Source organism: Lolium rigidum, chromosome 7 (genome assembly GCF_022539505.1).
Source record: "Lolium rigidum isolate FL_2022 chromosome 7, APGP_CSIRO_Lrig_0.1, whole genome shotgun sequence".
In the NCBI taxonomy this organism is placed as follows: Eukaryota; Viridiplantae; Streptophyta; class Magnoliopsida; order Poales; family Poaceae; genus Lolium; species Lolium rigidum.
Window position 1 is genome coordinate 132,037,926 of NC_061514.1, and position 72,089 is coordinate 132,110,014.

Here is a 72,089-nt window from a genome sequence, read left to right on the forward strand (position 1 = left end):
TCATAACATTGAATATTACTCAACCATAATTCACTACTAACATTTAGACTTCACCCATGTCCTCAAGAACTAAACGAACTACTCACGAGACATCATATGGAACATGATCAGAGGTGATATGATGATGAATAACAATCTGAACATAAACCTTGGTTCAATAGTTTCACTCAATAGCATCAATAACAAGTAGAAATCGATCACGGGAGAGTTTCCCCTATCAAACAATCAAGATCAAACCCAAATTGCTACAGCGGTGACGATGTCCAGCGGTGGAGACGGCGGTGATGATGGTGGAGATGATGATGATGGTGATGGAGATGATGTCCAGCTCGATGGCGGTGACGATGGCGTCGATTTCCCCCTCCGGGAGGGAATTTCCCCGGCGGATTCCTCGCCCGCCGGAGAGCTCTTTTCTCTCTGGTGTTCTCCGCCCCGCAGAGGCGGCTGTAACCCTTCGTGAGGATCCCTCTGTGGCTTAGGTCTTCGGGACGAAGGGTTTCGCGAAGAAAAGGGGGCGAAAGGGGCTGTGGGGCCCCCACACCACAAGGTGGCGCGGCCGAGCCATGGGCCGCGCCGCCCTATGGTCCGGGCCCACCTTGGGTCCAGCTGGCTGCCCCTTCGGCTTCCTTCGTCATCCGGAAAAATAGGATTTTTGGTGAAATTTCCTTCCACGAGTTGATCTTCCGAAATATTGCATCCTGACGGTGCTTTTTCCAGCGGAATCCTGGCTCCGGTGCGCGATCTCCAAATAATCATGAAACATGCAAAATAGATGAAATAACATAAGTATTGTGTCCCAATATGAAATATATCAATGAATAACAGCAAATTATGATATAAAATAGTGATGCAAATTGGACGTATCATGGTGGAGGAGGAGAAAAGCTGCAGGGTTTCGCCAAGCCGGAACAGCTCTATGGAGGAGAGAGGGGGGCGCCAGGGCTAGGGTATGAAGGGTGTCCGCCCCCCGCCCCCTCCCCTCTTTATATAGGGGGGGAGGTCGGTTTGGGTGGCCCCCCAATACCCCAAACCCATCTAGGGCCGGCGGCCAAAGGGGGGAGGGGGAATTCTTCCCCCCAAGTTGATCCCCCTAGGGTTTTGGGGAAAACCCTAAGGGTGGCCGACTTGGGCCTTGAGGGGCATGTGCCCCTGGCCCATTAGGCTAGGGTGCATCCCCTCGGCCCATGCTAGGCCTCCTAGGGTCGTGGGCCCACTGGTGGGACCCCGGAACCTTCTAGAACCTTCCCGATCTCCACCGGAAAAATCCCGAACTTTTCCGAAACCTAGAAATCAACTTCCCTTATATGAATCTTATTGTCCGGACCATTCCGGACCTCGTCGTGATGTCCTGGATCCCATCCGAGACTCCGAAAAAACTTCGGTCTCCATCTCATATTCCGAATCTACTTATGCGACATCGAACCTTAAGCGCGCCACCCTACGGTTCGTGAACTATGCGGACATGATCGAGACTCCTCTCCGACCAATAACCAATAGCGGGACCTGGAGATCCATTATGACTCTCACACATTCAACGATAACTTAGTGATCGATTGAACCATATACATATGATACCGATTCCCTTTGTCATGCGATACTTTACTTGTCCGAGGTTTGATCATCGGTATCTCCATACCTTGTTCAACCTCGTTACCAACAAGTACTCTTTACTCGTACCGTGGTATGTCATCTCTTGTGATCCAGTCACATGCTTGCAAGCTAATCAGACGATATTCCACCGAGAGGGCCCAGAGTATATCTATCCGTCATCGGGATGGACAAATCCCACTGTTGATCCATATGCCTCAACCCACACTTTCCGAATACTTGATCCCATATTTATAACCACCCATTTACGCAATGGTGTTTGATGTAATCGAAGTACCCTTCCGGTGTAAGTGATTTACATGATCTCATGGTCGAAGGACTAGGTAACTATGTATCGAAAGCTTATAGCAAGTTGAACTTAATGACTTGATCTCATGCTACACTTATTTGGGTGTATGTCCATTATATCATTCACCCAATGACATAACCTTGTTATTAACAACATCCAATGTTCATGATCACGAAACCATGATCATCTATTAATCAACAAGCTAGTTATACAAGAAGCTTACTAGGAACTCTTTGTTGTTTACATAACACACATGTATCAATGTTTTGGTTAATACAATTATAGCATGGGATGTAAACATTTATCATGGACACTAAGATATAACAATAACTAATTTATTATTGCCTCTTGGGCATATCTCCAACAGGGAATGGGTCTGGCACGACAAAACCCGCCTATTAGCGGGTCGTGCCATGCACACGAGCACAATTTCAAGCATGTGTAGTGTCGGTCTAGTACATTGGCTAGGTTTGCTCAACCTCAGACAATGCAGAAACAAAACGATCATAAGTATCTTCTTTCATGCTCATGTGCCTCGCTCCCGTGGGTGATGCATGAGCTCCTTCATCAGCATGCCCCCTGATGACCCACAAGTATAGGGGATCGCAACAGTCTTCGAGGGAAGTAAAATCCAATTTATTGATTCGATACAAGGGGAGCCAAAGAATATTTGTAAGCCTTAACAACGGAGTTATCAATTCAGCTGCACCTGGAAACAGACTTGTTCGCAAGAGTTTATCAGTAGCAACAGTTTTATAGCAGTAGCAGTAGTGAAATATAAGCAGCAGTGTAATAAAGACAGCAGTAGTGATTATAGTAAATAGCAGGATTAAAATACTGTAGGCATAGGGATGGATGAACGGGCGCTGCATGGATAAGATAACTCATGTAATAATCAAGACAAGGCATTTGCGAATAATAATAAAACAGTATCCAAGTACTAAATAACCATAGGCATGTGTTCCGTATATAGTCGTACGTGCTCGCAATGAGAAACTTGCACAACATCTTTTGTCCTACCAACCGGTGGCAGCCGGGCCTCTAGGGAAACTACTGGTAATTAAGGTACTCCTTTTAATAGAGTATCGGAGCAAAGCATTAACACTCCGTGAACACATGTGATCCTCATATCACAGCCTTTCCCTCCGGTTGTCCCAATTTCTGTCACTTTGGGGCCTCGGGTTCCGAACAACAATATGTGTATACAACTTGCAGGTAAGATAATAAAACAATGAATATCATCATGAATCAATAACATGTTCAGATCTGAAATCATGGCACTCGGACCCTAGTGACAAGCATTAAGCATAACAAGTTGCAACAATATCATAAAAGTACCAACAACGGATACTAGGCACCATGCCCTAACAATCTTATGGATATTACATGAACAATCTCATCCAATCCCTACCATCCCCTTCAGCCTACAGCGGGGATTTACTCACACATGGATGGGGGAAGCATGGATGGTTGATGGAGAGGCGTCGGTGGCGATGATGGCGGTGATCTCCTCCAATTCCCCGTCCCGGTAGGGTGCCAGAACGAAGTTTCTGATCCCGAAATAGAGTTTTCGATGGCGGCTGAGTTCTGGATGTCTTCTGGCAAATTGGTCGAACCCCCGTGTGTTTTTAGGTCAAGGGCTTTAAGTAGTCCAGAGGGGAGCATCGAGGGCTGGCCGAGGCGGCGTCCCCATATGGCGGCGCGGCCCAGGGGCCCACCGCGCCGCCATGTGGTGTGCGCACCTTGTGGCCCCCCTCCGTCTCGTCTTCTGGCTCCGTAGGTCTTCTGTGAAAATAGAGCCATTGCAATTATTTCCGGGGATTTTCCTGAAAGTTGATTTTCTGCACAAAAATAAGACACCAGAGAAATTCTGCTGAAAACAGCGTTAGTTCGTGTTAGTTGTATCCAAAATACACAAATTACAGGCAAAACAATAGCAAAAGTGTTCGGGAAAGTAGATACGTTTTGGACGTATCACCCCCACCCGGCGGTAATGGCTCTTCCTTACCATTCTTGGTGCACCATTCCTAAGTGTTGCAAAACATTCACATCCCCCACCCCTTGGGAAATCACCTTTTTAGTTTTAAATTTTTTAAAAGAAAATGTTATAAATTTCAAAAAATAAAATGCTTCCAAATGAACATGTGTGATGTTATCTAGATTTAGGAAAAATTAACAACACATGAATTTCGATATATTATGCAAAATAGTGTCATGTTTCGGCAAAACGATTTTCTGGTTGCATACGACCTCTAAACGGTTTAGCCAAAACATTTTTTTATATGAAAATATATCTACACAAAATTTTACATCCGATTTTGACCCCTCCAGATATTTAGCGATTTTTTTGGTTCCCCAATTTCACAAAGGAAAACAAAGTTTTTCCAGATTTTAGATTTCAGGCAAAAATTTGAAAAAAATTAGCAATGGCGCATCATGAGATGGCGCACCACTACTAGTCTTCCCTCCTTCAAAATTTAAAACCAGTCGGCCACTTACCCCCACTTCTTATCCTTCTCCCTACTCCCTCCTTCACACATTCTATTCTCCTCCTCCTCTCCTTCATCCCCATCATTTCCTTCTTCCTTCTACAGTTCTACTCCTTCATCCACTCCTCCTTCCTCCTCTCTGGCGACCCTCCTTCCGGCCTCCCTCCTTCCTCCGGTGACCCTACCTCCGGCCTTCCTACTACATCCTCTTCTCCCTCCTCTCCATGAACCCTCCTCTCCTCCCTTCTCCCTCTTCTCCATGGACCCTTCTCTCCTCCCTCCTCCATAATCACCGATGGCTAGGTTATGAGTATGAGCATGAACATGAACTTGATCGGGACAAATAATTCGGACCACAAAAACGAGAAAAAATAACGACAAAAATCGATTTTTTTCCAGATGCAGATTTCAAAATTTAGCAGTGGCGCACCTACTTTTTTTACTAGTGGCACACCTCATGTTTTTAGCAGTGGCGCACCAGGTAGCTAGTAGTGGAACACTACATGGTGCGAAGCCAGATAGCAATGACGCACGATATGGTGCGCCACTACTAACACTTAGTGGTGCGCCACTGCTAGGCAAAAGTAGTCCACCACTAATAAGGTTTTTTCTAGTAGTGCAAAGTCATTTGGATCACGTACCGTGAACCATTTTATCGACATGGATCATCGACCCAAAATTAAGTGGATCGCGATCCACGTCCCAAATTGGTGTACCAGAGATGTATACCCCTTGCTGATCCTCGTTCGCTGGATGTCGACCCTATACCTCGACCTGTACAGCCCGGATTTCCGGCAACTATGTTCCAGAAGGGGGCCATCAAGTAGAAAGTTGTTGCGAAGTACGATCTGAGCGAGCGGCCACCACGGTGCACAATTGAGGGAGAGTTCATAGAGTAATTGAGGGAACGGGTGACGGCTAGCCCCTGAATTTCCTCGGATCGCATGCAGAATAACAACCTAACGGGCATATATATCTACTCCCTCGGTTCTGTGAAGGTTATGTGAGATTTATCAAAATTTAGATGTATCTTAACAAATCATAGACCACCTTTATGGGACGGAGAAAGTATTTCATTGTTAATCAGGCAAAACTAACGCGCAGGATTTCGTTGGGAGCTTCCATTCTGGGTTAGCGCATCTCCAGCGGCGCGACGCATTTCGGACACCTAAATTGTCCGCGGGCGTCCGTTTGCGTCGTGTGGCGGACGTGGAAATGGTCGTGCGTCCGTTTGCATCTGGGGGTCGCTCCAGCGGGGCGATGCATTTTCGGCCCGGGCCAGAATTCAAAAAAAGAGGTTCTAGCCTCAAGTTTGCACGAAACTACAGCCTCAAATTGAGGTCTGAAATGAGTACATCACACTTTGCACATCCACATGCGCAAAGTGGAGTCCAAAAGGGGTACAATAAGGCCTGAACAACAATGTAAAAAGTCCAAAAGGAAGCCAGGGTGCTGGGCGCATGGCGCCAGCGATCAGGCATCTTGCGCGCGGATTTCGGCGCGCCTCTTCATGAACCAGGCCCTGATGTCATCGTCGACACTGCTCAAGTCGGTTAGCATGATCCTTATGTCCTCTGCACGGATCTTAGCCTCGGCGTCCATCCTCCTAGCCTTGGGGTCACGCAATTTTGCCTCGGCGTCTGCCTTTTGGACCTGAATGACCTCTTTCGTGAGGTTGAGGAAGATGGCAGTTGTGGCCTCTTTTTCCAGACGCCTCTTCTCATCCCTAGCAGCCAAGGCGGCCTGATTGTCGGCCATCATCTTCTCGAGGCTAGATCGGCATTGGTAGCCTTATGGCCGCGGGGACGAGGTGGAAGGGTTTGACGGCCATGATAGACGTCTTCGCTGTCGAGGTTGACCGCTGTCTCATTCTTCACAGCTTCATCGTAGGCCGCAAAGCTTGTCCTCCACTTCTCCGCGTCCTTGAGCATTTCCCAGTAATGGACCATATGGTACCCCTTCTTATGCACTGCCCTAAACCTCTCCTAGGCCCGGGATACCTGCAATCACGCCAAGCCGCTAATGATGCACATAGAATGATGAATTTAGAATAGAATGATGATGGTTGTATCTTGTTACCACTGAAATGACGCCAACGCTGCTTACGGGGTGCCTCTTAGTATGTTCGACGGCCGAGCAGAACTTGCTTATCTCTTTTTGATGTACACTACTAGGAAAAGGGCTACAGCTGCACGGAATAGTGCCGGCGCACCATCATTGACGCGCGCCGGTGGCAAAATACCGCCGGCAAGCCATGTTAGGCCGCGCCGGCGAAGAACCTATACTACCGGCGCACAAGAAAATTTAGTGCGCCGGGAATAAAATTCGAAGAGGTCTGGCTGGAAGCAAAAAATCTGGGCACCTTACCCCCGGCGCACCTCTATGGTGGTGCGCCGGTGGTAGACAATTTACCACCAGCGCACCACCATAGAGGTGCGCCGGGGTAAGGTGCCTAGATTTTTCTCTCCACACCCCCCCCCGGAATCGCCTTTTCAGTTTTCGAAAAAATAAAAGAAAATGATAGAAAATTCAAAAAATAAAATCCTTTGAACTGCCCATGTATTATGTAATCTATCTTTCATCAAAATTTGAAAAAATGAATTTCGATATATTATGCAAAATGGCGTCATCTTTCGGTAAAACGGGTTTTCTGGTTGCATACGACCTCTGATGAAAAACTTTTTTATCTCAAAATCGATCTACGTGAAATTTCCTATTCGATTTCAACGGCCTACGGCCGTTTGGACAAAAAATGGATTCGTCATTTGGAAAACAGAAACAGGACTTTTTCAGCTTTTAGATTTTGATGAAAAAAAAGAAAAAATTACCCCCGGTGCACCACCCTAGTTGGTGCGCCGGCAGTAACCTACGGTATATATATACTCCACACATGCCCTGTGCTCCTCACTTTCACATTTTCCTTCTCTTTTCCTCCTCCTCCTCCTCCTCATCTACTACACCGAGCTACTGCGGCGAGCTACTTCGGCGACCTTTACTACACCGACGACCACGATGGCCATCGACGGCCACGACGTCCTCCGGCCTCCTCCACCACCTCCGGCCTCCTCCAACAACTCCGGCCTCCTCCACCAGCTCCGGCCTCCTCCACCACCTCCAGCCTCCTCCACCACCTCCGGCCTCCTCCTCCACCACCTCCGGCCACCTCCATCAACTCCGGGCTCCCCTACCTACTCCGGGCTCCTCCACCTCCGGCCTCCTCCTCCTCCTCCTACACTGACGCGACGACCTCGGGAGCTTCCGCCATCCTCCTGCACCTCCTGTACCTCCTACACCGGCGTAGAGATGACAACCACTGACTAGCTAGATCTAGATCTAGATTTGAATTTTTTTCTTATTTTCTTGTATAACTTACCGCCGGCGAACAAGACAGGTGCGCCGGGGATAACGCGAGTTACCACCGGCGCACCAACCGGTGCGCCGGCAATAAGCGATTATCACCGGCCTGTTCCCACCGGCGGGCTCTAGTGCGCCGGCAATAGGCCTTTTTGGTGCACCGGCAATAAGCATTTTCCTAGTAGTGGTAGTCCCATCTTTTTCTGAGGGACTCTTCCGTGTGAGGGCTTGGGATGTGGTAGGGCGAGTGCATCTTGGTCTCGTTGTACTGCTGCACAACCTTGGCCCAATACAACTTGCCCTTTTGTTGGGCGCCATTTATACAATCATGGCTTGTTGCTAGCCATGCTTCACACAAACACTTGTCCTCGTCGTCGATGAATCCTCTTGTCCTGTGGCTCTCCCCCTTCTTCTTGGTAGCATTGTCCGTAGTGAGGACAGGCTCTGTTGGCGCGTCGTCAAAGTCGTTGACGCACACGGGTGTTGGCTACGGTTCAGTGGCCTGGGTGGAGAACAGCCGTGCGTTTGCGATGTCCTCCGCATCCTGCGTCGGTGCCCACTCATGGTGCGGACCTATCCTGGCTCGGTCGTCGCCAACGAAGCCGCCGCCGAAGATCATGGCCTGTATGTCTGTCTCATGGCGGTCCTTCCAATAGTCCTACGAATGACCTCGCACGTCAGACGCATGATACACAACAATCACACACATTGAGAGAGCTCACGTACCGGGTCGTCCATTGTCGGGGCAGGCGCTATCATTTCGTCGAACAGGTTGCAGGGCTCCGGCATCCTCTCCTCCGGCAGCTGGCGCATCTTGTGTCACGCCCGGGCATGAGTCACCGCTTCTAGGCGTCCGATTGAGGTCGGGAACCGGCGCCCCGTTCAACTGCAGCGGCACACCGTTGAACTGCACCGGCGCCACGCCGGAGGCAAACCGCGACGCCGGGTGGCCCTGCAAGGGAGCGGGAGTTCCAGGACGCAGCTAGGAACTTACCGAGCTCACTGACGAGGCCGGAGGAGCAACGCCGGTGATCCCCTCTCGCTTGACGAGCATGTACCCCTCCGCTAAGCTCGGATGGAGGGCTTCTTGCGCGACGCCGGCTTTCACCTGCATCTGCCACGCCTGCTGGTTGGCGGCCGCAGTAGTCTTCTCCTTCTGATTCCTGCGCCAGCCGCGACGCTTCGTGGCCTCGACGCTTTTCTCCTCCTTGGAGAGCACCTTCTTTGCCGCCTTCGGCTTTGCGTCCCGGCCGCCGGTGGTGGCCCGCTTTGTTTCCGCCGGAGCTGCAACCTCCATGCTGGCTATGGTCGTGGCTACGGGGCAGTGTGGGCAGCGGCGGCTGCGACGGTTTGCTCGGCATCCATGGTGGTGGCTGCGGCGGCGAGGACGTCCATCGCTTCTGGACTGCTCGCGCCGGTCTACTTTGATTTTTTGCGCGGGGAATGGCCACTGGCGGGAATAATATCAACCTGTCTGCCACTGACACGCGGGGCCTACGTCTTTTTCGGCGGACACTCAGCGCAACCGCGCAGCGTCCACGGAGACGCAAACCTGGCGCATATTTGGGCCAGGTTTGCGTCTCCGCAAACAGCCCGATCACTTTGCGTCACCCCGCTAGAGGAGCACCCAGATGCATTTCCGATCACGGCGGATACAAATGATCGCTGGGTGTTCCTTTGCGTCGCGCCGCTCTAGATGCCCTTACTGCCGTAGTGGAGGGGACGTTGTACAGGTCGTTTTTTTTCCTTTATCGATGAAAGCTCCGATCTATAGCCCTGGTCAAGATTTATTCCCGCCGCCGCCGCCGCGCTCCTACCACTAGTAGGAAAACCCTTATAGGCGGAGCTTAGTTCCGTGGCGCACCACTAAAAATGCGCCACAGAATGTTATTTTGTGGCGCACCATGCTAGGTGTGCCACAGAAATAGCTTAATTTTGTGGCGCACTACTGAACCTTGCGCCACAGAAATTATATGGGGCCCACATCCTGCCACCACCAATTATTAGTGTAGGTATTTCTGTGGCGCACATGGTGTGCTGCGCCACAGAAATAACTCTTTCTGTGGCGCACGTGCTTCGGTGCGCCACATAAGTAGTTGATTCTGTGGCACACTTGTTCTGGTGCGCCACAGAACTAAGAGAACTTATATCATCGCCTGTGCCCTCCCCCACGCCTGTTCACCTCTCCCCTCTCCCCTCTCCCCTCCCCTCTCCCCTCTTCCCTCTCCTCCAATACGTACCGCCGCGCGCCGCCATGGTCGTCGCCATCGCCGTCGCTGCCACCTTCCTCCGCGAGGGCCGCATGCCGCCACGCTCCTCCCATCCCCGCCACCTGCAGCACAAGTTGCCGCTACGGCGAGGAGGGGCCGCCGTCGCGTGAAGGTGGAGGAGCCGCCGCGTCCTCCTCCTCCTCCACCGCTACCGTCGTCGTCAACCTCCTCCTCCACCCCTATCGTCGGTGAACTCTCTCCCCTCCCCTCCCCTCCCTCTTCCTCTCCCGCGCGAGCACAAAGTGCTCGACGAAATGCTCGTGTGCTGCTCTGGTTGTGCTGTTGTTGTTGTTGCTGTGCTACTGGCTGCTGCTGCTGTTGATGTGCTACTGGATGCAATCTATCTATCTATCCTAGCTTGATGTCATTGTTTCTGCAGCTAGATGCATGCTCTGGTTGTGCTGTTGTTGCTGTTGATGTACTGGCTGTTGTTGCTGTTGATGTGCTACTGGATGCAATCTATCTATCTATCCTAGCTTGTTGTCATTGTTGCTGCAGCTAGATGCATGCTCTTGCAGCTTCTCACCATTCCTGGTGAACTATACTGTTGCTATTGCTTGTGTTTCCATGCTCTAAATGGTCAAATGATCATCATGTGCTAGTGATTTACTTACTGGCTCATTGCTCATGCCTTTTACTTAATGTCCGAAGCTATTGCTATGTCTCTGTAGCTTCTCACCATGTATTGGATGAACTCCTTAATTATGCAGTAATGATTCCTTTGATGTGTTATTGAAGCTTGAATGGAAGCCAACTAGAGTTGGGTACCCTAGCTTTGTTTTGAACTCAACTGAGTAATGATAAATTTCTATTTCTTTGTTGGCTTGGATGAATTTATGGTTGATGTACCTCAGTAGTGGTTCACTGGTGTGATTGCTTGTGCCGTGCTGTGTTGTGACCTCATTAGCTCTTGCTACCGCCATCTGGTTGCATCTCATAGTTGGATAATTGGTGAAAATAGAGATATTCACATTAGGGAATCATGTAAATGAATGCTACTGTGGTATCCTTTGAAGAAAATGGGATGTTTCTGATGGTTTAAAAGACTAGGTGATGCTAGGTTATTAAGTTGGCTATCAAGGTTGGTTTTATCTGGTTAAGTTGGATAGGCTATGTGTTCTTGCTTACTTATTGATGGCGTGTATTTCACACGTTCGTTGGGCAACCCCAAGAGGAAGGTATGATGCGCACAGCAGCAAGTTTTCCCTCAGAAAGAAACCAAGGTTTATCGAACCAGGAGGAGCCAAGAAGCACGTTGAAGGTTGATGGCGGCGGGATGTAGTGCGGCGCAACACCGGAGATTCCGGCGCCAACGTGGAACCGGCACAACACAACCAAAGTACTTTGCCCCAACGAAACAGTGAGGTTGTCAATCTCACCGGCTTGCTGTAACAAAGGATTAACCGTATTGTGTGGAAGATGATTGTTTGCAGAGAAAATAGTAAAACAAGTATTGCAGCAGATTTGTATTTCAGTATTAAAAGAATAGACCGGGGTCCACAGTTCACTAGAGGTGTCTCTCCCATAAGATAAAAGCATGTTGGGTGAACAAATTACAGTCGGGCAATTGACACATAGAGAGGGCATAACAATGCACATACATGACATGATAAGTATAGTGAGATTTAATTGGGCATTACGACAAAGTACATAGACCGCCATCCAACTGCATCTATGCCTAAAAAGTCCACCTTCAGGTTATCATCCGAACCCCTCCGATATTAAGTTGCAAAGCAACAGACAATTGCATTAAGTATGGTGCGTAATGTAATCAACAACTACATCCTCGGACATAGCGCCAATGTTTTATCCCTAGTGGCAACAAGCACAACACAACCTTAGGGGTTTCGTCACTCCCCCAGGTGTCAATGCAGGCATGAACCCACTATCGAGCATAAGTACTCCCTCTTGGAGTTAAAAGTAAAAACTTGGCCAGAGCCTCTACTAGAAACGGAGAGCATGCAAGATCATAAACAACACATGTATAATAACTTGATAATTAACATGACATGGTATTCTCTATCCATCGGATCCCGACAAACACAACATAGAGTATTACGGATAGATGATCTTGATCATGTTAGGCAGCTCACAAGATCCAACAATGAAGCACAATGAGGAGAAGACAACCATCTAGCTACCGCTATGGACCCATAGTCCAGGGGTGAACTACTCACTCATCACTCCGGAGGCGACCATGGCGGTGTAGAGTCCTCCGGGAGATGAATCCCCTCTCCGGCGGGGTGCCGGAGGAGATCTCCGAGAATCCCCCGAGATGGGATCAGCGGCGACGGCGTCTCAGTAAGGTTTTCCGTATCGTGGTTTTTCGCATCAGGGGTTTCGCGACGGAGGCTTTAAGTAGGCGGAAGGGCAGAGTCGGGGGCCAGACGAGGGGCCCACACTATAGGTCGGCGCGGCCCGGGCTTGGGCCGCGCCGCCCTATAGTTTGGCCACCTCGTGGCCCCACTTCGTGTGTTCTTCGGTCTTCCGGAAGCTCCGTGGAAAAATAGGGCCACTGGGTCTTCGTTTCGTCCAATTCCGAGAATATTTTGTTACTAGGATTTCTGAAACCAAAAACAGCGAGAAAACAGGAACCGGCACTTCGGCATCTTGTTAATAGGTTAGTTCCGGAAAATGCACGAACATGACATAAAGTGTGCATAAAACATGTAGGTATCATCAATAATATGGCATAGAATATAAGAAATTATCGATACGTCGGAGACGTATCAAGCATCCCCAAGCTTAGTTCACGCTCGTCCCGAGCGAGGTAAAACGATAACAAAGATAATTTCTGAAGTGATATGCCATCATAACCTTGATCATACTATTTGTAAACATATGTAGTGGATGCAGCGATCAAAACAATGGTGATGACATGAGTAAACAGGTGAATCATATAGCAAAGACTTTTCATGAATAGTACTTCAAGACAAGTATTAATAAGTCTTGCATAAGAGTTAACTCATAAAGCAATAAATCAAAGTAAATGTATTGAAGCAACACAAAGGAAGATTAAGTTTCAGCGGTTGCTTTCAACTTGTAACATGTATATCTCATGGATAATTGTCAACATAGAGTAATATAACAAGTACAATATGCAAATATGTAGGAATCAATGCACGGTTCACACAAGTGTTTGCTTCTTGAGGTGGAGAGAAATAGGTGGACTGACTCAACATAAAAGTAAAAAGAATGGTCCTTCAAAGAGGAAAGCATCGATTGCTATATTTGTGCTAGAGCTTTTATTTTGAAAACATGAAACAATTTTGTCAACGGTAGTAATAAAGCATATGAGTTATGTACATTACATCTTACAAGTTGCAAGTCTCATGCATAGTATACTAATAGTGCCCGCACCTTGTCCTAATTAACTTGGACTACCGGATCTTTGCAATGCACATGTTTTGACCAAGTGTCACAATGGGGTACCTTCATGTCGCCTGTACAAAGGTCTAAGGAGAAAGCTCGCATTTTGGATTTCTCGCTTTTGATTATTCTCAACTTAGACATCCATACCGGGACAACATGGACAACAGATAATGGACTCCTCTTTAATGCATAAGCATGTGGCAACAATTTTTATTCTCATATGAGATTGAGGATATATGTCCAAACTGAAACTTCCATCATGGATCATGGCTTTAGTTAGCGGCCCAAAGTTCTTCTCTAACAATATGCATGCTCCAACCATGAAGGTGGTAGATCTCTCTTGCTTCAGACAAGACGGACATGCATAGAAACTCACATGATATTCAACAAAGAATAGTTGATGGCGTCCCCAGAAGCATGGTTATCGCACAACAAGCAACTTAATAAGAGATAAAGTGCATAAGTACATATTCAATACCACAATAGTTTTTAAGCTATTTGTCCCATGAGCTATATATTGCAAAGGTGAATGATGGAATTTTAAAGGTAGCACTCAAGCAATTTACTTTGGAATGGCGGATAAATACCATGTAGTAGGTAGGTATGGTGGACACAAATGGCATAGTGGTTGGCTCAAGGATTTTGGATGCATGAGAAGTATTCCCTCTCGATACAAGGTTTAGGCTAGCAAGGTTATTTGAAACAAACACAAGGATGAACGAGTACAGCAAAACTCACATAAAAGACATATGGTAAACATTATAAGACTCCATACCGTCTTCCTTGTTGTTCAAAACTCAATACTAGATGTTATCTAGACTCTAGAGGAACCAAATATGCAAACCAAATTAGCAAGCTCTAAGTATTTCTTCATTAATGGGTGCAAAGTATATGATGCAAGAGCTTAAACATGAGCACAACAATTGCCAAGTATCAAATTATCCAAGACATTTTAGAGTTACTACATGTATCATTTTCCAATTCCAACCATATAACAATTTAACGAAGATGAAACTTCGCCATGAATACTATGAGTAGAGCCTAAGGACATATTTGTCCATATGCAACAGCGGAGCGTGTCTCTCTCCCATAAAGTGAATGCTAGGATCCATTTTATTCAAACAAAACAAAAAACAAAAACAAACCGACGCTCCAAGCAAAGTACATAAGATGTGGCCGAATAAAAATATAGTTTCGGGGAGGAACCCGATAATGTTGTCGATGAAGAAGGGGATGCCTTGGGCATCCCCAAGCTTAGACGCTTGAGTCTTCTTAGAATATGCAGGGGTGAACCACCGGGGCATCCCCAAGCTTAGAGCTTTCACTCTCCTTGATCATATTGCATCATACTCCTCTCTTGATCCTTGAAAACTTCCTCCACACCAAACTCGAAACAACTCATTAGAGGGTTAGTGCATAATAAAAATTCACATGTTCAGAGGTGACACAATCATTCTTAACACTTCTGGACATTGCATAAAGCTACTGGACATTAGTGGATCAAAGAAATTCATCCAACATAGCAAAAGAGGCAATGCGAAATAAAAGACAGAATCTGTCAAAACAGAACAGTCCGTAAAGATGGATTTTATTAGGCCACCATACTTGCTCAAACGAAAATTCTCAAATTGAATGAAAGTTGCGTACATATCTGAGGATCATGCTCGTAAATTGGCGTAATTTTCTGAGCTACCTACGGGGAGATAGACCCAGATTCGTGACAGCAAAGAAATCTGGAACTGCGCGAGTAATCCAAATCTAGTACTTACTTTTCTATCAAAGACTTTACTTGGCACAACAAAACATAAAACTAAGATAAGGAGAGGTTGCTACAGTAGTAAACAACTTCCAAGACACAAATATAAAACAAAAATACTGGAGTAAAAACATGGGTTGTCTCCCATAAGCGCTTTTCTTTAACGCCTTTCAGCTAGGCGCATAAAGTGTAACTCAAGTAACATCGAGAGATGAAGCATCAACATCATAATTTGTTCTAATAATAGAATCATAAGGTAACTTCATTCTCTTTCTAGGGAAGTGTTCCATACCTTTCTTGAGAGGAAATTGATATTTAATATTACCTTCCTTCATATCAATAGTAGCACCAACGGTTCGAAGAAAAGGTCTTCCCAATATAATGGGGCAAGATGCATTGCATTCAATATCCAAGACAACAAAATCAACGGGGACAAGGTTATTGTTAACCATAATATGAACATTATCAACTTTCCCCAAAGGTTTCTTTTTAGCATTATCAGCGAGATTAACATCCAAATAACAATTCTTCAATGGTGGCAAGTCAAGCATATCATAGACTTTTTTAGGCATAACGAAATACTTGCACCAAGATCACATAAAGCATTACAATCAAAATCTTTGACTCTCATTTTAATGATGGGCTCCCAACCATCCTCTAGCTTTCTAGGAATAGAAGTTTCAAGTTTTAGTTTCTCTTCTCTAGCTTTTATGAGAGCATTTGTAATATGTTTTGTGAAAGCCAAATTTATAGCGCTAGCATTGGGACTTTTAGCAAGTTTTTGCAAGAACTTTATAACTTCAGAGATGTGGCAATCATCAAAATCTAAATCATTACAATCTAAAGCAATGGGATTATCATCCCCAAGGTTGGAAAAAATTTCAGCAGTTTTATCACAAGCAGTTTCAAGCAGTTTTAGCAGTTTCAGGTAATTTTGCGCGCTTTGCACTAGGAGTAGAAGCATTACCAACACCAATTATTTTATCATGGATAGTAGGAGGTGCAGCAACATATGAATCATTAGCATTGCTAGTGGTGGTAATAGTCCAAACTTTAGCTATATTTTCCTTTTTAGCTAGTTTTTCATTTTCTTCTCTATCCCACCTAGCACGCAGTTCAGCCATTAATCTTATATTCTCATTAATTCTAACTTGGATGGCATTTGCTGTAGTAACAATTTTATTTTCAATATCCCTATTAGGCATAACTTTCGATTTCAAAAGATCAACATCATAGGCAAGACTATCAACTCTAGAAACAAGAATATCAATTTTATTGAGCTTTTTCTCAACAGATTTGTTAAAGGCAGTTTGTGTACTAATAAATTCTTTAAGCATGGCTTCAAGTCCAGGGGGTGTATTCCTATTATTGTTGTAAGAATTCCCATGAGAATTAGCATAACCGTTACCATTATTATAAGGATATGGCCTATAGTTATTACTAGAATTGTTCCGATAAGCATTGTTGTTGAAATTATTATTTTTAATGAAGTTTACATCAACATGTTCTTCTTGGGCAACCAATGAAGCTAATGGAACATTATTAGGATCAACATTAGTCCTATCATTCGCAAGCATAGACATAATAGCATCAACCTTATCATTCAAGGAAGAGGATTCTTCAACAGAATTTACCTTCTTACCTTGTGGAGCTCTTTCCGTGTGCCATTCAGAGTAATTAACCATCATATTATCAAGAAGCTTTGTTGCTTCACCAAGAGTGATGGACATAAAGGTACCTCCAGCAGCTGAATCCAATAAATTCCGCGAAGAAAAATTTAGTCCTGCATAGAAGGTTTGGATGATCATCCAAGTAGTCGATCCATGGGTTGGGCAATTTTTAACCGTGAGATTTCATTCTTTCCCAAGCTTGAGCAACATGTTCATTATCCAATTGTTTAAAATTCATTATGCTACTCCTCAAAGATATAATTTTAGCAGGGGGATAATATCTACCAATAAAAGCATTCTTGCATTTAGTCCATGAATCAATACTATTCTTAGGCAGAGATAGCAACCAATCTTTAGCTCTTCCTCTTAATGAGAAAGGAAACAATTTTAATTTTATAATGTCACCATCTACATCTTTATACTTTTGCATTTCACATAGTTCAACAAAATTATTGAGATGGGCAGCAAGCATCATCGGAACTAACACCGTAAAATTGCTCTCTCATGACAAGATTAAGTAAAGCAGGTTTAATTTCAAAAAATTCTGCTGTAGTAGCAGGTGGAGCAATAGGTGTGCATAAGAAATAATTATTATTTGTGCTAGTGAAGTCACACAACTTAGTATTTTCAGGGTTGGCCATTTTAGCAATAGTAAATAAAGCAAACTAGATAAAGTAAATGCAAGTAAACTAATTTTTTTGTGTTTTTGATATGGCAAACAAGACAGTAAATAAAGTAAAACTAGCAACTAATTTTTTTGTATTTTGATATAAGTGCAGCAAACAAAGTAGTAAATAAAATAAAGCAAGACAAAAACAAAGTAAAGAGATTGAGAAGTGGAGACTCCCCTTGCAGCGTGTCTTGATCTCCCCGGCAACGGCGCCGTAAAATATGCTTGATGGCGTGTATTTCACACGTTCGTTGGGCAACCCCAAGAGGAAGGTATGATGCGCACGAGCAGCAAGTTTTCCCTCGGAAAGAAACCAAGGTTTATCGAACCAGGAGGAGCCAAGAAGCACGTTGAAGGTTGATGGCGGCGGGATGTAGTGCGGCGCAACACCAGAGATTCCGGCGCCAACGTGGAACCCGCACAACACAACCAAAGTACTTTGCCCCAACGAAACAGGTGAGGTTGTCAATCTCACCGGCTTGTCTGTAACAAAGGATTAACCGTATTGTGTGGAAGATGATTGTTTGCAGAGAAAATAGTAAAACAAGTATTGCAGCAGATTTGTATTTCAGTATTAAAAGAATGGACCGGGGTCCACAGTTCACTAGAGGTGTCTCTCCCATAAGATAAAAGCATGTTGGGTGAACAAATTACAGTCGGGCAATTGACAAATAGAGAGGGCATAACAATGCACATACATGACATGATAAGTATAGTGAGATTTAATTGGGCATTACGACAAAGTACATAGACCGCCATCCAACTGCATCTATGCCTAAAAAGTCCACCTTCGAGTTATCATCCGAACCCCTCCAGTATTAAGTTGCAAAGCAACGAGATAATTGCATTAAGTATGGTGCGTAATGTAATCAACAACTACATCCTCGGACATAGCGCCAATGTTTTATCCCTAGTGGCAACAAGCACAACACAACCTTAGGGGTTTCTGTCACTCCCCAGGTGTCAATGCGGGCATGAACCCACTATCGAGCATAAGTACTCCCTCTTGGAGTTAAAAGTAAAAACTTGGCCAGAGCCTCTACTAGAAACGGAGAGCATGCAAGATCATAAACAACACATGTATAATAACTTGATAATTAACATGACATGGTATTCTCTATCCATCGGATCCCGACAAACACAACATAGAGTATTACGGATAGATGATCTTGATCATGTTAGGCAGCTCACAAGATCCAACAATGAAGCACAATGAGGAGAAGACAACCATCTAGCTACTGCTATGGACCCATAGTCCAGGGGTGAACTACTCACTCATCACTCCGGAGGCGACCATGGCGGTGTAGAGTCCTCCGGGAGATGAATCCCCTCTCCGGCAGGGTGCCGGAGGAGATCTCCGAGAATCCCCCGAGATGGGATCGGCGGCGACGGCGTCTCGGTAAGGTTTTCCGTATCGTGGTTTTTCGCATCGTGGGTTTCGCGACGGAGGCTTTAAGTAGGCGGAAGGGCGAGTCGGGGCCGGACGAGGGGCCCACACTATAGGTCGGTGCGGCCGGGGCTTGGGCCGCGCCGCCCTATAGTTTGGCCACCTCGTGGCCCCACTTCGTGTGTTCTTCGGTCTTCCGGAAGCTCCGTGGAAAAATAGGGCCCCGGGTCTTCGTTTCGTCCAATTCCGAGAATATTTCGTTACTAGGATTTCTGAAACCAAAAACAGCAGAAAACAGGAACCGGCACTTCGGCATCTTGTTAATAGGTTAGTTCCAGAAAATGCACGAATATGACATAAAGTGTGCATAAAACATGTAGGTATCATCAATAATATGGCATAGAACATAAGAAATTATCGATACGTCGGAGACGTATCACTTATGCATATCCATCTCTACTGGATTGACTAGCTCAGGCTTGGCCTCTCTCTTGCCAGCATCAGTTGGTTACTACCAAGTGATGAATAATCCCTTATGGTACCCCAGCTTTGTTTTGAACTCAACTGAGTAATGATAAATTTCTATTTCTTGTTGGCTTTGATGAAAATAGAGATATCCACAGTAGGGGATCATGTAAATGAATGTCACTGTGGTATCCTTTGAAGAAAAAGGACTGTTTCTGATGGTTTTAAAAGGCTAGGTGGTGCTAGGTGATTCAGTTGGCTACCAAGACTTGTCTCATCTCGGTTAGCCGGGATATGCTATGTGTTGTTGCTTGTTTAGGCATATCTATCACTTACTTGGATTTACTCGGTTCTTGATTGGCCTCTCTTTTGCCAGCATCACTTGGTCTATATACCAAGTGATGAATAATCCCTTTGGAGCATCTGCTCCATGCATGCTATGTGTGTTTGAGCATCTTGACCTTATGTCACCATGGTTGCTGGTTTGTTGGTGTTTTTGTACTTGCCAATGATTAGATGGTTGATCGATCACTCGTACACTCGGGGATGGAGCAAGTGAGCCTGGTGTGATGGCACAAATATCAATATTTTGTGCATCCTACCTGGCCTCACTTACTCCATCCCTGGATGTTAATATTTGTTTCGACCAACAAAGTATGAGGCATTCCATTTAGTTCATACTAGCTACTTCTTAATTGCATTGGCCTTTCTTCCATTTTAGTGCCGATGATTAAATTGTTTGGTCTCTTGTACACTCTGGGGTGGGGCCAGTGAGCCTGGTGCGATGCCACAAATATCAATCTCTTGTGCATCCTACCTAGCCTCACTGACCCCATCCCGGAATGTTAATATTTCTTTCGACCAACAAAGTATGAGGCATATGATATCTAGTTGAGATACCACTTGGCTCTTTCTTCCATTTTAGTGCCGATGATTAGAATGTTTGGTCACCTATACGCCGCAATATACTTTGTAGACGAGCCCCCCTTTCCCCGGCCGCCGTTCCGTGAATGAGTCTTTGACGAGACAACAACGCCGACCTGCCTCTCCGGCGCATCACCACTTTTCTTCTCTCTCCGTCCAGTACGTGAACGAGTCCTTAATGCAAAGACGGTGCCAGCTTCCCTAGCATCATGCCGACCCCTGTTGCCGCGCTTCAGGCCGTGTCTCACGCGCCCTGCACTCTTCGCCTTTTTGCCCGGTGAACGAATAGACTAATCGTTGGAATAAGGAAGCTGATGACGGCCGATCGTAATTTAATCTTGCGACCGGCCATCATCGGTTTCCTTATTCCAATGATCAGTCTATTGGTTCACCGGGCAAGAAGGCGAACAGTGCAGGGCGCGGGACACACGGCCTGAAGCGCGGCAACACGGCCCGACATAATGCTGGGCAGGCCGGCACGGTCTTTGCATCAAGGACTCGTTCACTGGACGGCGAGGAACTGCCGTGGTTCTACGCCGGAGAGGCAGATCGGCGTTGTTGTATCTTCAAGCACCCGTTTACAGAACGGCGGCCGGGGAAAGGGGGCCCTTCTGCAAAGTATACTGCGGTGTATACTGCAACTATGGTTTCTAACCATAGTATTTGTGTTGACCAACAATGTATGAGACACTTATTTCATTTTGTCATTCCATTTGCTTTGAGATTTTCAAAATGCCGATGATTAAAATGTTTGGTCACCGTATACTCGGGGGTGGCGTAAGTGAGCCTGGTAAGATAGCACAAATATGAATCTCTTGTGCATCGGACTTGGTCTCACTTACGACATCCCTGAATGTTAATATTTGTGTTGACCAACAATGTATGAGGCATTTATTCCATTTCTCTTGTGCATCGGACTTGTTGGTCTCACTTTCTTCCATTTTCATCATAGTAGGAACTGGATGAAGACCCCGATGCAAGCGAGCCTGGTGGGTAGAGATGAGGGAGCAAAGGAGGAACCGGATGAAGACTACTTTGTATCTCGAAATTGTGAATTTTGTATGAATTAAGAGTTGTATGCAAAACATTTGACACTTGCCACTATATATGTATCTCGATCGGGCTCTAAGTAATGTGATGATGATGTCTATGTTATATCTGTGCAATGTACATGATATTTATATTATATCTGAATGTTGTTGTATATAAAATGTATATTGCTGTCTATAAACTGCATGTGTATAGCAGGTAACACAAAATCATGTATAATACAAGCAAATTCTGTGGCGCACCAAAAAACACGTGCGCCACAGAAACCTTAATTCTGTGGCGCATGGGCCGGTGCGCCACAGAAACCTTATTTTTGTGGCGAAGTTTCTGTGGCGCATCTCCCATGCGCCACAGAATCCATTTTTGATGCGTCACTGATGAGGCTTTTCCTACAGCATACATGCATCCGAACGATTCCTCGTCTCCTCCGACACCCTGACACGCCACACCTCCTCCGAATGTACCGCTTCTCCGTTATCTCTCGACCTCTCCTCTCTTTCATGGCCGGTGCTCCGCCTCCACGAGTTCTCCCACCTCCCAGTGCACCACCAGTTCGTCGTGTTCCCCGAACCCCCCATGGATCTCGTAACATGGCAAGCATCGGCGAGACGAGGGGCGTAACAGACGACGCTGATAGCCGTCAGGAAGACGGAGGGGGCACCATAAGGTCCGTAATATACAATCGCCAGGTTATACTCGTGGATAGTGATGAGGAAGACATGTGCCGTTACAAGGAAAGCGTGTTCCCTCTGTACACGTCCAAAAACATCGGCCACCGTAGCGGCTCCATATACACCAGCGCGTTGGGGAAGATGTTCGGTGTCTCGGACCGCAGAGAGACTCAGCTGGAGGCCACGATGAACTCAGATCCCACGGCCGACTGCTTCTGCCACAACGGAATCTGCATCGTGCATCCGCCTAGGTGCATGCTGCAGATTTTTTCGCTCAGGCTAGCTAAAGTTCCTTCCAGCAGCGGCTCATCACTAGAGTTGTATGGATACATAGCGGTGCGGGACAACCTGGATCGGCTGCTTAACTACGTCGTCAGCTACAGCAGGGATGATCCCGTCGTCGTGGAGCAGGGGTCTCTCATCACCATGAACGGCCCTAAGCGAGCCATACATCTGCTTGACACTATTGTAATCGAGTACGACATGAGGATCAAGACAGGCCAAGACGAAAACGATGATCTGCAGCTGATTGATGGTCTGTCGGCCGTAGACGGCAATGGCGTGTGGGACTCTCGCACGTTAGCAAGACGCATCCACGGCGACTGCGGCGCCGTCGACATGGTTTTTCTACGTCTTCGATGCGGCGTCGAGGCGACCGTGCAGGTTTCCGTTTCCCAAGTGAAATGCGGCTTCAGTTTGCGTCTCGGTTGCTTCGTCAATAGATTAGATGAAGAGATCTGTCTCTTTGATGGCGCCATCATCGGCGAATCAGGTATCTTACACAGGTCTGTGGTTGCTGTAATCATGGATTCATGGATGAATTTGAAGTTCATGATTGGGTCAGAGTCCTCTACGACTTCTGCTCAAGTTTGCTGTTCCTTCAGGGCCAACAACCATGGGATATCTACTCAACATATAAAGACTCATTCTGCGCTTATCTCAATTAAGGTCACTTGGTCGACTCTGTCTCTCTGCCTTGATGATCTATAAAGTTGCGCAGTCTAGAGTCTGCACTTGTGGCAAAAAAAATAAGGCGATCAAATATTTATTGCCTAATAAAATTATTCTGTCTAAATTTGATTGTAGCGAACTTAGATATTTGTGAATCTGGTGTAAGGGGGTATTTATACCGTCTATATATTATAAAGTAAATTTAGGATGTTCTTAGGTTGAATTGATACATCACGAACTGGAGCAGCGGCATGTGCATCAGTCATCTTGTAGTATGATCTTTTTCTGAAACTACTCCTTTTTTTAGGTTGAATGGAAGGTCTAGAATGTAAAATTTTGGAATCTTCTAAAATTCAAAAGTACAAATTTCAAAAAAAAAAATTAAAAGAAGGGCACAGTGGTTCCTGGGTGCACCAAATTTGCGTCGCAAGTTCTGAAGCTTTTTCATGCTCCATCTTTACTGCACGCAAAACATATACTTACACTTGAAAGTAGAAATGCTGACCTACTGAAACTTTTGCATTCTCCCTGTCAGTAAAACAGACAATGCCCAGTGGCCTCCATTAATTTAGAACAGACGGAGTAGTTGTTTATGTGGTGTATTGGCCAATTATCAAGTTGGGCAGTCTAGAGTCTGGTGGAAATGTTCCGTGTCTCGGACCGCAGAGAGACTCCGCTAGAGGCGACAATGAATTTAGGGCCCATGGCCGATTGCTTCCGCCACAAAGGACCTGCATCGTGCATCCGCTAGTAGTATTATCTTATTTTCTGAAGCTCATCCTATTTTTTTAGGTTGAATGGTAGGTGCCATGCCTTTGCATAATGGATATGAAATGTACAAGTTCTAAAGTTTTTTCATGCTTGATCTATAATGTAGGAAATTGGAAATGCGAAAAAACCGAAGGACAAATTTCCATTACACCTCGCATGCCCGCTCTCGCGATTAGGCGATTCCCACCCACCCACACCTCCACCTACAACCGCCGCCTTACTCGCCTGTGAGACCATCAGAGAATGAAGATGGCGAATCAGGAGCAGATGTTCGCGGGCTTCATCCCGTTCGAGACTCGGATGAAGGAGGCCATGGAGGAGGACCGGCGATGCGAGCAGGAGAAGCTAGCAGAGGAGCGAACGCAGGCGAATCTGACGAAGATGCTGCTCCTCCAGGCATGCCTCACCACACAGTGGGCGGTCATGCAGATGGCGGAGCCAGTGGGGTGGCACCCGCAGCTGTAGGGACAGGGGATCGAAGAAAAAATTGTGGTAGTGCAAGCGATGCTGGAACTCAAAGATGCATCAGATCCAACGGGAGTTGGCGACGCAAGGGATTGAGGAGTTGGAGAAGATACCCTGATGGATTCGGTGTCGGTGGGAGGCATGCTTTCGCCGGCGAGACCTTCACACCGTAGCAAGTAGAGCGGAGTGAGGAGCTACTTGTTTCCCGGAGGTGGTCCGAGCTAGGTGATTCAAATCTAGTTCAAATTCCAAGCAGGCGGCAAAGGGAAGAACGAATTCGGAGGTGCTGCCGATCACCGACGAAGGGTGAATCTCCGATGAGCAGGGGAGAGAGCCATGGAAGAGAGCGGTCATCTCCTCAGTGGAGGGACCCACTGGTCAAGGACACAAAAACTCCTTCAGTGATCAATTGTCGATGTGTGGATCCTAGGGCTATCATGGCCGTTATCGAAAGAGGGCTGATGGCGGATTCTGAAAAAAATGTATCCTAGTGCTGATAAAGGAGCAATAGCTTGGAGGATCTCACCAAGGAACGTTGATGGGCAATCTAGGGTTCCAACCGCCGTCCCGACACTAGTCTGGGTTAGGAAGGAGTTAGTGGCAAAAAGGTGTTTCACACCCATAGATTGCTTCCCTGCTGGTGAAAATTAGCTTTGCTAAGTTGTGGGGGGTTGAGAGGGGGAAGAAATTGTTTGTTGATGTGGTGAAGATGGCCGGAGGAGGAGGACTAGGTGGCAGAAGATTTGGTGGTGGTGGAGGCCGTGGACAACCATCATCTGGGAAACTGGGCAGTGATAGTGCGTCGATGTGGGCTCCACCACAGACTCAAGGCCAGCCACCCCAAGCAGATCCAAGCCTCCCCTCGGTAAAATTCACTCAGAAGATGATGCGGCAAATGGGTGCTAGAGCACGAGGTATGTTTCCTATGATGCAGCCATGCATGTGGAATGTGCCGATTAACCAATGTCCGCAGTTCTTTGGGCAACAACAAATGCAACTTGGGGCTTTTAATCCTACGATGGTGATGCCTCGGAACTCTTTCAATCCAATGATGCCTCAGAGTTCCAATAGCCAGGATAGTATGTGGGGAAGAAAGATACTTCTCAGAAACAACATATTTCTGGAGGGAACAAGAACAAAAATAAGATATAGAAGCCTCAGAGTTCTGACAACACAAAAACCAATGTAGAGAAAGAAGCAAATGTTGATGGTGATCAAATGATTGTAGCAGTTGGGCCTTGCCTTGGAACCTAAATTCAAGTATGTAGTGTGTTATAACTGTGGAGAACCTGGACACTATGTTGGATTATGCACAAGGATTAAGAGGTATTTTATCTGCAGTAAAACTGGTCATCACATGGATAGCTGCCATATGTGGTACACTCCAATCGCCACAAGTATATATTGGAGAAGTGCTAATCCTGGCCTTGGCTTTTTTCCATGTGGAAGTTGAAGGTCCATAAGTTGTACAATGGCTTAATAAGGATAATGTTCGCATTGTGGTTATTAAAGATGGTGAAATCACTGAAAAGCAATTAGAAAAAATAATGAGGTGTGGAAGGTCAATTGGTTCTGGCAAATCAGACAATTTTCTACTAAGAGATTCTTGGTTAGATTTCCTCCCATCAAGAGCATAAAGGATCTGGTGAAATACCCTTTCAATTAATCTGAAGAAGAAAAGGGTGGTTGTCTCTTTCATAAACTGGGAGGGATAAGCTGAGCCTTTTGAGGAATTTTAGGAGGTTTGGGTTAAGATAGTACGTATACCTGCTAAGTGACTTACTTGGAAAATAGTTTGCCAAGTGGCTACTTCTAGGAGTTCTTATCAATGTGGATTGGCATGGGATATTCAAAAGCTTCTACATGGATGTGAGGGTGAAAGTGTCCGTTAGGGGTGTTACTAAGATTCCTGCCAACAAATATTTTTTTCACCACTGAATGGAACATATGCTACTGATGATGATCCTGACTAAAATGGTGCTGATGATCAAGTTGAAGAGGATGATGATATTGTGGATGACTTTCAGGAACATGCCAAGAATACTAAGGGCTCTGGGACTAGTAGAATGGACAGTGATAATACCAATCCTTGTCCCAATCTAGTTGAGAAAAATGGTTACAAGAATGTAGTTACTAGTGGTGAGCAACAAAATCTTGAGAAGAGTTCTAGGAGTAAAATATGGGAAGTTCAACATGAAGAGCCCACTACTTAGTCACTAGTTTTGAAAAGTGCTGAATATAGTATTGAATGAAGTATATTGGAGAGATTTGATGCTGAGAGTGATGAGGGAGTTGAGAAGATAGTGCAATAAAATGCTGCATAGGTGGACATACCCATGGAACAAGCAGCACCAGTGAAGACATCTCTAGCATGCATGGAATGGAAAAAAAGAAGTGGGCCCCATTCAACCAACCAGTATGAGTAGCATGATTCAGAGAGATGGGATATTTGTAATTGAGAAAGCTCAAGAGTTGAAGAAGACAAAAAAATCTAGAAGTCCCTAAAGGTAACAACAAAACTCATGGGTTCTCTAATTCTTTTTCACCTCTTGCCAATAATGAGCTACTTGAAAATGCTAAGAATGCAAGAATTAGCCTGCGACACACTTCTAACAATTGTGATGAAATTATTGATAATATCAAGACTGTTGAAATGGACAGACTTGAAAAGTTCCATCTTAACAAACCTGATATGTTCCTCCCTGTTGACATTAGTCTAACAATGGAAGATATTAGGGGATCTGGGAAAAGTAATGTGCCATCCCCGTGCAATCAGGAGGATTACATGAGTGACCAACCTCATGATGAACCTCGGACTATAGTTTCCAGTTGGAAGAAACCAATCTTTCAATATGGTAGTAGATATAATATGGAACCCTAGAGGTCTTAATAGACCAGATAATCTCATCAGAGTGATTGATCTCATTAGAGAGACATGTCCAGATATAATATATTTCTCTCAGTCAAAGAAAGAGGAATTCACAATCCCACGGCTCCAACAATTGGACCCTGGTGGGATTTTTTCTTGGAACTTGCTTCCACCCAAAAACACCGAGGGTGGCATTTTGGTTGGTATAAGCAGTGACCTTTTTGACATTGTGAGATGGGATATTTATACTTACTCTATCCCAGCTTTGATTATATTTGAAAAGGATAATGTAGTGTGGAAAATCATTGTTGTTTGTGGTTCTACATATGAAGAACATAAATTAGATTTCACTAATGAGTTACATAATGTCTATTCAAGCCGGTTAGGACCTACATTGGTGGGTGATGATTTAAACCTCATTATAGAAAAGATTAAAAAACACTGGTAACATTAACCAACACTGGGCTAAATATGTTCAATGACTAGATTAATATGTTTGGGTTAATGGAAATTAAAAACTCTAGTACAAGTTTTCTTGGGCGAATAATCAAGATAACCTGATTATGGCTCTGTTAGATAGAATTTTTGTGTCTACTTGGTGGGATAACCTTAAGATCCCCAAAATAAAGCAATTTCGATTTAAAAAATGGTGGCTGCAAATTGATGGTTTTGATCAAGTGGTGGCCAAATATTTGCTAGCTCCTTGCCACCTAACTAAGTCCATTGATAGATGGCAGTTTAAAACTAGAAATACTAGAAAAGGCTTGAAAGGTTGGTGTGCTAACATTGAATCTGCTCAACACAAATTAAAGCAACATTTAGTTGTTGAATATGATTTGTTAGATATTGCTTCTGAAACACAGTTTTTATATCCTGTTTCTAAGAATAGAATGAAAACAATTTCTGTTGAACTCTCTAAAATTTGGAAAAATGAGGAAATAAACGCTAGACAAAGGTCTAGAGAGAGATACATTCTAGAAGGGGATCATACAACAGATTTTTTCACTCTGTAGCTAATCAGAGAAGGAGGAAAAAAATACCAGGCTTCATGGTGAGGATGGTGTGGTTGAATACAACAAAGGTATGCTTAAAATCATCGTGGGCTACTATAAGGCTTTGTTTAGTAGATAAGATATACTAGACATTGACTTGAATAATGTATTTTGTAATGAACATGAGATGGTTACTGAAGAAGATAATTATAATATGCTTAATGTTGAGTTCTCTGAACAACAAATTAAATATGTTATTTTTGGTTCTTATGCTGAGGGGCCCTGGGCTAATGGTTTCACCTATTGGTTCTATCAACACTTTTGGGAGCTTATTAAAGCATACTTAATGACTATGGTAAATGATTGGAATAAACTTCAGTTATACCTATTTAGGCTCAACTTGTCCCTTTTAACTCTCATTTCAAAAGAAGCTAATGATGTAACTATACAGCAGACCTATTGGTTTGACAAATTGTAGCTTTAAAATCTTTTCCAAATGTGCTACCAATAGATTGGGTGTAGTGAGTGAAAAACTTATTTCACCAAATAAGACAACCTTTATTAAATGCACATATAGCTTAGAAAGTATGTGTATGTTCATGAAATTGTTCATAATGTTGTGCAAAATGGGAAATCTGGATTTATCTTTAAACTGGATTATGAGAAGGCTTATGATAGGGTGTATTGGGATTTCCTGTTTCAAATGATGGAAAAGGGGGCTTTAGCCCGCAATGGATGTCTATTATAAAAGTCTTTTACAGAATGGATCTGTAGGTGTCCGATTAAATGGTGAAAGTAGTGATTTTTCCTTGATCAGTAGAGGTGTCAGAAAAGGTGACCCTATATCTTCCATACTTTATAATTTCATGGCTGAAGTATTCACTATAATTCTTGTTAAGGAAGTTGCTAACAGGCAGATTGATGAGTTCATGCAAGGGATAAATAACATTAGAACCATTAGTATGCAATATGCTGATGTTACCCTCTTATTCCTGGAAAGTAAAATTAGTTATGCAATTAAATTGAAGTGGATTTTATCCTGCTTTGAGCACATATCTGGGATGCACATAAATTTTCATAAGTGTGATCTAGTCCCAATTAATATTGAGGAGGGAGATGATCAAATGTTTGCTCAAACTTTGAGCTGTAAGCTGGTGAAATTCCTTCTGCAATACTTAGTGTGCCTCTGCATCATACTAAGCTAAGGAATGAGGATATACAACCCATTGTCCACAAAATTTTGAAAAACAACAGCTAGGTGGAGAGAAAACTTCTTAATCATGCTACCAAGTTGGACATGGTTAGAAGTGTGCTAGCTAGTATTCCTCTATACCTATTGAGTGTTATTAAATTCCCTAAATGGCTTTTTTCTTTGATCAATTCTCAAATGGCTCACTGTCTTTGGGATAACTATGGGGGTCATCACAAATACCACTTGGCTAATTGGGGTTTGGTCACCCAGAATCAGTTCGGAGGGCTTGGTATTCCTCACATAGCTAAAATGGATCTCTGCCTCCTTGCTTCCTAGGTGAAAAGATATAACCTGAATGAGGATAAGCTCTGGAAACAAATTATAGATCATAAATACAGAGTAGAGAGAACCCTAATCTATTGGTGCTTCTCCATTTTGGAAAGTAGTTCGTTGGGCTGCCAATGCTACCAAAATGGGGTATCAGTGGAGAGTGGGTGATGGTAAGAAAGTGAAATTTTGGGAAGATCACTAGTTTGGCACTTGTAGTATGGCCATTCAATATTGGGAATTATATTACCTGGTGAATGGACATAATCAAACTATTGCTGATCTATGGGATGGTGAATAACTTTTAGGAGATGCTTTGATCATAGATTAATGCGGCAATGGTATGAGATATTGCAAATTGCATAAAATTTTCAGCTCACTGTTGAAAGTGATGCTCTTATCTGGATGTGGGAAGCTGGTGGGGTTTATAGTGTAAAATCAATGTATGCCATCATCAATTTTAGAGGGGTTATGCCGTTAATGTGCATTGTGTTTGGAGTTTGAAGATTCCCCCTAAAATTTATTTCTTTCACTGGTTGATGGTTCATAGCAAGACCCTCACTATAGATAATTTAGTCAAAAGGCAATCAGTAGATGACTTGACTTGTATTTTCTGTGAGGAACTTGAAACTTGCCACCATTATTATGTGAATGTGTTGTTATTTCCAACATGTGGTCGGAAATTAAGAGGGTTCTGGGTATTAGCTTTCTCTTTGCAATTTTAGTTGATATCTATGGCTTATCGAATAACAAAAAGAAGAATATATTGGTTAATATGATAGATGCTGCTTTATTAAGGATTATTTGGCTAACTAGAAATGACATGGTGTTCAATCGTATACAATGAATGGGGATGCATGTCCTATGAAGGAAAACATCCTACACCCTTGCTCAATGGAGCATTTTTCTAAAATAGGAAGAAAAGGGAAGACTGATGTCAATAGTGAGCAAATTGGAGAGCTTGGATCGGGCACCACCTCTTCTATTGTGGCCGAAACCTGGTTGACTCCTGAGAAGAAGGCAAGGCCTACGCTGGAGGTATGCGTACTGAAGCAAGAGCAAAGAAGTGGAGGGCCTCTGAAGATTACTGTCTGGCAAGGACTCCAGATGCAAATACACTGATGCTTGATGCTGGTGGGGGATGGTAAAGGTTTTAGGGTTCTGCATAGGCCTTAAGTTTCTTTATTGTTGCCTTGCGAGTGAGCTGGTTCGTGGGGTAGTGTTGTTTCAGCTGTTTCTCCCTGTAATGCATAAGCGAACCCCTCCCGTAGCTATGCCGTATATGCTGAAAGAGAGAACATGTTCTTAACTTGTAATGACTATTTCTGGTTTCAGAAATGAAACCGCGGCTATGCCCTATTCTTCTAAAAGAAAGTGGAAATGCTGACCATACTGAAGCTTTTGCAGTCTCTGCGTCAGTGGAACAGATACACAATGGCTCCATGCGGTATACGTCCATGTGAAGCAGGAAAGTTCCACAAAGATAATGCACTAGATTTCAAACCTTTCTTGGTTAAAATAATATACGCGGCATAATACACTGAAAAGTAAAGCAGTGTCTAGCTGTTCTCTTTTGGAAAGGAATTCCTCTGGGAAAAGAAACGTGGGCTAAAGAAGCTTAGCCAGTAAGTACACCCGATGGGTTAAAGGGCATATATAAGCTACGAATTGATAAGGAGGGCGAGGGCCACCTGAGCTGTCTACAAGGCCCTGCAATGTTCTGTACACTTCATGGAACTTTACTGAGTATATAAGTAGGACAAGGACGAAGAGTACGGTGAAGGCAACACAAGGGGCGAACCAGCCTTAGTAGTCAGCAATGTCTGGTGGCGCGACGCTTGAGGAGACGCCGACATGGATCGTGGCGGCGGTGTGTTCAGTCATCGTCTTCATCTCCATCATCTTCGAGCGCGCTCTCCATTATCTTGGGAAGGTGCTCAAGATCTTGTTTCCCAGTGTCACTGATGCAGATCTCGTTGATTAGTCAGAGTAACTAAGACCTTTTTTTTTTTGCGGGTAAGAGTAACTAAGACCTTACTTGTTGTAACACTTGCAGTCGCTGGAGCACCGGAGGGAAACGCTGTATGAGGCGTTGATCAAGCTCAAAGAAGGTATGTCATATCCTCCATAGATCGTCATCTAGCAGTAGCTTGCTTACTTGCCACTTTTTGAACTTGTGCTTACTTGTCAATTAATGCTGCAGAGCTGATGCTGCTGGGGTTCATCTCGCTGATGCTCGTCGTGTCCCAAGACCTGATACAAAAGATTTGCATCGATGAAAGCCTCATGGGGCACTGGCTGCCGTGCCTCCCGGTAGCCAGCGCAACGACGGCGCATTACCGGGCCTCTGCTTCTTCTTTCTCCTCGTTAGGCATCGGCGCGAGGAGGCTGCTCAAGGGAGAACCTGCAGCCTCGGGGCATTGCTCGACCCGCCAGGTTTGGAAATGTTATTATACTCGCGTCGACACCAGATGTAACCAGGGGAATCGATCGGGGCGGTTTGGACATGTTTCAGAGTCGGTGCATAGAAGGTTTTAGAAAATTGCATCAGACAAGGAGACTGGTCTGATCGAGGTCTTGATACACTACAGTTCAGTTTTTATTTAAACCGACATGGTGATAACAAAACTAAGATTACAGTGCCAGCAAACCTTTATCTTACTAGTAGTACTTTTGCTCGGTTAACTACGCATCTACTACGTCCGATCCATAATAAGTGTCGACGTTTTAATTAATTTTTAACTGTTTCAGGGAAAAGTCCCGTTGCTCTCCCTTCATGCCTTGGAGCAAATACACATCTTCATCTTTGTTCTAGCTATCACGCATGTCGCTCTCAGCGCCTTCACAGTGCTCCTGGGACTTCTTCAGGTAGCTAAACTACTAGATCGTGCTATAATCATATCTGAACTTCCATCGTTGACCTGACAGTAAACCACGTACGCTTCCCATGCGCAGATGCGGAAATGGAAACAGTGGGAGAAGAGCATCCAGGTAGATGGTGACAGTGGTAAGGCAACGGTTCTAATATTCCCTCCGGTTTATATTAATGGACTTAACTTTGTGTAGATACGCATATGCATCTAGCCTAAACACTTAACTAGATACATCCGAATCTAGAAAGATGAAGTCTATTAATATGAACCGGAGGGAGTACTACTCTTACTTGAAACGAGTGGGTAGAGGTAGTTGTGATATAGTTGGTGGTATCAACATAAGGCTAATTACTTGATTTACCAGCCGCTGCTCCTAAGATGATCCACCGGGTGCAGCAATACAAGTTCATCCAGGACCGGTGCAAGGGATACGGCAAAGCCACCATGGTTATACTTTGGGTGGTATGTATACCATGCGATCAGCAGCAAACTTGAGATTTCTTTGATTTACTACTTGCTGTATGTATTTCTGAACTCTGAACTCGGGCGATGGTTTCTTCCAGCGTTCTTTCTTCAAGCAGTTCTACGGATCAGTGACCAAGGATGACTACGTTGCAATGAGGCTTGGCTTCCTGATGGTATAAGAAATCCCCTCTGGTCCATAATTTTGTCGTGGCTTTAATTCAATTGTGGCTCATTTCCTCTGGCCCGGGTTGCTGAACAACTATTTTTACTTGGCAGGAGCACTTCAGGGGGAACCGAAAATTTGACTTCTATGACTACATGATAAAGGCTCTCGAGAAGGATTACAAGAGAGTTGTTGGTATAAAGTAAGTTGATGAACTTGGAGTTGAAGATCGACCGTTGTTTGCCAGAGCTTATAACAGTTAAATGATATCTGCATACTAACTTTAATCTGTTCAATGCAGATGGTATTACTGGATATTTGTCATGATTTTCCTGCTAATTAACGTCACTGGTATGCCTGATATTTCTTGCACCTCCACCACTTTTACCTTTTCTTTTTTCCCTCAGTATTTACAACATTGATCATGATGGCTGAAAATGCTTGGTGTAGGGTGGCACTCGTACTTCTGGATCTCACTTGTCCCGTTGGCTGTAAGTGCTAGTGTGCTACACACTGCTTGTGTTTTTACCCTTGTACTCTACTTATGATGACGTGATGTGTGTGCCCTGCTTACAGCTGCTGCTCCTGATCGGGACGAAGCTGGAGCACATCATAACCCAGATGGCATACGAGGTGGCCTCTAAGCACGCCACCGTGGACGACGGGGGCATTGCCGTGGACCCCTCCGACGACCTCTTCTGGTTCCACAACCCCCGGATCCTACTCATCCTCATCCACTTCATCTTGTTCCAGAACGCGTTCGAGTTCGCCTACTTCTTCTGGACGCTAGTAAGCATGCTCAGGATCAAGCAATTCAATCCTGTAATTGCTCGTCAAAGAAACTTCAGTGGTAAACTAAGTTCTGACATTGTGATTTGTGTGACTGCAGGCGACGTTCGGCTTCAACTCCTGCATCATGGACAGGCTCGGGTACAACGTCTCAAGAATCGCCATATGGTATGCCGGGATTCGAATTAATCAGTAATCACGCGAATTCCTGTCTGTCAGGTGTCGATGGATGCATAGCTGACGCGCGTTTGCTTGTTTCGTTGTCCAGCGTCGTCGTGCAGGTGCTATGCAGCTACAGCACACTCCCCCTCTACGCCATCGTCTCTCATGTAAGTTCAGTCGCCAGGCATGGTTCTCATATGATTACATGACCGGACGAGCCTTGACAAAATCACTGAATGAATGCAGATGGGGAGCTCGTTCAAGAGCGCCGTGTTCGCGGACGACGTGGTGGGCCATCTCAGGGACTGGGCCGACGGTGCCCGGATGCGAAGGCGAGGAGACGAGCCTGGCTGCCTGGGCGCGGGCGCGGCGGCAACGGCGTCGAGCAGAGAAGAGATCCGGCCGTCACGGGACTAGGAGTACATGTGAAATTCTTTTCGGACTCGACGGAACTCGTGCTGCTGCTTCTGATGAATGTATGTGATGCGCGCATGTTTTTTTTCCGTCTCTGTTCTGCTGAGTTACATTGTGTTTCGATAGTTGCATGGAAGACGTAGGGGAGAAACATGTAGTTCAAGTGGTAACTGATAATGCAAGTGTGATTCAAGCAGCATCTACATTATTGAAAGCAAAGCGCTCCAACATGTTTTGGAATGGTGGTGCTGCCCACTGTATTGATATGATGCTGGAGGACATTGGGAAGCTGCCATCAATTGACTCTACTATTGCAAAAGCTAGAGTTGTGATTGTTTTTTTCCTTTATCATATACAAGTGTTCTGGACCTGATGAGGGACTTCTTGGGAAAGATATGGTTTGTGAAAGGGGTTTTCCTCCCTAAATAATTTTGGTGTAGCTGCAACGCAATTAGTGGAAAGTCGTGTGCATGGGCAGTATAGGTATTCTCGAAAATGGCACAAGATGATCCCCTAAAAGGGAATAAATCGAAGGCAGGTTTCCAAAGTTTTTCGTTTCAATGACTCCTAGAAAATATGTACTATCAGGAGGTCCATTAAAGAAGGTATGGGTAAAATTATGTTCACATATAGAAACAAAATGCACCCCCAAAGCCCTCCTAAAATGGTCAGGATGTATCACCCCCATTATCGCAACATTGTTCTAGGCCCGGATACTAGTGCAGCCAACGGTAGTGCCACTCTCTCCTAGAAAATGCACGTTACATCTTCTAGGATTTGGGATATTCGTAGATCTCTCTCCCTATCCACTCGAACTCTTCCATCTTCTAGGATTCAGGAGAGAAGATCTAGGTCTACAACTCCACCAAGGAAAACTTGATCTCCCTTGTAATCCCTAGTGGATCTTGTTACTCTTGGGTGTTTGGGCACCCTAGACGGAAGAGTTCGTCCTTGAAGCTCAATCTTTGTTGTGTAAATCTTTTGGTCGCGTTGGGAGCTTCCAATTCAGTAATGGATATTGCGCCAACCTTGTTTGTAAACATTTTGATCAAAGCATGCAAGGGTCACTGCTTAGTGGATCCTAGCACCTTGATTTGCGTGAGGGAACGAAGTGAATAAGGTGAGCTTTTGTGGTACGTGGTGGGCTTTGTGGAGACACACCTTTCCAACGAAGACGTACTTCCCCAAAGGAAGGAACTTCGGGAAATACATCCTCGTCTCCACCATTGAGCTTATTTTTATCATTTACTTACTTGATGTATGGTTAGTGTATACCGATACTCCCCAAGGGAAGGAAATAAATGTAGCACAATTTGATAAGTATTTGAGTGTCAAATCCACAAGGAGCTGAAGATAAACTATCTATTCTCTTAAGCCCTATAACCCACCTATATGGTTCTTCGTGCAATGCAATAAAATAAAATAAAATATGCAAGATTTTAATTTGTTAATAAGTAGAATGCGGGAAACTAAAACAACTAAGTTCTTAAAGTAAAGATGCAAAGAAAGCTTATGCAAGGTGGAGGTGGATGAAGGTACGTCAAGGGATGAAAAAGTCACAACTCAAAACTAGATAAACTAGTACATAAGACCATCATAGAAGATAACAAACATGTATGCATCCACAAACAAACTATTTCACCATAGCCATGAACAAGTCACTACTCAAAACTAGACATAGAGATCCAATACATCATGGAAAAACGATATATCGCCTTATAGATCATGTTTGCCAAGATATTATAGTAGAGGTATGGAGAGGATGAAGGCGGTGCTGCTTTAGATGTTGATGATGACCACGCCGGAGTGGGTGGAGCCACCCATAGGCTATTACGGCTCTGATATCCGCCAGTGACGGACTGCAGATTCTTTGTTTATGTTTTTTCGATCTTCGGCTCCATGTATAGCGAGGAAGACCATCAGGGGTATATATATATAGGGTTTTAGGTCAAAAAACAAGAATGTATGTGAGACATTGATGTCAATCGGACGGTCGAGGGGTAGATAGACCCCTTGGCACAGTCTGATACCCTGGATGCGTCATGGGTCCCCATTTCCAGCCCATTGACCTCATGTTGGCCCACTTTATCTCGTTGGATCCGTCTCAAAAATTCTTAAGTGTGCTCTTTGACCTTACCTTTTTTGGAGTCTCGAAGCTCCGGGACAGTCCAAAATATTAACATAAGGTTTTTCTGCCAAACATAGTTAGGACCAAAATAAAGGGGATATTTTGGAAAATCCGCGAAATCAAAGTAAATCAAGGTGTTAACTCATAATGTGATGGAAATGTGATGGGATATAAAACAATAGACTACAAATAACATAGATGCATTTCAGATGCATCAAATACTTAATTTGTTAGTCGCCTATTCACCTCCCCCGGTAGTTGACCGTACCTATCCTTTCAGTTAGGTCTAGTGTTCTTTGTTTGCTTTAACATATCTGAACTTGGAGAGCATGTTGGACAACAAGAAACAATTCCATAAGCTATTTAGATCAAATTATCTTGATTAAATGGGCTATTCATAAAAGGTGAAAGGAAGTGAAGCCAATAAAAATTGTGCACGGAAGAACCTAGTTTTCATGAAGTGTTGGATATTGTGGCTAAATGTGGGGCATCAGTATGAAGAGGACACTACATAGGAGTGGACACTTCTTAAATCCATGCCATTATTATCAAAATAAGCTAGATATTCAGCTAGACTTGAAGAGATATTGCTAGAAGGCATCATAAAAACAAAAGCTTTGATTCGGGTGATATTTACATTATTTCTAATTAGTTCTCAAGTCGGATCTTGCAATGGTTTCTTAACTCTTATTTTTTTTTAATGAAGTTGGATGGTGTTCCAATCATTGGACACGTGCACGAAATCTCAAGATGGCGGTGATGCAGATATTTGGTTGGACATGCAACTCCTTAAATTGTTAGAGGAATTTTAGTGCTTTTCCACAGGTAAGCAAGAAGTATAATTTACTTTCAACCATGCTAAAGTGCCTAGCGGCAATAGCAGTATTTATTTAACTTGCATCTGATTATAGTAGCATTTTATTTTAGGCGCAATCTGATGACACTTCCTAGTTTGAGCCTTTGGGCTTTTTGAACACAAATTTATAATATATACATGCAACCTAACATTTCTTACTAATAAAATAATATACATAAATTTCGCCACTTCACCTACATGTTACACAAAGAGACACAATAGGATACTTCATAACAAAATGAGAGTATATGTGTTTATAAAGTTAAACTCGTAACTCAATCAAAAGAGAGGGATGAAAAACTGGGACCTCCTGTTGAGCACAACATAGTTTTTTTGACCCTTGATTGTGAGGTAATAGCCCCACAATAAAATGTATTCCAAAACCAATAACAAATTCATATGTACAAAGGAAAAGGATAACTACCTAGAAAAGAAAGATAAGACTCTAAGGTAGAGCCCTAATCCATGCTAACAAACCCTCTCTATGCTTAGTCTTGATTGTATAGTGTAAAAGTGAAATATCATGAATAAACTTGGCCTTCCACCTTCCAAAGGTAGGCCCCTCTTGTCTAAAAAAATTCCCATTCCGAATCAACCAAATGTTCCAATAGGCCAACATTAGCACTTTCATAAAAAAAAGGTTTAGCGAAAATTCTCCTGGCATGTGCCACCTCCCTCTGCAAATCATTATGGGATAACCAATCAATCTGAAGATAGTTCCAAACTCTAATACTGAACTTGCAATCAAAGAACAAGTGGATGCGATCCTCATGAGCTCGCAAAGGACAGAGATCACAATGATAGTCCTTAATAACACGCCAATGTCTCCTCTAAATTAGATCGCGAGTATTCAATCGATCTGACAACAGTAACCAGGCAAAAACATTTATCTTCATCACACAACTAGACTTCCAAATACACTTAAAAGTTTGGAACTTGAATAATCTTATGAATATGAGCATCGAACTTCCCTGGAGCATGCTTCTCTGCTGAAATATAACTTCAAACATCCTTCTGGTTCAACCTAGGATTGTGTCTCATAATATCCTCAAGCTCCTGCAGTTCCACAAAATCTTGCCTTGACATAGACCTATAAAAGAGAGCGAACACGTCCTCCAATTCATACACCTCGTCAGCATTGCTATTCTCCTGAAGAGCATAGGAAAATAACCTGGGAAATCGAAGCTTGATTGGTTGTATACTCCCATTCAACAACCAATTATCAGACAAAAGAGAAATGAGTCCCCTCTCCCCAACTTAACAGTAGCCACACCACGAAAATTATTCACTTTATTAAGAATATCTTGCCACCAAAAGGAGCCACACGGGTTTTCAGCATGTGGGATTTTACTATCATAATATGCATGCCAAATGAGCTGCACCCACAGAAGTTCAAACTTAATATAGAATTTGTCAAGAAACTTGATCAGAAATGCATTGTTCTGCTTCTGAAAAATAAGAGTAACCAAGCCACCTTTATTTTTCGGTCTACAAACCATTTTCCACGCTGCAAGGGACTGTGCTTAGGTTCGTCAAATTTATGTCTCCATAAACACTGTAGAGAGCATAAAATGAAGAGGCATTGATGATAGAGCAGAATTAATAAGTTGTAACCTAACACCTTGTGAAAGAAAGCTGGAACTTGAGGTCAACATTCGCTCAAGCCTACACACCAAAGGAGAGACCTCAGCAATGGTGGGCCTCATGGTTCCTGGCGGCAGCCCAAGATAAGTGAATCATCATGCCCATCTGGCAACCAAAATCATCAAGACCATCCCCAGGAACATTGATTGGGATCATTTGAGATTTATCAAAATATATTCTAAGGCTTTTTGATCTTGAAAATTTATGAAGAACTTCTTTCAAAGCATGAAGCTGACTTCTATCCTCTAGCAGGATAAGGAATGTATCGTCAGCATACTGTATAATGGGAAAGTCCATATCATTAGTCTCAATTGGACTTTTAAGCCTACCATTTTGACACAACTCATTGACTCTCGATTGCAAAAGGTCATAACCAAACAAATAAAAGAGGGGCCTGGATACCATTGAGCAAAATAGCCGAAGTACCACTACAAAGAATGGCTTGTTGGAGATATGCCCAAGAGGCAATAATAAAATGGTTATTATAATATATCTTTGTGTTTATGATAATGTTTACATACCATGCTATAATTGTATTAACCGAAACATTGATACATGTGTGTTATGTGAACAACAAGGAGTCCCTAGTAAGCCTCTTGTATAACTAGCTTGTTGATTAATAGATGATCATGGTTTCGTGATCATGACATTGGATGTTATTAATAACAAGGTTATGTCATTATGTGAATGATGTAATGGACACACCCAATTAAGCATAGCATAAGATCACGTCATTAAGTTATTTGCTATAAGCTTTCGATACATAGTTACCTAGTCCTTATGACCATGTAAATCACTTATACCGGAAAGGTACTTTGATTACATCAAACGCCACTGCGTAAATGGGTGGTTATAAAGGTAGGATTAAGTATCCAGAAAGTATGAGTTGAGGCATATGGATCAACAGTGGGATTTGTCCATCCCGATGACGGATAGATATACACTGGGCCCTCTCGGTGGAATGTCGTCTAATGTCTTGCAAGCATATGAATAATTTCATAAGAGACCACATACCACGGTACGAGTAAAGAGTACTTGTCAGGAGACGAGATTGAACAAGGTATAGAGTGATACCGATGATCAAACCTCGGACAAGTAAAATATCGCGTGACAAAGGGAATTGGTATCGTATGTGAATGGTTCATTCGATCACTAAAGTCATCGTTGAATATGTGGGAGCCATTATGGATCTCCATATCCCGCTATTGGTTATTGGTCGGAGTGAGTACCACTACTAGGAAAAGCCTTATAGCCGCACTTATTACCGCCGGCAAGTCCGCTTCGAGGTGGCCGGCGATAAGTTACCGCCGGCGAGTTGGTTTGGGGTCGCCGGGGATAGACCCCTTACCGCCGGCGAGTCGGGACTGAAACCGCCGGAGGTAAGTTGGACCAAGAGCACCCAGATGAGCTTCCCATTACCGCCGGCGATTTGGCCCCGAAAACGCCGGGGGTAACTTTAATACCACCGGCAAGAACGATTTATTTTCGCCGGAGGTAAACTGGGTGGACGTGAGCGAGTTGGACCGAATTTAGCGCCGGCTTTTTCAGCTGAAACTCGCCGGGGGTATTTGCCTATGGCCCCTATGCCACCCGTTCCACCCCCACTTACCTACTATTCCCCACTCCCGTCTCTTCCCCAATTGCTCCTTCCCCATCCTCTCCCCGTGACGCGCCGGCGGCGGCCACCCAAGCCCCTCCTCCTCCGCCTCCGGCCACCACCGCCCTCTTCTCTCCCCAGCAACCCAACCTCTCTCTCTCACTCCTGCAGCCCCCTCCCCCTGGTTCCCACGGCAAACCCTACCCCGGGTGCTCGATTTGGGCTACCCAACTCCGGCGAACGGACCACCCCGCCACCGGCGTGGCTCTCACGGCCGGCAGGGACGACGACGGCAACAAGTTCAAGGTCACCACCACCACCCGCGTCCGCAAGCTCGCCCGCGCGCGAATCTCCAAGGCCGCCGTCGAGCGCCGCAACTGGGCCAAGTTCGGAGACGCCGCCAGCGGCGACGATGCCTCCGCGCGCCTCACCATCTTCTCCACCGAGGAGATCCTCCTCGAGCGCCCTCGCGCCCCAGGTTCGCCCCTTGTTTTGTCTACATTCCCGCTTAGATCTGCGTTGATTCATATGTTTCGATTCAACTCGCTGTAGGACATATTAGGTTGGATTGATGATATCCATTCCATTTTTTGCATTATTGAGTCGAGACCGGCGATCTATCTAGTATATATAGAACCGACCGCTCTCAAAGTAATGCGATAAGCTGTCCGTGTTATGGATACTGTTTATACATGCACATCTAGCAAATACATGTGTACTGTAAACATTTCTAGTCGGTATGCAATAAATCGAGGTGGCCATTGGGATAACGAGTAAATAGATTGGTAGCCATGATATGTTTTGAAGCAATGCTGCCATTGGGTAAGGGGCAGAACACTTGTTTTGGAAGTCTGTTATGAAAATTCAGTTATGAATTGAGAGAAGCAAGCTGCAGTTGAATGTAATTTAGTCAGTAGGTCTAGATAGGTTATTCCGATAACTATGTTCTGATTGAGTTAGTCAGGCCATGTAGAATGTCAACTTGTCTTTCTTTTGTAGCCCATCCACTAATCTTTTGTAGTTGCAACAGTTCATTAATAGCGTTCTGTTAAATTCTGTAGTTGCAACAGTTCATTAATCCTCCTGGTGCTTGAATTCACTATTTTCTGCCTTGCTAGTGTCATGATCTTTTTATTTAATTTAATTGAGTCTGTAGAAACAATGCTCATCAAATTTCTTGGTAGCTGACTTCTCTGTTGCATGTTTAACTGCAGCCCGTGAAGACAAATCATGTGAACTGACAGCAAATATGGCCACAATGTCCAATAAACATATCCCTGGGGCTGAAGCCCAGGCTTACAATTGATTTTGACGAAGAAAGCTTTTGATCATTGTGTTTCAATTGATTTTGGATTTCAGAATTTCTTACTGCCTCAAAAAAAACACATGTATATGCTGATCTGAATTCTGTCGGTTGCCACTTGACTAGGTGCACATTTCAAGAACGGTTTGGTTTGAAGATATATCAGGTGACAAAGACAACAAAGAGGTACTTAAATCTGTTTTTTGCTCAACCGAGTTGAAAATAGTGCGCTTTGCTTGATGCTAATATCCATAATTATTGCTTTCCGTTTATTTTTTATCGGACTTGAATATACATGCCTGCATCAGCTTATCTGAATATGAAGTACAGCAACATAGTTTTTGCTTGTGCAGCTTATCCATGATATATGGAGTATATCAGTTCCTGACTCGGGGAGAACGTTGAGGATGACGACAAGGTCGGGGAAGCTCTCCTTGTCGAGCCGGCGAGACCGACACTGCCCTCCCGGTGGCAAGAAGCTGAGACGAGCTGGAGCTCTGCTTGTCCAGCTAAAGTTTCCGGCGAGGCCGCAAGCTGGAGGCGTGCTGAGCCGAGATGGATCGAGAGGAAGTGGGAAGTGGAGCAGAGTAGTGCGGGATCCGCGCGCAGTGCTGGGTGCAGCGGGCAGCTAGCTAGCTTGTGTGCTACATCTGATCGCACGTTGTAACTTTATAATTATTTAAAATCTTTTTTTTGTTTCTTAAATTCATTACCGCCGGCGCATAGCCCTGGTTGCCAGGGGTAACTGTTTTTAATTCTTTTTTTTGTTTCTTTAAATATGTACCGCCGGCACATACAAATATGGCTGATGCGCCGGGGGTAATAGATACCCCCGGCGAATATGCGAAGGCGCCGGGGATAACGACATGTTACCACCGGCGAAAACGAATGTGCCGGCGGTAAGGCATTACCACCGGCGAGGTTATCGCTGGCGAATCCGAAAGTGCCGGCGGTAAGCCTTTTCAGGTCGCCGGCGGTAAGCCTTTTCCTAGTAGTGTACTCAACCATGTCCGCATAGTTCACGAACCGTAGGGTGACACACTTAAAGTTGGATGTTGAAATGGTAGAACTTGAATACGGAATGGAGTTCGAATATTTGTTCGGAGTCCCGGATGAGATCCCGGACATCACGAGGAGTTCCGGAATGGTCCGGAGAATAAGATTCATATATAGGAAGTCATTTTATAAGATTTAAAATGATCCGGAAGGTTCTATGGAAGGTTCTAGAAGGTTCTAGAAAAGTCCGGAAGAAACCACTAAGGAAGGCGGAGTCCCGGAGGGACTCCACCTCCCATGGACGGCCAACCCTAAGGGGAGGAGTCCCAAGTGGACTCCCCTAAGGGGGCCGGCCACCCCCCCCCACATGGAAAGGGGAATCCCACCCCAAGTGGGATTCCCACCTTGGGTAGGTTTCCCTATCACATGGAAGGTTTTGGGTTCGGGTCTTATTCGAAGACTTGTAGTCCAACACTTGGGGTTCCACCTATATAATGAGGGGCATAGGGGAGGGGGCCGGACACCTCAAGACCACCACCTGGCCGCACCCCCCAAGTGGCCGGCCACCCCCTCCCAAACCCTAGCCGCCCCCTCTCCTCCATAGCTCCCGCGTGCTTTAGCGAAGCTCCGCCGGAGTTCTCCACCGCCACCGACACCACGCCGTCGTGCTGTCGGATTCAAGAGGAGCTACTACTTCCGCTGCCCGCTGGAACGGGAGGTGGGCGTCGTCTTCATCAACAACCGAACTTGTGACCGAGTACGGAGGTGCTGCCCGTTCGTGGCGCCGGTGATCAAGATCTTCTACGCGCTTTTGCAAGCGGCAAGTGAACGTCTACCGCAGCAACAAGAGCCTCATCTTGTAGGCTTTGGAATCTCTTCAAGGGTGAGACTCGATAAACCCCTCGTTGCTACCGTCTTCTAGATTGCATCTTGGCTTGGATTGCGTGTTCGCGGTAGGAAATTTTTTGTTTTCTATGCAACGTTATCCTACAGTGGTATCAGAGCCGTGTCTATGCATAGATGGTTGCACGAGTAGAACACAATTTTTTTGTGGGCGTTGATGCTTATGTTGTCTTTAGTTCGAGTACTTTGCATCTTTGTGGCATGGTGGGATGAAGCGGCTCGGGCTAACTTTACATGACCGCGTTCATGAGACTTGCTCCACGTTCGACATGCAACTTGTATTGCATAAGTGGCTTTGCGGGTGTCTGTCTCTCCCACCATAGTGAAGATTCAATTTACTCTTTCTATTGACAACATTAGTATCACCGTTGTGGTTCATGTTCGTAGGTAGATTAGATCTCACTCGAAAACCCTAAACCACGTAAAATATGCAAACCAAATTAGAGACGTCTAACTTGTTTTTGCAGGGTTTGGTGATGTGATATGGCCATAATGTGATGATGAATATGTATGAGATGATCATTATTGTATTGTGGCAACCGGCGAGGAGCCTTATGGTTGTCTTTAAATTTCATGTTGAGTAGTATTTCAAAGTAGTTGTAATAGTTTCTACATGAGGTGAACAACCATGAAGACGGCGCCATGAACCTTGACGCTACGCCGACAATGATGGAGATCATGCCCGTTGATGATGGAGATCATGTCCGTGCTTTGGAGATGAAGATCGAAGGCGCAAAGACTAAAGGGTCATATCATATCACATATGAATTGCATGTGATGTTAATCCTTTATGCATCTTATTTTGCTTAGAACGCGACGGTAGCATTATAAGATGATCCCTCACATTAATATCAAGATAATAAAGTGTTCTCCCCTCGTATGCACCGTTGTACAGTTCGTCGTTTCGAAGCATCTCGTGATGATTGGATGTGATAGACTCAACGTTCACATACAACGGGTGTAAGCCATGTTGCACACGCGGAATACTTGGGTTTGCTTGACGAGCCTAGCATGTACATACATGGCCTCGGGACAACGGAAACCGAAAGGTTGAACACAAGTCATATGGATGATATGATCAACATGTTGATGTTCACCATTGAAGTTACATCATCTCACGTGATGATCGGTTTTGATGTAGTGGATATGGATCGTGTACCACTTAACAACTATGAGGGATGTTGTATTAAGTGGGAGTTCATTAGTAATTAGATTAAAACATGAACTAATTATCATGAACATAGTCTGAGTAGTATTTTGAATTAATTTTGTAGTATTGGCTTCCGTTTTTCTACCATGCGCTAGTCTTGTTATTGAGATAGAAATTCTGTTAAAATCTGACAAGAAACTTTACGAATTGGTACCGTATTGTTAAAGAATCAAGAAATGATTAAGTCCTATTGCAAACTTTTAGTAAACCTCACGTTGTTGATTCAGAGAGCTATGGTTTAAATTAGTACCTAAAGTTATCTTGTCTCCGTGAAACTTGAAGTCCAAATCTGTTTGAAAAGTAAGGAGCTGAAAATTTAGTTTTCAGAAATAATCAAGGTATGAGATATATATGATATCTAAGACCTTATTGCAAGATGATAGAATATAATTTGGTGAGACTACATAAAATCATAAGTTTTATGGGAATGTACGAAGGTTGAAGACGCAAGTCGTCCCAATCCTCCAACTATTGGGGCACTAACAATATTCGCATATCCATGAAGTGATCGTCCTTAGTATGCACCGTTGCTAAGACTCGTCGTTTCGAAGCATCACGTGATGATCGGGTGTTATAGATTCTACGTGTGCATACAACGAGTGCAAGCCAGATTTGCACATGCGAATATCGAGGTTATACTTTACGAGCCTAGCATGTACAGACATGGTCTCGAAAAGTCTTCATGATATGATAATATTATGAGTGAAATTGTTCATCATATTAAAAGGTTACTAATAGTGAAATCCGGAACACTTGTCATATGATAATCAACTTCAAAGTAAGAACCTCAAGGTTATTGGTGTTTGACCAACAAACCTAGAAGTTATTGATGTTGAAGTGTTTTTCTGAATAATGAGGAAGGTAAAAGAGAAACTACAAAAAGATTATTGGCAGAAAGAAAGAAAAGACTAGAAAGTCTAGCTCAGGTGTATATAAATGATATACATGTTATGAATGTATACCTTGTTTGGTCACACAATGAAATTCTTGGGTATTAGTACCATATTGGTTGGTATGAAGTGTCATACAAAACAACGTAATACAAGAATACAATGCCCTAAGTGACTGATAAGGAATATGATAGGAATGCACGTCTGGAACAAAAATAAAGTGTTATTATGTTCATCGTTGGCATTCTATCTAGCCCTTAGAATTTATAATAAAGAACTTAATAATTGTTATTTTGCTTCGGTCAAATGAAAAACAATGAGTTGTTCAAATTATGAAATTACTCCATGTACGATGGATAAGTTATTATAAATCTTAATAGTGAAACACACATACATAACACTGACGCTAAAATGCCATAAGGCAATTGATTTGAATTCCACTTATTTGTGGAACCGCCATTTAGGTCATGTTAGAAAGGAACGCATGAAGGAACTCCATGCAAATGGATTTTTGGAGTCATTTGATTTTTTGAATCGTTTGACGCTTGCAAATCTTTTCTAAAGAGAATGACTAAAATACCGTTCATAGGCCAAGAGTTGAACGGGCAACTAACTTAGTGGAAAAATACATGATGATGTATGTGATTCACTGAGCATAGTTGTGTGCGGGAGATTCTTCTACTTCATGAAAACTTCCAACGATGAATTGAGTATATATGTGTGGATATATTCAATAAGGAAGAAGTTTGAAACATTTGAATAGATTCAAATAAATTTCAGCATGAAGTGGAAATCATCGTAATAGAAAAATCAAATATCTATGATTGGATCATGGTGAAAATATTTGAATTACGAGTTTTAGTGAACATCTAAGAGAGTTATGAAATTGTTCTACAACTCATGTTTCTTGGAGTATCATAGTGATGATGAAGTATCCGAGAGATGTATCCAAACCTTGTTGGATCGATGATGAGATAAAATATTAATGCCATTATATTTTTGTGGATTATGCTTTAGTGACTTCCGCTTTTACACTGAATAGAGCATCATCATGATCCGTTGAAATGACACCATACGAGTTATGGCATGGGTATAAACCCTAATAGTCTTTTCTTTAAATTTTGGTCTAAAAAGTTTACAACCAAAATCGGATGAATGTCTTTGTTGGTTATCCCAAAGAATTGATTAGGAATTCTTTTCACTATGAAGTAAAAGACAAAAGTGTTTGTTAATGTTACTTGCTTATTTCCAAGAAATTGTTTTCTAGCGAAGTATTTGAGTGGGAGGACAATATAACTTGATAAGGTTTATGAACCTGAGCATAATGATCAGAGTAGCGCAGAATCGGAATTGGTTCCGGAAGCGGCCACGACGATCTCCCATGACTACAAAGTGTTATAGCCATGGAAATCGAAGTACATATTGAACCTTGTAGGTATGGTTTACTTTGTGATCAAATAAATGATTTGTGGACAAAGTATTGATTTTGAACAATGATAAACCAACTACAAACAAAAGAAGTTATGATGGGCCCTGACTCCGTTAAAATGGCTATACGCCATGAAATCCAAGATAGATGAATACTTTTTTGAAAGTAAGTGGATCTATAAAATTGATGGACTTGGATGAAATATCCGTTAAAGAAGCTCGACTTGTCGAAAAGTTATTTACGACAAAGTTCAAAGAGTTGACTATGATAAGATTAGATCTTCCGTAGCAATGCTTATAGTATATATGGATTATTCTAGTAATCACTACATATTTATTTTATGAGATATGCTAGTAGGATGGAAAAATACATTACTTAACAAAAGTGTGTATTAAAGGTGTATACAAGATACAACCAAGAGTTTTGCTAGTCCGTAGAATACTAGATAGGTATACGAACTTCAATTGGATGAAGTGAGTATCGCGGAGTTGGAATCTTCACCAGATGAAATAGTCAAAGAGTTTTTGATTTCATCGTAGACGATGAAGAGGCTTGCATTTGCAAGAAATTAAGTGGGAGCGCTGAGACATATTTATAATACTTATGTAGATGACATATAGTTGGTTATAAATGATGTAATTATATACTTGATTAAAAGATTTCATTGAGAAATTAACTTCAATGAAAGGATATGGACTCGAAACAAATTTAGTGTCAAGATCTATGAAGATAGATTGAAACACATAATAAGTTTAAGTCAAAGTACATAGAATGGATATTGAAGTAGTTCAATATAGAAATATTAAGAAAATGTTCTTGTCATGTGAAGGTTTAACAAGAATTGAGTGTATCTGACACTCAATGAGTAAAAACACATGAGTGATTATAGATCACGAATAAAATGTACACAATCAGATGTCCTGTGCTCTAAAAATGTTATGAGCATGTACCAGAATGATTCATATGATAATCATTGAAAAACAGTAAAGAATATTCTTGAGTACTTAAGAAGAACCAAGGATATATATATATATTATTTTGTATGGGGTAATGACAAACAAATCGATGTAATGTGTTGCACCGATATTTGTTTGGTCACATATGAAAATAAATCTCAATCTCAATTAGGCTAAGTGTTGTTTAAAAGGTAGCACAATGAGCTAGAATAAGTCTATGCTAGATTTAGATGTGTTCTAAATATTGTGACGGATTCTACAGAAGAAGGTAGAGCATGTCATTGTTTTGACAATGACTGAGGATGTTAAGTCAAGAAGTTCTTTGAGAACTTGGTGTAGTTCCGATAGTGTCAGAATTTTGAAGCTATATTGTGTGTGACAATATTAGTGACATATTTCAGACCGTGGAATTAAGGTTCCACCAGAAGACCAAACATATTTAATGCCGACTCATTTGGAAAATGAGTGATGCATTAAGACGCAAGTGAATTGCAAAATACATACGTTTCTGAGCGTGTCAGATCCGTTGACTAAAACCTCTCCCGTGAGCAATACATGATAAAGCACCAGGAAGGCCAAGGTGTTATATCTTTACAAATGTAATCTAGATTATTGACTCTAGTGCAAGTGGGAGACTGTTGGAGATATGCCCAAGGGGCAATAATAAAATGGTTATTATAATATATCTTTGTGTTTATGATAATGTTTACATACCATGCTATAATTGTATTAACCGAAACATTGATACATGTGTGTTATGTGAACAACAAGGAGTCCCTAGTAAGCCTCTTGTATAACTAGCTTGTTGATTAATAGATGATCATGGTTTCGTGATCATGAACATTGGATGTTATTAATAACAAGGTTATGTCATTATGTGAATGATGTAATGGACACACCCAATTAAGCGTAGCATAAGATCATGTCATTAAGTTATTTGCTATAAGCTTTCGATACATAGTTACCTAGTCCTTATGACCATGAGATCATGTAAATCACTTATACCGGAAAGGTACTTTGATTACATCAAACGCCACTCGCGTAAATGGGTGGTTATAAAGGTGGGATTAAGTATCCGGAAAGTATGAGTTGAGGCATATGGATCAACAAGTGGGATTTGTCCATCCCGATGACGGATAGATATACTCCGGGCCCTCTCGGTGGAATGTCGTCTAATGTCTTGCAAGCATATGAATAAGTTCATAAGAGACCACATACCACGGTACGAGTAAAGAGTACTAGTCGGAGACGAGGTTGAACAAGGTATAGAGTGATACCGATGATCAAACCTCGGACAAGTAAAATATCGCGTGACAAAAGGAATTGGTATCGTATGTGAATGGTTCATTCGATCACTAAAGTCATCGTTGAATATGTGGGAGCCATTATGGATCTCCAGATCCCGCTATTGGTTATTGGTCGGAGTGAGTACTCAACCATGTCCGCATAGTTCGCGAACCGTAGGGTGACACACTTAAAGTTGGATGTTGAAATGGTAGAACTTGAATATGGAATGGAGTTCAAATATTTGTTCGGAGTCCCGGATGAGATCCCGGACATCACGAGGAGTTCCGGAATGGTCCGGAGAATAAGATTCATATATAGGAAGTCATTTTATAAGATTTAAAATGATCCGGAAGGTTCTATGGAAGGTTCTAGAAGGTTCTAGAAAAGTCCGGAAGATACCACTAAGGAAGGCGGAGTCCCGGAGGGACTCCACCTCCCATGGCCGGCCAACCCTAAGGGGGAGGAGTCCCAAGTGGACTCCCCTAAGGGGGCCGGCCACCCCCCCCCCCCACATGGAAGGGGGGAATCCCACCCCAAGTGGGATTCCCACCTTGGGTAGGTTTCCCTATCACATGGAAGGTTTTGGGTTCGGGTCTTATTCGAAGACTTGTAGTCCAACACTTGGGGTTCCACCTATATAATGAGGGGCATAGGAGAGGGGGGCGGACACCTCAAGACCACCACCTGGCCGCACCCCCCAAGTGGCCGGCCACCCCCTCCCAAACCCTAGCCGCTCCCCTCTCCTCCATAGCTCCCGCGTGCTTTAGCGAAGCTCCGCCGGAGTTCTCCACCGCCACCGACACCACGCCGTCGTGCTGTCGGATTCAAGAGGAGCTACTAATTCCGCTGCCCGCTGGAACGGGAGGTGGACGTCGTCTTCATCAACAACCGAACGTGTGACCGAGTACGGAGGTGCTGCCCGTTCGTGGCGCCGGTGATCAAGATTTTCTACGCGCTTTTGCAAGCGGCAAATGAACGTCTACCGCAACAACAAGAGCCTCATCTTGTAGGCTTTGGAATCTCTTCAAGGGTGAGACTCGATAAACCCCTCGTTGCTACCGTCTTCTAGATTGCATCTTGGCTTGGATTGCGTGTTCGCGGTAGGAAATTTTTTGTTTTCTATGCAACGTTATCCTACATGGCTCATGCCCAATTTAACCACTTGTCATTGAAACCTTTATATTTCATAACCTGAATGTTTGCTTCGTGCTCAACGGTATCAAAGGCTTTCGCAAAATCTAACTTCAAAATAATGATCGGCTTCTTGGAAACATTATAGAGATACAAATACTGAAACACCAAGCAAGACAATCCTGGATCGATCTATTTCGAAGAAAACTATATTGATTCTTGTGCAAGCAATCTAGGATCCTATTTTGCAAATGATTAGTTGCTAACTTGGTCAAAACTTTGACACAAACATTGGTTAGAGAGATTGGAAAAAAATAGTTTACTTTCATAGAAACTTGCTTTTTTGGCACCAAAGTGGAACCATTGATATTTTGCAATTTAATGGTCTCATTATCAAAATCTGCCGCCAGAGAGTATAAATAATTGTTTATAATAGGCCAACATCTCTTCAAGAACATACCATTGAAACCATATGGCTAGGTGCCCTATCCACAAGCATCACCTTAATAAGATCATCCATATCTTTCTACTCAAACGGCGTTGTCAACTCCACCAAGTCTTGTACTATCTTAATTAATGTAGGCAAATCAAACTCCATTGAAATAATATCTTGTAGAAAACAAAGATGTAATGAGTGGCTCATGTGTGTTTTGCCAGCTGAAGGTCTGCAAGTTGTATCTGAAATCAAAGGTTGTAAGACTTGTAGCGTCAACATCACAAGGAGTAGTTGATGCATCAAAAGGAAAGAGATTTTCTTGTCTTAGGAAGTAGAATAAGTTGCTTTCTATTTGTCGTGATGATATATGCAATATGTTGGTTCTTCTTCTGAATCGGAAGATGAGAACGCCATGAAACTCATAATGTTATCCTAATGTTGTTGATTCTGAATAATTAATTTATTCTATGTTGTCTCCATGATGCACTACAGAAAACCCCTCCTTACCCGACACTTTAATTTGGACGGTACAAGTCGCAGTGGACTGCAAAAATATTTTAGCCGGCGAATGAGCATCCTAGAGGCAAGCAAGGATGGCACACAAATATTTGTCGTGCTAGAACCAATACTGGCGGATAAATACGGCGTGATTGGTATAAGGATGTAGTACAACAAAAACGATATTCAGTGACAAAATGGCCTCATGAGAAAAACGAAATCTTCACGGAATGTAGATAATCCATGCCGATTTTCCTCTTTCATCACGGATTATGTTAATGCACGATGGTTTGTTGTATTGTGTCATTAAGATATCGTCACGCAATATCCTTCCAGCTTCTCAAATGTAATAGGTGACAACATTAATATTGTCATGCATCTAAATTGTCACTAAAAATCGGAGGGGGTGGGGACAGTTATCACGAAAAAGAAAAAATGATGGAGCAGTAATCTCATGTGGAAGAAACTTATAAGATAATTATGGGAGAATACATGTAAAAAAACAATGAGGTTTGATGGTTCGAACCCGCAATCTTGAAAGGATGAGGGACCATACCATTAGACTACTTCCTGATTCTTGTATATTTTGAGTTCTTGACATCTTTTGTAGTATATTAAGGGCAGGTATGTTATGATAACGTCTCATGGACTACGGGACTGCAAGAAGTAGGGATGGGCTAGAGGATCATTGTCATCCTTGTACGCTGTCAAGTTGATTGAGAATACTAAATTTTTATGATTCAGTATTTAATGACAACATAATTGGCGATAATAACAAATCATGCACATAGAAAAACTGGTAACACAAGGCAACATGTGACATATATTTGATTAAGAAAAACAATGTAGACTTGAAGTCTTACAACCAAACAGCTCCATACGACCTTTAAGTCTTATCAGTACCAAATAGAATTGCGAGTAACCGAACGAGTTGATAGTTTGGCACATAATCACTAGCTAACTACTCAAGAGCAACATTTGGAACATGTGACACAAACAACAAAGGGCCTGCAGTGCCTAGGTACAGCAACAACAACATATTTTCACCAATTTGATGAGCATCCTCCTGATCCATGAACTCCTTCTAGCCATTCACACAGAGACATTGCATCAATATGAGAAATGGTATATGAACTCCTCACCTTTGTGAAGGGATGAAAAACAATGCTTGTTGGCAACAATTCCGTGTGTACCAACTTGATGGGACTCTGATGTCTACGCACGCTTCTATTCTTGTAGACAGTGTTGGGCCTCTATGTGTAGAGGTTTGTAGAACAGCAGCAAGTTTCCCTTAAGTGAATCACCCAAGGTTTATCGAACTCAGGGAGGTAGAGGTCAAAGATACCCCTATCAAGCAACCCTGCAATTATGATACAAAAAGTCTCTTGTGTCCCCAACACATCCAATATACTTATCAGGTGTATAGGTGTACTAGTTCGGTGAAGGGATAGTGAAATACAAGTAATATGGATGATTATGAGTGGTAACTGCACTCAGAAATAAAAATGGCAGCAAGCAAACATGTAGCGGAACTGGTTGTAAACGGTGTTTCAATGTTTATAAACAAGGCCTAGGGATCATACTTTCACCAGTGGACACTCTCAACAATAATATCATAATTAAATACATAAATATCATCTCTTCACTATACTACTCTGAACCACTCTCCGGTTGGATAAGGAACACAAATTCACCGTGTAGGGCTATAAAAGCACTCCTTAAAGTTTGCATTCCAAATCTAGGAATGCCCCGCGCTGTCACTTTGAGCATCAAAAGATAGTACTAACAAAACACCATAATTTATAATTATTTCTATAAAATTTAGCCTAAGAGAAACACACGGGATGCACACTTTCACCTTCACACCATGGGACAAGGTATCTTCGTAGATCACATAATAAAACCACTTCAGTAGCATAATAGTTGAAGAATAACATCTACTTATTCAACTAGATTACAAAGCTCATGATCACATAAAGATCATACCATGGGAGAGAGAGATAGACCACATAGCTACCGGTAGCCTCGAGTGAGAACTACACCCTCCTCATCACGGGAGTCATCAACATCGATGAATATGGCGGTGGAGTCGATGGAGATGGCTCCAGGGGCAATTCCCCGTCCCGGCAGGGTGCCGGAACAGAGACTTCTATCCCCAAACTTGTCTTCGATGGCGGCAGAGCTACAGAACTTTCGTGGACGGAGGCTGGTTTTTTTTAGGGTTTTCACGTCGAGAGGCATAGGCGGAAGGGCGAGGTCGGTGGGCGCCCGAGGGGCCCACATCATGCCTAGGCATGGCCAGGGGCTGGATCGCGCCTAGGGGTGGTGTGGCCACCTCCTGGCTTGGCTTCGTCTCTCCTCTGGACTCCGTCTTCGTTATAGTAAAATAGGAACTTCGGCTTTCATTTCGTCCAATTCCGAGAATATTTCTTGTACAACTTTTCTGTAATACAAAACAGCAGAAAACAGGGAACTGGCACTGTGGCATCTTGTCAATAGGTTAGTTCCAGAAAATGCATAGAAGTGCAACGAAGTGTAAACAAAGCATATAAAAATTGGTGTAAAACAAGCATGGAGCATCAAAAATTATAGATACGTTTGCAACGTATCAGACTCAAAGTGCAGAGTGTTGTAGCAAGCTTCTTTTTCCCACAAGGGGTTGATTCTTATTCTCCTCTTCTAGCAACCTGCAAAGCAAAATTTTGTTTTGTTGCCCAACTCCACCGTGTGGTTGTCAAGCACAAGGTTTTGTATTAGTAATATGAAATATAAATATAAATAAAGTAAAGAAAGTAAACTAGGCAAGCAAGATAAAGGCAATGAAAAGATGGTTGTTTTTTGGATTTTGTGTGTTTGCAAGTGAAGAAAGTATTTTTGCATTTTCGAAATAATAAATGGCAGATAATGTATAATGTGATAGTTGTGTTGGAAAGATGTTTCTTATGGTTTAAAATGGACCGGGGTTCATGGGTTCACTTTTCTACTCTCTTTTTGGGTTGTAGTGGACACAAACAATTCATCAAAGACATAATATTGGTGGAACTTAAATATGTGTTTTATAAGCATTCATGTGGGCATCACGTCCTAACATAGAAATGATGCAACACATCTGTGTTATACTCCTCAAGAAAGGGAAAACTCCTAGCAATCTTGAGTTAATAATTAAAATAGTGTATTGACATAATGTTTGAATCACAAATACGCTGCCATGACCAAACAAGATTATCAAGTTGTCACAAGATAATTATAGCACATGAATTCACTTTATCCCTAGTGAAGCAGCAAAAGAAAGGTAAATACCATATTAGATCTTGAATTTGTTATCACTATTCAATCACTACCACCATGCTACTCCATCTAATACACACTTCTCCCCACACATACTCTTTTATACAAGTTGAATCGGAACAAGTACTTAAGAACGGGGTACATGATATTCAACTACCAATACATCTTACACATATTAGGTTCCAATCTCATAAATCAAATCGTATCCACCACATAGGAATTACATATATGATCATAATTGTGTTGGGTGTCTCATATGGTACTAGATCTACGAAGAACAAAAGAGAAATAGATTAAGCTACTGCCAAAAACCCATAGTCCAGAGGTGGACTACTCCCGCTTCATCATGGTATTGATGGTGGAAAAGTTGGAGAAGGTAAGATCCCCCGCCAGGCACTTCGACGAAATTTCCCCCCTCCAATCTTCGCTTGTTCTGTCTCTGTTTTGGTGTTGGTATTTCTGCGGCGCTCTCCTCGATTGAGGAAGCCTTGGAGGTCTTTTATATAGAGGTTTTTAGGTCAGACAGAGTACGTGGGCGAAAGAATCCAGCGAGTTGGGCGACCGAGGAGGGAAAGAGCATGGGTGGCATGCCCACCCCAACTGGGCGTGCCACCTGGGCTCTTTTGACCCCTGGGCCTTCTCATGAGGTTTAAGTGCTCCAGGTGATTCTCTTGATGAAATATTGACATACCCGGACTAGCTCCGTTTGACTTTGTTTAGGTCCTTGAAAGCTAAAAAAATACACAAAACAGGGTTTTCCTATCATGCAGGGTTATGACCAAAATAAAGGATATAGTTGGTAAATCAACAAAATCAATATAAAAATATGGATATAACATCATATATGTTGCAAATATGTGGGAACAAACTACAAAGTTCATGCATGCATTTTACAAGCATCAATGATCAAGGTAAAATGTTCATCCATGTTGTTGGGAATAACATGACATGGTAGTTTATGTAGAACCAACAAATTTTATTAGTCACCAACTGTTAATGTCATGATAAAGCAGTTAGTGAAGAACAAAAAGATGTTAGTCATGATTACAAGGTGTTTATACTTATTTTCAATGTTTGTCCAGTTGAGGGTATGCAGCAGTGTCACAACTGTTTCTTCTCCGTTCAATCTTGTCGGCATAGACCGTTCGGGGCCCAGTTTGTGTTAGTATTTCTGCGACGCTCTCCTCGGGGAAGCCTTGGAGGTTCCTTTATATATAGGTTTTTAGGTCAGACGGAGTACGTGGGCGAAAGAATCCAGCGAGTCGGGCGACCGAGGAGGGAAAGAGCATGGGTGGCATGCTCACCCCACCAACTGGGCGTGCCACCTGGGCTCTTTTGGCCCCCTGGCCCTTCTCATGAGGTTCAAGTGATCCAGGTGCTTCTCTTGATGAAATATTTACATACCCGGAATCCTAGCTCCGTTTGACTTTGTTTAGATCCTTGAAAGCTAAAAAATATATACAAAATAGGGTTTTCCTGTCCTAGGGTTATAAAAAAACTAAAGGATATCGTTGGTAAATCCCCAAAATCAATATAAAATATGGATATAACATCATATATGTTGCAAATATCTAGGAATATGTGTGAACAAACTACAAAGTTCATGCATTTTACAAGCATCAATGATCAAAGCAAAATATTCATCCATGTTGAATAACACGACATGGTAGTTTATGTAGAACCAACAAATGTTATTAGTCACCGACTATTAATGTCATGGTAAAACAGTTAATGAAGAACAAAAATATGTTATTCATGATTACAAGGTGTTTATACTTATTTCCGATGTTTGTCCAGTTGAGGGTATGCAACAGTGCCACAACCGTTTCTTCTCCGTTTAATATCGTCGGCATAGACCATTCGGCCCCCCCCCCCCCACACACACACACACACCGGTGGACGCCATGGATAAACTGGTGAAGTCCAATCAGAGACTCCTGGAAGGTGATGATTTAGTGTTCTTTCTGCACTAGATCCTCCCAAATTCTTTCATTAGGGGTCATCGTAGATTCAATAAGTTGCCTCCACAGTTCAGACCTATAGGTTTTTTCTATTTGAGTTTCCTACTAAATTTAGTTGCAAATTTTCCTGAAATTTTCAAATTTAGCATATTTCTTTCATCTTCCAACCGTGACGTAAAATGTGACACTGACACCACCATCTGGTCCCACTGTCAGAACCATCTCGGTCTCACCTTTCAAAACCGTACTAGCCTATTGTCAGAACCGTCTCGGTCCCACCTATAAAAACCATCTCGGTCCCACCTACTAACACCATCCGGCCCCACATGCTAGCACTGTCTGGCCCTAGATGACATAATGCCATGTAACAACCTTCTGGACCCACTCGACAATATCCACGTAACATCGTACAGACCGTGACAACCGAAGCAAGCGCGGGCCAACTGTTTAGCCAACATGATAAACGGGCCAAATCTCTAAATAAAACGACCTAAATGCAATGTTAGAATCCAATTTGGTCATCATAATACTAGGCCAGAGCCCACTCTGGTCCCCAATACGGGCCGCGAGTGCCTCCCCTAAAAGGAACCAGTGACAAATTTTCGTATTTTCGGTGACAAATCTTTTGTTCATCTTTAACCATATTCGTTGACAAAAGTTTTGCCATCACCGAAAATAGAATTTTCCTTGATGAAATATTGTGTACCGTCACGCCTGATTTTCTATGAAGAAGCTTTGGTGATGACTCTCGTGACGGTCGATTTTTATCATGGGCATATTTTCGGTGACAAAAGCCTATAATGCGTGACGATAGGGTCCTGTCACCAAATATTGTTTTTGTTGTAGGGATGGAAGATCGCATTTTAATACCACACTAGGTGAACTCGGTCTTGTATTATGGCATCGTGGATTGGACTAGATGTTTACCATGAAGAGGCTACACAATCTTGTCTCGTGACAGGTATGGCCTACCATCACCGACGATATTACTGCTACAGGATCGCAGAATTCATGTGTTAAAATTAGTACACATTCCCGTGTTAAAACTAGACCAGATCATATAGCAATGTCTATGCCTCCCGTTCACATCCCCTAATTAATATCTACATTAAATCAGGGTTACAGAATCAAAGAGTGAAGTCGCTATCTCCCATTACGGTGACTCCTTTTTTAGAATAATCTACTCACTATATTAGTCAATGGCCAAAAGAGCTAGTAACGGAGCCAAAAAAGCAAGCAGTGAGGCCCATTGTATTACCTCACTAAACATAAGGGCCCATTACGCTAACCCTAGATACTGCAATACTTCTATATAATACAGAGTTACGTACAACAATTTTGTCTAACCACGACGCCGCACTCCGCTCACTTCACCGCTGAATCTAGATCTCCCATGAATCTCCTCTCTGAGAATTCCAGATGCTACATCACTCCACTTTATCCACTACGAACCATATCTCATCCTCATATTTCCCCACTTGTGCCTATGTCAAGATTTGATAGTTGGCCTTGGCCGGTACCATCCGATATACTCAGCCGCATGTATCCATATCATTGCAGTAAATGTTAGCGATGTTCGTTCATGCACCGCGGCGTTTTAATATTAGCACCGCACACGAGAACACAAAAAGTATCTCGATGTGCCTACCGAGAAAAAGTGTCAGTCTGCACTTTCCGCAACGTAGCTTTTCCTAGCGGGTTTTTTTTTGCTATGCTCGCACGGACTCAGAGATTATGGATGGCCTCAGCGTCTAAAGCCAACGCGGCCTACACGTCGTGTTGTAGTGTTGGCTATTGATGCTAGACTTTATTAAAATTGTTTTTCCTTTATTCTTGATTGTGTTTATGGATTTATTCCACATATATGTGTTTATGCCATGGATTTGACCTTTTAGATACTTGCATAAGTACTTTTGTATTTTGTTATGCATGTATTGCACTATTTCTGGAGTTTTGAAAATCACTTTTTAAAATATAACATGTTATGCATGTATTGCACTATATCTGGAGTTTTGAACTAGGGACCCCATCCCACCGGGCGCGTGCATGGATGTACTGCAGATCAAGATAAATCATGTGGCGCACGACACCCTATCAGAGGAGCAAGACGGGGCCAGGCGAACCGCCGGACCTGTAAAAGAAGAACAAGGTCGTCGATGGAGTCACAACTCGGAGAAGGGGAGCCCCACTCCCGTGGCAGGAGAAAGGGGCTGGGAAGTCTCCCATGGCGGAGCTTCTTGAAGATGTCGTAGGTGCAGACCTCACGGCATCTTCGAGGAGCTCGCCCCGGGAATACTTCCCTGCAAAGCCCGAGACCGCCTAGGCGGGAGCTCCCCGGAAAGAGGGAATCTCGGCGGGCCACCCATCGGGAGACCCTAGAGGCTATGACGCACCCCGTCCCGATAGCGCATGCCAACCACCTGGTGTGCCGCCTCTGCCGCACCATACATCGTTGCTGAGGCCGGTCAGCTCCGGCCCGTGGCCTCGCTGAGGACGGTGCAGGCCGACAAGATGGCTCAAGGACATCCCGTCGTCGACTTACCAAGACCACGTGGGATGGAGCCTCCCGCTCGCCCATCCTGTCGGCGGCACCCGCGTTGGCCACCTGTTAAACATGCACAACACTGTGTAAGCGTCCCCTTTGGCATATAAAAGGGGGTTGTAGGCTTCAGAGAAAGATATGCTTAGAGGAAGGAGGAGAATAGGGGGTTAATCGGAGGTGTTGGGTGAGGGAGTCTCAGCTTCCTATGTAAGTTGTTCATCATCATCAAGGAGATCAGACAAGCAGGATGTAGGGTTTTTATATTCATACGCCATGAACCTGGGCAAAAACTTGTGTCTCTATGTTGTGCTTGGCCCTGTGTGCTTTATCCTGCACTCTCTTGCCGAACCTAAAAGGGGGTGTAAACTCCCGGTGTCCGATATGTGAAAACACATTAATATACACATGTAAATGAGTAAATTCTTAGTAACTACCATTATAATATGGCTCATTCGGATCATCATTGTAATATGGCATTATTTCCTATTGGTGAAGAAAGTTTTTTGGTTACACTCTATAGACTTCTGATTAGACCCTAGGCGAGGCGTGTGTCCATCTCCTAGTGCCTAAGCGTGCTAAAACATCGCCTATGCGCCGCCTTTTCCACCAGTGAATGATATCTAGAAATACGTGGATGGACATGGGTACATCTAATCCCAAAATGTAAGATTGGTTAATGTATAGATGTTGTCAATCATGTACTTATGTACACCTATAGTTGAGTCCTTTTCTTGGAAATTAATGGTAATGTAACCCATTAGGAATATGTCGTCACAATGAATTAAGTTGTTGCTACATGTCTTCATCGCAAGATGCGATTCCATTATTGTTGTTTCATGGTTGAAATTAGGTTTGAATACTACAATGATATTTCCTGACATGTAACATAATAGATTTGGATGTAATGTTCTTAAGCAAATTTGCTATAGATATCCTTGTTTTGTCAAAAGAAGCATCATGTCCCTATTACTTGTTAGTGATCTATTTCTGACAGGGTATACTATATTGGGTACTCAATGTTATCATCCATGGTGCGGATCCAGGAAGGAATAGGCAAAGCTCATGAATAATAAACTAGAAACCCAATATCTATGTAAAATAGTCTAGGGCCATATCAGGTAAACCGACATGTACAATGTGACCGATCCGAAGTTGGACTCTGAGACATATCCCACTATATAAAGGCTAGGAGGAGCCACTGAGGGGATCTAGATTCACAACGCGCAACACCATTGTAACCCTAGTTTCATAATACAATATCGGTGACTTTTGCCCTTGATCATATTTTTCGTCGGCTACCTAGTTTCGCTGACCGGCCTTTGAAATCACCAGCGCTCTCCTTTCCTGAAAACCGAAATCCATCATCAATGGACATTGATAAGGTTACCCCTTGTCAATTTCAGTAAACATTCACTAGTTCTACCAAAATTTCACGTGTTCAATAGTTCCATTTTTAGTAAAAAAAAAGGAAACTAAGCCAAGAATTTTTATTATCCATTTTTGTAGGGTATTTCACTACTGAACATATCCACTTGACCTATGTTTTTTGTGCATCATAGTTTTACGGGAAGATATAGGAAACCCCGCGGAACCTCAGACAGATATTGTGTTTTACCCTGTTGCAAAAAATTGCTACAAACAATTCACTGCTAGAAAGTATCGATTCTCGTTCTCTTTCCTCCTCGCACCATATATGATCCTCAATAGCGTGGCAATGCGGAAGATTTTTTTGGCGCAATAGTCATTACAACTTTGTATGTTAGTTGATTTGTTGTATTGCCTCGATTGTATTTTATAGCATGCGCATGTTCTAGTCAACGTGGCAATGGACAAAGATATACATTCATCATGTTTACAAAACAATTTCTTCAATCTACACATTAATCTCTCAATATGTACATTTTATATGTATTATTTCCTATTATGATCAATGTTTTGTATGGAAATTTGCAGCATCGACATCATTTTAATGTCTCAAACATTTAGAAGCATATGACTTCTTATGTTCCAACCGAGGAGACATCCTATTTTTTATCGTGAGGAACACCATTTAGAAGAATTTTAGACATTTTAGTTGCTAAAATATACTTATCGACTTGCTACATTGTAATTTTTGGTATCAATGATCTCTCAAGATATACAAATCTTGTTACTACTCATGATTAGAAAATTAGACCTCTATGAGACAAAGAGAAAGCTCAAGACCATACAATTAGGCGTCTCTAAGACAAAGAGAAGGCTCGTGATCTGAAGGTTAGGTGTCACAATGATTAAGTGGCCATATCTACTCGGCAGATCACTCAAATGAGCAGAATATTGAATTATGCAATGGCAAATGCTCTAGATGTCGCACTTGATCTATAAATCGTTGCATGTTGCAACTTTGTTCCCAGTTCGGTTTATGCATACGTCCATGAGATTAACATGATCTTGGTTCGGTACATGTGAAAACGGGAGATGATGATCTTCTCCACTCGGTTATACTATCAGATTAGTCCCTAATGCAAACTCAAAGCCCCATCTTGGCATACAAGTCTGATTCTGCAAAAGATAATCCAGACCTTGAGCCTTATGACTATGAATAGTAGAACCCTTACAAAAAAATGTGTAACTTTGTTATAAGAAGAGCTTCGTAATTCTTATGAGGATGACATTTTTTGAGTCATCGTCTAAAACTACTAATAATATGTGGTGGTAGTACTATATATATTTGAAATTGTGTTGGTAACGGATATATGGTATATTCAGAGTTGGTGTGTTGTCTTACGATATTTTGTAACATGTGGGGTTTAACTATTCTTTTTTGTGATCATATTATTCAACGAAGAGTTGATAAAACTGATGTGCAAAAACATTTGTGTTGGCAAAGGCTGTAGAAGACATTAAAATTTGTCACACTTGATTGTACATGTCATGGAATCAGGTTGATGCCGGGCAAGAATATGCATGCCTATAACGACATGTATGTATGTGTGCCACCATTTGATATATAGCGTTGATATCAAGCAAATCAGTGGTGGATAACTAACCACCAAGCTTGTCAAAGTGTCGTGAAATTTATTTATTTTCCAAGTCACATTTTTTATCTTCGTATCCATAAGAGTCGTCCCACAGGTCTGACAATGTAGTAGTATAATAATAGATATATCCAAACTCTCGTTATGAGGGTTTCAATTTGACTCAATGTGCATCTACCCACTTATATAATCCTACCTACGTCCAACTAAATTATATTTTAGTTGACTGACACTCAAGTATATGAGTATATGTTAGACATCTTATATACCACTCTAGCTAATTTCGTGAGGAAAATGCTAAATAATTTATGTTCAGAAAAGTTTTTTTTATATTTTTGGAGGAATTACCGTCAAGATGTTTCTGACAAATGTAAACATGTGAAGTTAACTAAGAGGTACTCCCTCCATTCGCATTTAGTTGATGCTGAGGAAGACAAGACAAATAAACGAACATTGGTTTGATTAAAGTCAAATAAATCCGAACAGAGAGAGAGAGTATATTTTATTGTAGAAGAGACAATTAGACATATATATATTTGTCCACAATTTGTATGCAGGCGCGCACGTTATCCTAAAATGGACATCTATAGCTAGGTTTTTTTACTAAATATTTAATGTAGTTTTAAATAGAGATCCAATGGATCCATGTTCGTTTTGTTATTTATTTCCATTAAAGGTGCCCAATAGGAACAAAATACCAGTAGTAGCGTAAAAATATATAGCTACATAAAAAAAGAATTCCCTGATATATATCACTAGAAGAACACTTGAGAATAGGTTCGACTTTATTATTTAGAAACTGAGTTTTACAATCCCTAAGAAAAACTGAATTTTACAATTTGGTGAGAACTAGTTAGTGTGTACGTGCAACGCACGTCTTCATCAAAGTAATGATATACCTGAATTTTGCACAAAATATTGCTATCGAGGATATTACAACTTTCCCTCACTCAACTCTGAACCTAATATTACTCTGTACTGATGCCTTACAGAAGAATGCAAGAAATCTAATCATTCTACTGATGCCTTACATAAGCATCAATGCAATCACATTTAAAATTTTGAGCCTGCAAATGATGTAGCGCTACGAAAATTCATCATATCCAGTGTGACCTCTCTGTACTTGTTGCACCCCTCTTGGCTCTTGCTTCATCTTTCCACCAGCGATTACGACGACCCTGTCCATTGTGAGTGCATTTTTCATGAACCAAGCCACTCGCCGACCAGCATGTATTCTAGCAGCTTGAAGCAAATACTTCAATCCTGATTGGCGACCTACCTTGTAGTCAGTGTCATTAGTCAATAGTTAGACACACCAGCTCAAGTGGACATGAAGATGGCGATGACTGCAACTTGAAGAGTGAAGTATAAACGATAGTGCTAATAATCGATGTACACAGGTCATTGCAGATAGTATTTAACATGAGCAATAAAATTCTAAGAATGCATATCAAAAAGGAAAATCATTCTGTCGTTCTACATATGAAGACAATAAACTAACAAATGATCTACCTGATCTGTAAAAGAGGTATATAATCCAATTGATCTGTACAGGCATTGTATTTACAGATTTCAATTTATTATGTGTGCCAAAATAATTAAGAGGCAAGGCCTCTTATCTGTCAAGGTTCACCTCCAGTGCCTCTTGGTGTTATCACAAGAAAGTATGCACGCATGTTTCTTGCTGGATCATGAGCAAAGCATTTTCATTTGTAAATCAGTATGGACATAGTTTCATTGTGGCCAAACCAAGCATGTAGATAATAACAGAATTATGTTGCTTAAATTTTAGTCCAGTACACTTGTAAATTTCCCTCTCCTCTGATAAGAAGATATGTAGATAGTTGAATGGATGGATGAATGAAGCTAGTACCATGGTACAAAATGTATGTACCTCATCGTCTTGCAGTTCCTTGAGAATGCTTATACCACGTGCCTCATTAGATACACATCCATATATAGAAGCGTGAATGCACTACATCCATATATACACATAGATGCTTTTATAAAAGCCATATACACCCGCGTTGCTTCAATAGATCTGCCATGATGTCAAGCAATACTTTAAACAAGAAAAGATAAACAGTACCACACCTTACTGTCGGGTCCAGGAGATTTAGCCTGGCGAAGTTGAGCGCAGTTCAGAACTTCAGATCCTCGGATGCTCTAGGATTGAGGCCAGGTAGCTGAAGAGGTCGCTCAGCCTGCCACTTGCGACGAGCGCGAAGACGTGGTCCGGGTCGACATGGATTTGGGATCATAGCATTAGCCCGAGTATCCCATGCCCATCCGAACAAGATCGAGCGCTAAGAAAGAACCAAAAATAAGCATCTTTAATGAGAAATTTAGGCAGCGAATCGACCTGACTGTTGCTCACCCGCGAGGTGCATCGATCTAGCTTGACTTGGGTCCCCCTGCCCTCCCTCCCAGAGGTGGCGGCGCGACGTGCATCTCCGCCTCTGCTGACTCCAACTGGGGCGGCACCGTGGAGGAGGCGTGTGGGTAGACGATAATGAAGGTGGTCGTGACTTCGGAGGCAGCGGAAGAGAAGGCGGGCGGATGGGGCGCGGGCGCGCGGCGGAGGGCGGATGGAGCGCGGCGGCGGGATTCTTCGAGACCTGGATAACTTGCACGGAAGAGGCTGACTTATCAGAACCGTTTCCACGTTGTGCCCTAATTTCGGGATGATTTTTTTTTATATAACAGGCGCGGGGAGATGGCGGAGCGGAAATTGTGGGTGGGGAGATGGCGGAGCGGAAATTGTGGGTGGGGAGAATAGATCATTCTGCACCGTGCAATGTGAATGGATGAAGGGTCAAGATTCAATTTTCCAACAGCACTTCGTGCCTTTATAAGTAGTAGAGATAAAGGCGAGAATGGATTTTTGGGCTCTTGGGCTGCATGCAGCGAATTCTGTATTTTCAAAGCATAGCTAGCCAAAAAAAAAAAATCGGCCAAAGGAGGCTCGTTTATCGATTTCCATTAAAAAAACGCACATAAACTGAAAAAGGGATGAAAGTAAACACCAGCCCAAGGTGACCAGCAAGTCATAGTACAAAGTAACTTAGAACAGTAACATAGATGTTACGGTTTATAGTGAAAGTGTCATATGGGTGATAACATAAGAAGACTCGCTTACTATGTTGTACACTTATTTTATCTTAAGGTGTGTAATGTTATGATAAATTGGTAGCCTATATATATTTTCTTGTTTAATGATCTTCAATATAATGTCATCAAAGTGCTTAATTTGGAACTACATGTGGTTGCATGTAACTAGCTATGTTATTCCCACTATAGCTAGTCTAAGCTTTACATGTTTCTGTGGAGAGCATATACTCTAGTACCAAGAAAGAACGAAAATTAAAGTAATCAGGACGTTTGTATGCGTCTTTGTTCTGATCGCCGCAGGACACAAAATTTAGCTGGACTTATATCCATGCTAATATACTGATAATTGCAGTAGGGGACCTTCAAATGATGGACATAACATTGATGCCATGACCAGCCTATCACAAAATCCAAAAGAACAAACAAGAAAAGGACGTACTAGTTAATTATCTACAAGTAGGGCGTCGGGCCCGTCGCACCGCGGCCGCCTGACGTCGGCATGAATGCCAGCACCAGCAGCATCACCAGCATTGCCACCGGCACCAGCATCAGCATGGACGGCGGCGGAGGCAGTGGTGGCAGGACGAGCGGGAGGATGACGAGCGACGCGGTGACCAGCATGAGCAGCAGGACGGAGAAGTACTTGGTGAAGAAGCTTCCATTGCAACTAGGCTCCTCCTTCCCGCGGTGGTACTGCGCTCTCTGACCGGATGGCGGCGGTGGCGATGACGGCGACGACGAGCTTATTCGGCCGTCCACCGCTCCGCCTCTGCCGCTCTCCATGTCGTCAGCAGAGGTAGATGCTATGACCTTGAGGTTAGGGATCAGCTCTTGGATGTCCTCCAACTCCAGGCACTCGGTCCTTGCGCTCAAGAACATGAGGACGGAGCTAGCTAGCCAGCCAGCATCCAATCTGATACCTTGCCCTTTGTGTGATGAGTATTCTTGAAGTCGAAGCTAGCGCAGCGCTAGAGCTTGCAGTCGAAGCTTTGATAGCTCTGAATTCTTGGCGAATCAGATCAGATCTGGCATCCTAGTTATCCTGTGGATTGTGGCGAAAAATTGAAGATCTTATCAGCATGTGAAGCAATCATCGGGCTAATAAGCAGTCTTTTCCTTGCGTAAGCTTTACGTCTACCTGGCTAGCTAGGTTCCATTTTACTACAATTCCAGGAGAAAAGTCTGTAAAGGCGTAGAAAAAGGGAGGAAAACATCAAAAGGAGGCGAAATGACATTCCTTGTTCTTTCAGATTGGGTCCCAGGTCGTTGATTTTGTTAGGATAAACAGGACGGATTTGATGATAATTAACCTAATTATAAGTCCCAGCGCCGCAATTAGGGTACTAACTACATCTATAACGAAATACGTATAGGACAAAACAGAAACAAAATGTATAACTGAAATTACTGAATCCATGGTGCAATACCCCAAGAAGAATTGCAACTAAGATTAAGAGTCTTCGCCCACAGGTATATACGTAATTAAGCAGCTATATCGACTGTAGGTACGTACGCACCGACAAGGTCTCGACATACGATCACATGCAACACACGCGTCGATGCATGCATGAACATCGCCACCAGGTTAAGATTGCCAGATATATATGTCAACCGACCGTACGTAAAAACCGACAGAATATGCATACCTGGTGAAACCGATGGAAGCAGCTCGTAGCTAGCATCTTAATTCTGCTGCGCCTCAAGCTCGGTGCACATCAGCTAGCACCTAGCAGTCCTTGAGCAAGTACTGACCAGGACCTGTAGGATCGCTCATTCAAATGGATTGAGATCGAGATGCAGACAGGCAGACAAGGGGAGCAAGAAAAGGATAGCGAGAGAGGGCGGAGGGATAGAGAGATGGCAGGGGGTGCTGGATGCGGTGCACCCAGCGCTATTAGTCATCGCGTCCTGTGCAAGTTGTGGCGATGGTGGGGGAGTATTATAAGTAGGGGAGGTGATGGAAAGCAAGGGGGTTCGTCTCCCCTGGCCGTCCCTCGTACGTGTTTTTGGCCGCCACTTTCCTAATTTCTATGCACCTGCCCCCACCCCGGCCCCTCGCTGTCTCGGTCGGGGAGCTCCAGCCTAAGATCGGGTCTCCACCGCGCGCGTGTGCAATGCAGCGCTGAGCGAGCGCTGCTTTGTTAATCGTAGCGGAAATCTAGGGGCGTCTCGAACGATCGGATGTGCTGCTCCTTTGTTTAGGGTTTTAGCCGAATCTTGAGTTCTTGACTGTCTGGGCGCACGTCTCACTTTGCCAAAACAGCTAAGCTCGACGTCTCTTGGTCCTACCAGCCAGAATGCCTGCCCTATGTGACTGGATTGTCACATCCTGCGGCACGTGGCGTGTTTGGCAACTCGCATGCTCCCAGGTAGATCCAGTGGAGAAGAAATTAAACAGATTGGTTGTCTGGGCTCAATTCGCTTTGTGGTCGCATGAACCTTAAAGCAGCTTTGGGCTAGGCCCCGGAGAAACGGTCAAACCGGTCATTTCAAACGAGCAATACTAGTCTTGCGCTCTTCTAATGCAAAAGGGGAGATTCCTTGCACTAGCTCAAATGGCCATGAAGAAGGTGGGAGCACATGAAGAAGGTGGGAGCACGTGCTACTCTCGCCTCCCAATTCGAAACCCTCCCCTCGCCCTTCGAGCTCCATTGACGGGTCTGAGAGCAGTTAAGTGTCACACTCATCTCCGGTCGGCGGTAAGCCTACTTCCTCCTCTTTGCCGAGTTTTCCTTCACCTCCACCGATGATTGTAATTAACCTCCCACCTCCAACTTGGTATGGTATAATGGTAGGGTAGATCTATGCATAGTAAGATAGATCTGGCTAAGTCTAGCATGTCAATTACTTGTTCATCTGTGATCTTGGAATCATAAGGTTGAAATCTAGTGCTGGTAGGGTTCTTATGTGTTTCAAGTATGGAGGTTGATGAAATCTATCACTGGCCTGTCTTGTTTAACTTCAGCTTCTAGCTATAACATGGGTAGCTTATGCAAATTCAACTCTTGTGTATTGGATGTGTTAGTCAATGGTTGTGCATATTCTGTAGTGGATGTAGGTCTGTATGTTGTTACATTGATTTGTCATGCCTGATGAATGTAGGAATTGATATGTGATAATTTTAGTCAGACCGTGGTCTCATTGGCGACTCACATATAGGACGATTCTCAACGCATAGCTGAGATTGCAGCGGTGCCACCATTTGTGTCAGTTGCATCCTTGGGAGAGGCATGTGCATAGCCTAGTGAAGAAGGGTGTTGGAGAGGTGGTGGCAAACCATGCCAAGGATAAGAAGGATGAGATCGCTAACAATCACAATGACACTAAGAAGGCTTAGAAGGATGCAATGAAGGAGGCCATGAAGTGGCTCCCCCTCATGTTGATCTTCGTCCCTGTGATGATATGTGAACTGGGCGTTAGAACTAACAATGGCTTTAAGGAAGTCCACCTTACTGACATCGCGAAGATTCTCTTGGATCACTGTCGAGCGGACATCGGCTCTGCTCAAGTGTACAACCACCTAAGAAAATGGAGTTTGAGGTGGCTCACAATCAGCTGGCTCCAAGACCTGAATGGAGCTCAATGGTGTGAGGACACCAAAAACGTCATCTTGGAGAGTGAGCACTACCATGGGCATGTCACGGTTAGCACATTGTCTTCCATCTTTGTTGCACTTCATCATCAATCTCTATCATGCACACATCTAGCATATTGTCTTCCGTTCTTAGGATCGCCCTGAGGACGCAGAGTTCCTGAACCAGCTCTTCACCAACTATGAAGAGATGCGGGCCACCGGAAAGTTTTCCATGGGATCCAGTACCCCTTGGTACACATATGCCTTCACCTCGAGATGTAGGCCATCTTTTCATTCGACCTGGCTACCAGAAAGTTCACCATGGGGGCTCCAGTGCCCCTTGGTACACCTACGCCTTCACCTCGACGCTGTGACCCAGGATTCGGAGACACTGATCCTCGGCCCTTGAAAACATGTTGGTGCCTCTAAAAAGGCTTCAGCGGGTAAGAGGAAGAGGAGTGTCCTTGTTGTCGATGAGTTCATGGCCTTCTCCAACATGAGCGGTGTCACCAAGGGCATCACACAAGCCATAAGGGACAACAAGCCAACTGACATGTACCCTGACCTCTACAAGGTAGTCAAGGATATTGTTGGCTTCACCAAGGAGTCACTCATGGAGGCTCTCAGCCACCTCATCAACAGGCCCAAGGTACTAGCTTTTTCGGTATGGTACAACCACATAGGATCCTCTAGCTCGGGGCCTAGATGGCCAAGTACTACTACACTCGGTAGACCTGTGGATTCCTTGGGAATTGGTTGGGGGAAGCATGCATGGTGATTATGGTATGATGATGTATATCTTTGTTGTAGCTAGGCTTTTAAAACTTCTTAGGGTCTGCATATTTTTTATGAGGTGATATATACTAACCCCTCATGTGAAGGTGACCTTGCGGTGTTAGGATGAAAATACTTTTTTGTGGTGGTAGGTTGGCATCATAGCTGTAGGATGAACTTTCTATCCTCTTTTGGTAATGATCATAAATTAGCTTCCATCTGAAAAACATAACAAGTTGATGTAAATCTCTCGGAGGAAAAAAGAGTGTGGCTAAGAGGATGGGGAGTTGAGATGCGAAATTGTTTGGCTAGCCTTAAAGGTCACAAAATAAGAAGACCATGTGAGACCCACATCGCAGTGGACATGTGGGACCCACGACAAAACCTTTACACCCACATGTGGGTCCCACTATGAGTATACAAGATTTAAGGCTTGATCATATTCGAACCCTTACAAGGCCATTGGTCGCCCTTTTGGCTTCTATAACTTGAGACACAACATCAAATGAGGTTTCTAGATAGGGCTCATAAACTGAACCCTCCTATCACTTACATGCATGTGTTATCGGCATGTAGAAGCTTGTTACTCCTCATGCGTGACATCTCCATGAGTGTCTTGCTTGATGGGCATAACACCGTGGTCATCTCGCATCTTACTATATACAGTGGGAATGATATGACACCGTTCTTGTTGATGTTATCAACACCGCTATGCTAGTCTCATCTACTAATTAAGAGAGCTAACGCGATGGTCTATACCACAGGAGGGAGGGTGGAGAAGGGCAGCGTATGTGAAACCTTTGTAGGCATGTTCGTGTCCTTATCAAAGCTTCGTCTAGGAGAATGTTTCTACTTATTCGGTAGAGATTTCCCCATCCAAGTGATACATATAAAATGTATCCATGAACTTTGTAATTTATTGTGTTAAGTTACAACATACTTGTGTCATATCTATAATTATTATCTAGAATTATAATGATTCATGTGATATTCTAAAAATCCCCATTTATTTTGGTTTCATCTCTATAGAAAAGGAGAACCTTCTTTTATGTATTTTTTTCGACTTCCAAGGACCTTCGCGAACTCAAAAGGAACAAAGATTTTTCTGTCAATATTTCACCAGAAGAGGGACTGCGCTAAAAGGAGAGACGCAGAAGGCCTCATGAGCCCAAGAAGCCCACCATGGTGCGGCCATCTTGGCCAACTGTTCCATGGGGTGGTCTAGCGTCTCGGTCGTCCGATTGACCTCAATTTTACCTAGCTCTTTCTTATTGACCTAAAAACCGACTATATATGCCCCTTTTCACGAATTTAAGAGGAGGCAGCGGTCCCAGGGACGGATTCAAGGGGGGAGCAGGGCTACGCGCCCCCTATGCTCAATATTTTCTTGGTAATACTAGCCATGGAAGCTCCTTTATAATGGTACTTTAGAAAGCTCAACCCTGTAACACCCATCTTTTAATAAAACCTAGATTAGGGTTTGATTGTGCATCATTTCATGAGCATCATGATTTTCTAAGAAAGTTGCATCAAGAAAATATTTTTAAAACCCTAAGCTTTGTTTCAAACCTTTCTAAATCTCAAATTCTTTGGAATTCTTGTATCAAACAAAATATATGGAACTTCTATAGAGGTTATGAAGCCCCATGGATATTTTTAGGTTTAAAAAGTTTGCATTTCTCAAACAGATTCCAAAATAGCGAAAGGTATTTGAATTGTTTTGGAAAAGAGAGAAATCCTCTTATCCCTCTCTCTCTCTCCTGGGTGCATCCCATCTCTCCCTTCTCCCTGGCATGGCCCAAACCGGCCCAGCAGCAGCCCAAGGCCCAAGCCACTTACCTGCCGGTCAACCTCGGCCAACGTCGCGCGCCAAGATTAGTGCCGCCGCTTCCAAGCGCCTACAAGAGCCCCTCCGACGGCCGCAGAAAAACCCTAGCAGCCACTCCTGCTTCCCTCCCGTGTCTTCTTCCTCGCACCAAGCCCAAAACCCTAGCTCCGGGCGTCTTCCATCGCCGTCGCTACAAGCCTCCCCGAGCTCCGCCACCTACCCCACGAGCTCCGCCTTGTCGCGGAGTATCTCCTCACCGTAGCGTGCAAGTCGGGATGCCGGGAATCGACCGCGCCGCCGATTTCTTCTCCACGGGAACCGA

At 43.4% G+C, this 72,089-nt stretch overlaps 3 protein-coding genes across 3 annotated transcripts; 2 read left to right on the top strand and 1 right to left on the bottom strand.

Moving 5' to 3' along the window:
- Positions 1–21,894: 21,894 nt before the first annotated feature.
- LOC124672013 lies at positions 21,895–22,965 on the top strand. The gene has a single exon (XM_047208318.1). The coding sequence runs from the start codon at positions 21,895–21,897 to the stop codon at positions 22,963–22,965; it is 1,071 nt and encodes a 356-aa protein (XP_047064274.1).
- Positions 22,966–31,341: 8,376 nt separating this feature from the next.
- On the top strand, positions 31,342–34,730 carry LOC124677125 (MLO-like protein 1). Its single transcript, XM_047213124.1, has 14 exons — positions 31,342–31,475; positions 31,599–31,653; positions 31,746–31,978; positions 32,294–32,410; positions 32,498–32,549; positions 32,780–32,877; positions 32,979–33,053; positions 33,157–33,245; positions 33,345–33,394; positions 33,494–33,534; positions 33,620–33,832; positions 33,933–34,000; positions 34,101–34,161; positions 34,241–34,730. The coding sequence occupies exons 1-14, from the start codon at positions 31,362–31,364 to the stop codon at positions 34,409–34,411; spliced, it is 1,437 nt and encodes a 478-aa protein (XP_047069080.1). The 5' UTR covers positions 31,342–31,361; the 3' UTR covers positions 34,412–34,730.
- Positions 34,731–65,862: 31,132 nt separating this feature from the next.
- Positions 65,863–67,316, bottom strand: LOC124669428 (protein AUXIN-REGULATED GENE INVOLVED IN ORGAN SIZE-like). Its single transcript, XM_047206048.1, has 2 exons — positions 67,238–67,316; positions 65,863–66,633 (listed from the first exon to the last, which is right to left on the bottom strand). The coding sequence occupies exon 2, from the start codon at positions 66,468–66,470 to the stop codon at positions 66,042–66,044; it is 429 nt and encodes a 142-aa protein (XP_047062004.1). The 5' UTR covers positions 66,471–66,633; positions 67,238–67,316; the 3' UTR covers positions 65,863–66,041.
- Between the last annotated feature and the right edge of the window lie 4,773 nt (positions 67,317–72,089).

What these genes read in the sequence shown, in the direction of transcription:
- LOC124672013 (XM_047208318.1), top strand. Translation starts at nt 21,895, where the DNA reads ATGGCAAGCATCGGCGAGACGAGGGGCGTAACAGACGACGCTGATAGC.
- LOC124677125 (XM_047213124.1), top strand. Translation starts at nt 31,362, where the DNA reads ATGTCTGGTGGCGCGACGCTTGAGGAGACGCCGACATGGATCGTGGCG. An exon ending in CCAGGTAGATGGTGACAGTG is followed by an intron (nt 32,550 to 32,779) that starts GTAAGGCAACGG and finishes TTGATTTACCAG; the next exon opens with CCGCTGCTCCTAAGATGATC. An exon ending in GTCTCAAGAATCGCCATATG is followed by an intron (nt 34,001 to 34,100) that starts GTATGCCGGGAT and finishes TTCGTTGTCCAG; the next exon opens with CGTCGTCGTGCAGGTGCTAT.
- LOC124669428 (XM_047206048.1), bottom strand. Translation starts at nt 66,470, where the DNA reads ATGTTCTTGAGCGCAAGGACCGAGTGCCTGGAGTTGGAGGACATCCAA.